The sequence below is a fragment of the Malania oleifera genome, chromosome 9 (genome assembly GCF_029873635.1).
Source record: "Malania oleifera isolate guangnan ecotype guangnan chromosome 9, ASM2987363v1, whole genome shotgun sequence".
Taxonomy (NCBI): domain Eukaryota; kingdom Viridiplantae; phylum Streptophyta; class Magnoliopsida; order Santalales; family Ximeniaceae; genus Malania; species Malania oleifera.
Genome location: NC_080425.1, coordinates 58,939,113 through 59,011,201, shown reverse-complemented (window position 1 = coordinate 59,011,201; position 72,089 = coordinate 58,939,113). Strand labels below are relative to the sequence as shown.

Sequence of the window (72,089 nt, the reverse complement as noted above, 5' to 3'; positions counted from 1 at the left end):
TCTTATGCATGTTCTTCAGTCTTGCCCAATAAACTACTGCCTCTACTTTGCTTGGGTTCACTAAACCCCCTCCCTGGACACTACATGTCCTAAAAATGCAACTTGTTCTAGCTAGAACTCGCGTTTCTTGAATTTAGAAAATAACATCTTCTTTCTGCGTACCTGAAGTACCAACCTCAGATGAGCTTCATGCTCTGCAGGACTCTTCGAATAAACTAAGATGTCATTGATGAACACCGCCACAAACTGATCTAAGTACTTGTGGAACACCCTATTCATCAGGTCTATACATGCTGCTAACGCATTCATCAAGTCGAAGGGCATAACTAGGAATTCATAATGGCCATATCGGGTTCAGAAAGCTATTTTCGATACATCCTCTGATTTCACCTTTAATTGATGATACCCGAATCGTAGATCGATCTTAGAGAAAACCTGAGTGCCCTTTGACTGGTCAAACAGATTGTCTATACAAGGTAATGGGTACTTGTTCTTCACTGTCACCTTATTAATTTCTCTATAGTCGATGCACATCCTCATCGACCCATCCTTCTTCTTTATGAACAATACCGACACTCCCCAGGGTGAGATGCTTAGTTTGATGAACCCCTTGCCAAGATGTTCTTGTGGCAGCTCCTTTAATTCAGCTAGAGCCATTCGGTTTGGAGCCTTGGACGTTGGTGCCATCCCCGGAGTTAACTCAATGGAGAATTCCACCTCACGATCTAGAGGTAATCCCAATAAATCCTTAGGAAACACACATAAGAACTCCCTTATCACTGGAATATCCTCTAGCTTTAGTCTTTCCTTTGGTGCTTTTTTCACATATGCAAGATACCCCTAGAAACCCTCCAGAATTAACCTTCTTGCCTGAATCGTCGAAAGGATCCATGGCGCAGAGTGTACACATGACTTGACGAAATTAAATTCCTGCTCTTTTGGAGGTCTGAACCACCACTTCCTTCTTGTGGCAATCTATACTCGCATGGTTGAATGCTAGCCAATCCATCCCAAGAATAATGTCAAATCCATGTATGTCAAAGACAATTAGACTAGCATACAACCTCCTCTCTTGAATCTCCACTCGATAGTTTCTAACCACCTTACTGTATACAACCATCGATCCTGTTGGCGTGACCACACCTAGCTCGACCTCTAACGACTGAGTCTCTATTCTGCACACTTTAACAAACCCCTAAGATACAAATGAGTAGGTCACACCTGAATCAAAGAGCACAATAGCTTTATTTGAAAGCACTTAAATGTTACCTATAACTACATCTCCTGCACGCTCGACGTCACCAAGAGTCATAGAATATACAAGTGCATGGGCGGTGCCCCTTTAGTGACCACCATGGGGTGCCTAGTTACCTCTCCCATACTGATGCTGCAAAGGTGTGTAATTCCACATGACATTCTTGCGCCTGATTTCCTACCCCACCACACCGATAATAGGCAGCTGTTCCAGCCCTATGCTCACCTCAATGCTTTTTATGGTATCTAGGACAGATAGGATGTTGAGAATTCCCCCCAAGGGGCTTAAGATTCCATCTCCTGTCATTGGCTCATGAAATTACTAGGCCACCTCCACAAACTCTGGTTATACCTAGATTGAAAACCTTGAAGCAAGGGCCTCTTCTTTTGATTTTCTACTCTCTCTCCCTCTTGAAAGCTGGTCTCAACTGCCATGGCCCTATCCACTAGCTTAGAGAAACTCTGAGTCATTAATGCCACCACTTGTGCACCTACACCCTGCCTTAGATCTCTCTTAAACATTCAATCCTTCTTTGGCTCATCTGAGACCATGTGCGGAGCAAAATAGGATAGCTCCACAAATGTAGTTGTATACTGTTGCACAATCATGGGCCCCTGTGTCAGATGCAGAAACTCCTCTGCCTTCACCTCTCTGGTAGCAATAGGGAAGTATCTACCAAAGAAGACCTTCCTGAAATGGCTGCAGGTGATAGATGCATACCCTAGACATTGTTCCTCTACTAGTTTAGCCGATCTCCACCATCTCTTCGCCTCCCCCACTAATTTAAAGGTGGAAAACCACACCTTTTGCTTATATGTGCTTTCCAACACACCCAGTAGCTCCTTTATCTCATGAACCCAATCTTCAGCTGTAATCAGGTTTACTCCTCCTAAGAATACCGGCGGATTCGTTCGAGAACACTATTGAAATGTGTAACCCCTATCTGCTGATAGCTGATCTTGCCCCCTAGAGTCCCTCTATGTTTCCTTCATAGCCTGCCACGCTATACTGCGCAATAGTGCTGAGGCATCAACATCATCCTCACCAGATGTATCCACATGATTTTCTCCCCTAACATCAACTTCCTTTCCCCTTGGAATCCATCATGTAGATAGAATAGAAACCGGCTTAAAAATTCCACATTTAACATGGTTAATGCAAATATGTAACTACTAATAACAAACAAATAAGTTTGCTATTGAAGAGGTCGTTTACACCATCCTGCTACAAAGCCATCAAAGTACTGGCCTTTATCCATAACACTAACACTACGCACTTACTCAACTGACCTGACGTTCCCACTTACATTTCCAAGTTCTGGTTTCTTAACCCATAATCGAAACCATAAATGGATTTTCCATGGTTTTCATGAAATCATCATTCCAGGAAAAACACAAAAAATCGTCAAAGGATTCCACCCCTAAGCTTCTGGACCAAGACTCACCTATTCTACCCATTCCTATCCTTAACTTATCTTAACCTATACTTTGCTAATCTTTAATCATCCAAGTCTATACAACCTAGCAAATTTAGGCTCTGATACTACCTATAATGCCCTGACCCACCACGTAGACCCGGGGTGCTACTTTAGTGACGTCTGTGTACCTGATACCATAATCAATAGCATAAATGCAGCGAAAATAAACAAAATAGTCTCCATAATCCATTGCCAGAGTTCTAGGTTACTAATATATAAAGGAGTCTCCCAATGCTCATAATACAAACTGTAATACAATACCAAAATTAATTCAGTCCATACACCCATAATACATACTCAAGGCTTCAAACCCGACTTAGATACAGAAGAGTTCTTACTGACACTCACAAAAACTAGATGGCTATCAACCCGCTCCAGAATTTGCAAAACTCTACCTCAAGATGGTCTTGAAAAGATAATTTGTATATTAGGGTAAGACGCTTCTCAACAAGGAAGATTAAATTTACATCAATGTGTGGTTAGCATGCATTTAGTGTTTACTGAAAACACCCATCCTTTATTTAATCAAAAATAACTATTTTACATTATACTTACTTTGCATGGTTGAAAATACTCATCTCGTTACCATAGTATAAATAATTCAGTAAATCAGTAACATCATTTACATAAATCTACATATATGTATGAAAGATATTCCCAGATACAAAACACCATTTACTTCCCCCATGGTATGGGTTGTTCGGCCCGAAGGCTGGACTTAGCCCTAGGGGATCAACCTAGACTAAGTAAAAACATACATCTACATCTAACTCTGACTACGTAGGCATCCGCAACATACTTCTGGGTCCGATTACCTTACCATTTCCTGGTCCGAACTTCCATGGAAGGTATACCCTCTACTGAGGCTAATTGACTAAGACTGCCTTACACTTCTAACCAGAACAGTGTGAGCGTACATGGCCAAATACTGAATCTCTAGCAACAGTGCAGTGCTCATAACATAACTGATCCTTAGGGAAACTAGAGCATATCATGCAATTTAAGTAATAAACACTGTATTTCAACCTCGTTTCGTATAAAATCTATCATATTATAAAACTCGGCCGCCGACCATCATATACATCTAGGCTCACAACCACTAAACACAATCCCGGCCCTCGCGGCTATTATATAAAACTTGGTTCACAGCCACTAAACATAATCTCGGCCCTCGCGGCCATTATATACAACTCCATCTGTTTTCACAAACAGTTCCAGTATTTCACAAACACAAACTCGGTTACACAATAATATCAAATCCAGCCCTCGCGGCCATCATATCAAATCCATGTGTTTTCACCAACAGTTTGAGTATTTCACAAACATTCCCAAATTTGGTTATAAAATACTACTTACATATCATTCACCTACCACACAAAATTTCAATAGTTGAAACCTAGCCCATAGGCAACCAAGAAAACATAGTGTATTCAATTTAGAAGATAAAACCAAGCTTCCCACCATTCATTTTTACTCAAAATATCATATCGTATATCCTAGGTTTGAAAATACCCATTTTGAAATGTCAATTTTTGAAGTAACAACTCAAGACATGAATATACATACCCAAAAAACATTTCCATCGGTTCAAACTCATTAAAAAACTAACTTAACTTAATCCCCTTACATGTTTCTGAAAAAGAAATCGAAATGGAAAAAAAAATAAAATCAAAGCCCTAGCTTTTTGAACCGGTAGAAACTCAAGATCCTACAAACTGGTAAGAGAGAGAAAGTTATTCAGGATTAAGAGAGAACTTGTAGGATCATTTTAACGAAGAAATCTCGAAACCCTAGCGGAGCCCAAAAAGAAAGAAATTTGAAATTTCCAAAAAGAAAAAAAAAATTAGCTCACTTCTATTTATAGGTGGGAAGCCCAGGAGAAATCCATCATCGATTTTCCCTGTGTCCACAAAACTGCCTACGATTTTATAATTGACTCGTCCAGTTAACCCAAAACCAACGACAATTTTTCTTCTACTTTATGAAATTGTTGACGGTTTTGGCTGTGCCAACCCAACTCCTTCATTTTCTTTTATTTTCCTTTATTTTTTTCCTTATTTCTCCCTTTTATACATATTTTCTTTTATTTTTCGGGTTTGGGTTCTTGCACTAACCTAGGGCAGGAATACTAAACTATGGTAAAACATATAATTAAGTACCTGAATAGAATAAGGATTATATGTTGGTTTATCAAGCAGATAGTCTAGTACCCATTGGGTACACAAACTCAGATTTTCAGGTAGATAAGGATTCCAAAAACTCAACGTTAGGAAATGTGTTTACCTTAGGAGGTGGAGCCATTAGTTGGAGGAGTATCGAGCAATCATATGTTGCTGATTCCACTATGAAGGCTGAATATATGGCAGCCTCTGAGGGAGCTAAGGAGGTCATTTGGCTCAAGAACTTTCTATTGAATCTAAGAGTGGTGCCTTCGGTACAATTTTCTATTACAATTTACTATGATAATATCAGGATGGTTGCTAACTCAAAGGAACCCGAAACCCACAAGAGGGCAAAACACATTGAGCGTAAGTATCACCAGATACGAGATATAGTGCAGATAGGTGTTGTGAAGGTGACCAAGATTGCATTGGCAAGCAACCTAGCAAGACCCATTTACAAAGAGCTTACCAGTAATGACTTTTGATAGTCATATAGAGGGAATGGGAGTGAGATGTATGGTAGCATGGCTTTGAGTGTAAGTGGGAGATTGTTAGGGATTTATACTAAAAGACATGTTGCATGCTTTATGTAATTAGTTTTAGTATTTATTAAACTTCAGTTATTCCATTTAATGAGAATGTTTGTGAGCAATTTTTGCTTACATTATTTATTTAATGATTGTGCATGTGTGTATTTTATTCTATATAGTAGGTGATCGAGTGTGTAGAGTATGACTTATACACAAAAGATTAGATCATTAGTTCTTATAGAATATAAGTTTATTGTTCACAATGTTAAATGAAATTGGACACACCATTGGTAGGACTGTAGCACAAGGTTTTAATATGTCTGTCTTGACTATTGGGAATGGTATAGTTCCAACTCCTTGTGCTAGTACACTTTGTGTGTATTGAACAAGACCATCTTGGGCTAATTGTTTTTATACTGACTATATAAAACAATTAATACCTCATGGTTATTATGAGTGCTTATGCTTTTAATCTTGATATGATTATTGGACACATGCATATGGTGTTTATTACTTTGATTCATAGAAAAGTGAAATTATTTATGGGTCAAAATGCTCAGTGAGTTGAGTGATGACATTATGTGTATGGTGAACATTAATTATTGATGGGATCCATGTCCTGCTATCGGGATTGATGAAACCCCTTGAGGAAGCTTATAAGTTTTAATTGTGTCAAACCCTGCTGGCGGATTTTGAATCCGACACATCAAATAAGTTAAGTCGAAGGTCTCAAGGAATTTATATGTCAATTAATTAAATTGTCAGTAATTTAATTTGATAGATGGGTATCTGTAATCTTTACGTGGGGAGATAAATAAATATTTAATAATAGGAACTCAAAATATAATTTCGAATATGATAGGGAGTGCAATTATAATTCTTTAGTGGTATGAATTATAATTAACTTAATTAAGGATGAATCCAGGTCGAATTAGGAATTCTTAATTACCTGGGAAGTCCTAGTCATATTTGCTCGGAAGTCCCTGTTGTAGCCTATATATATGCACTCCACTCAATAGATAGGGTAAGACAAACAAACTCTCACAGAGGTTGATGGTTTTGTGAGAGAAGAAAACCCTAGCAACCACTTATGAGCCCACTCTCTCAGGAGCAAGGCAAGTTCAAGGAGTATAGTAGCCGCTTATGAGCCCACTCTCTCAGGAGCAAGGCGGTTCAAGGAGTACAGTAGATTTATGGCCGTCTTCAAGAGGTTGTTTTAGTACTTGTAGATTTGGGATCATAACAAACAAATCTTGTAAATATAATCCTAATAACGTAATTAGGGATTGCATGATCAAATTATTTTTTTTGTTATCCATATGCACTATGGCTGGATCTTAGGGCTATTCTACAAGTCCCTTCAAGTTTGTCTTCCCAATTAGGAAGTACTTTTTCAAGAACTTGTGCTGCATGGTGGCCTAGTTGGCCTCCGAGTTCGACTCTAAGGATGTTAGCAAATATTTGGCCTTATCCTTCAAAGAGAATGGAAAGAGCCTAACATGGAGAGCATCATCACTAAAATAGGGTATACGGATGGTTGAGTAGATTTCTAGGAATTCATTCAGATGCTGGTGCATATTTCTTATAGAATTCATATGAAAGGTGGGCAGCATCAAGATGATAGAAGGCTTTATCTCAAATTGTGCATCCTAGACATTGACAAACTGGATGCATGACAGCGAGGTGTATGCATTAGGTATAAAGTAGTCCCTAAGAGGCCAAAGGGGTTGCTCTCCCACCACAAGTAGGCAGGGAGCATGGTGATTCGGGATTTGATTAGCAGAAACTGGTGAGTTTTGCTCGACCATGACTATTGGCTTGAACAACTCAGAAAACTCAAGGATTCGAGATTGGTTTCCTAAGGGACCTACAAGATTTCTTAATCTCGGGGTCAATAGGAACTATCTCGAGGTCTAGATAACGCAGACCAAACATACACAATTTAAGCGCAGAGATTCAAGACTTCAATATATAAACAAGAAAAGAAAAAATATATATATACAAAAAAAGTAACAATATACTAAATAAGAAATTGGCTAACAACCGTACCCTAGTCTCCAGCAACGGCACCAAAATTTGATAGGCTCACCAAGGCTTGGGTCTTTAACTACCAAAAATAATATTTAAAAACCTAACTTGATCCCAAGTTTAGTAGAAAGTGGGGAAGTCGGGTGTCGATCCACAAGGACTAAACTGTGTAGTTACAAATCTTTTCTCATTTAGTCTATTATTGCCTTGTGTAAAATAAAGTGAATAAGATGGCATTTTGCAATGAGTGTGCTAACAATTAGTGGAAAACAGATAAAATCTAAGTTAACCCTACTCCTATAATGTGATGCTTAGATATGAATCAGACTCAGGATACCATGCCTCTGACTACGCTCAACCAACTATACGTAGAAGTACTAACCCAAGAATCTCATTCTAAGCGGGAGAGGGTCATTCAAGGGCATAGAGTAGTAAGGGTGCACCAACCGTCCGAAGCATGGTTGGGAACCAGAGTATGTCCTGTCTCAATGATGACGCGAGCACCTCTGCGATACCCGTAGTCAACTACTTCTATCTGGTGGAGACTGTAGTAGTGCTTATCCCATCATGCAAGATTTCATCGTAGTCAAAGCAATAAATCAAAGCATATAAATAGAAAGCATGTAAATGAAAGCAGGAAAAATGGTTTCTTATTGTAAACGGATTCGTCTGTCACTAACAATTAGAAATACAAAATAGAACCACAACGGCAATGTAAATGAAAGCAAGTAAATCTATCCTAGGGTTGGTTCTCAATAGAGTTTTAGGTCTGTCACTAACCCAAAATTGGCCAAAGAGGAACCCAAAGCTCCTATTTTTAGTGAATATTTATAGGCTCTAGGGTTTACAAGGTTTGATTTTTAGTTTAAGAAATTTTGTAGCAAATCTCTCACAGAAGATCATCGCTGTAGACCAAGTCACTCCCATGCTTCCCTTGATCGCATCCTGGTCGAGACTCATGGGAAATCAGGGAGCATCTTCGACTAAGTCGCTCCATATGGTCTTGCTAGTTGAGTTGATGGTTGAGACTTGCAGTATCTTGAGCTTCGAGAAATCTCAAGAACTTAACATAGTCACCCCTTATGGTCTCTCTTGTCGAACACTTTGACGATACTCTCGGTAGTTTTGGCTTTAGTATGCTATAGTATCTCAACATGGTCTCCCTGAAGAATCACTTGGTCGAAGCCTTGGTCAAACCTTGCAGCAAATCATCTTCATTCTGAACCTTGGAATTTGCTGATGACTTGGTCGCCCCTTGTGTTGCTAGTCGCATCACTTGGTCGAGCATAGCCTTCATTTCCTTTGATGATCCGGAGCTTCAGGATCTTGGCTAAACATTTGATTTGAACTTTGTGGTTTCCAAATTCTCCTTTAGCTTCTCGTATGCCTAACTCCCTGGTTTTAACCTGCTTTTCCTGAAAAAACCAACAAACCTTGCATAACTCCGAATAATGATAACAATGAGTAAATATATAATAAATTAAGGATAAACAAAGATAGATGAGGGTCTAAAATCATGCATTTTAGGGACTCATTAGTGATAGGCACTAGAAAATTTGAGTTTGGTGCCTAGGATACTCCACAAGGCTTTTAAGAAGTAAACTATAAGTTGTACATCTCTATTGGAAACAATGGTTTTAAGGGACCTATTCTTGACGACAATCTTGTTGGTTGCTTTACCATGGATGCATGTAATCCAAGTGTCATCATCTTTGGGGGTAAGGAGAGTAAGGCAGTCACTTATGCTTTCATGAATAAGGTCATTTTCCCTCAGCTCATTCACTTGTTTATTCAGCTCCTCATTTTAATTTGGGTTCACTCTATGACATGGTAAATGAGATAGAGATCAACTAGGAACAAGATTAGTGACATGTTGATTCTTTCTCATAAGAGGTGACTCACTAAGTGGCTCAAAGGTGACATCCTTAAACTCAAATGGTATAGATGATACTTCTAATGATGTTTCATGCCGAGAAAGGGGTGTTTCAGTTTCCTTAGCAACAACCTCCGACACTGCCTGTGTATCTCGACTTCAATTCCCTTCTCAAATAGCTTTTTACTTATGGTGTTCAAGGATTCACCACTAGTTAGTTTCTTTCTTTTCCTTCTTATCTTTCTCACATTTTGACTCTAATGGATTTTAAAAAATTCTTTTTCCATTACACCTAAATGAAGTGTTGGACCATATATTATATGAGACATCCAAATCATACAACCACAGTCTTCCTAACAAAAAATGAGCAACGTCCATGGAAAGGACATCACACCAAATCTTGTCCTCATAATCACCAATCTTAATGGGGACTAGACATCTATGGCTTACAGATATGTTGGTGGCATCAACCCAAGTTACCTTATACAGTTGTGGGTGGGGCTCAACTTCCATTTTCCATTTTTATGAAGCTGATTTTGAAATTACATTCATACAACTTCAACCATCTATGATCATTTTGTAGCTTTTAGTATGGAAAATAGAAGTGCGACACCAATCCTCTTAATCAATGGTACTAATCATAATGCATCTCATCAAGCTCAACCTGGTACTCTCATCTGGCTCACTTGACAACTCACCCTCACTAGGTACAATTTCATGGACATATACTTGATCCTCCTTAGACTCTTTAGTTTGCTCATCATCATTGCCTATCTCAATGTGTGACTCTAAATTGTCTTGAGGTGGGTTACGGACTTCCAGCTTATCTAGTTTTTGGCGTGTCTCAATTAGATCTTTATTCAAGTCATGGAATTGATTATGAAGCTTATCTATTGAATATAGGAGGGTTGTTCTAGGAAAAACTCAAAATCCGCACAAGCTATATAGGGCTAATCTATCAACTATTTTAGTTTGAAGTTGAAATCCCGCGGCTGCTATGGAAAAGGGACTTTGAGGGTTTAGCCCGATCTAACCTAGGCTCTGATACCAAGATAATGTAGGATGGGGTTGGTCAACCTATGTCCTACAATTCAACCCTCATAAGCACATACACTCAAAATACTTTAAATTAAGATATCCAAACATAAACACCATACATCATGCTATACTTCACATGTTATATGATTTTTGAAAGGGTGTATGGTGCTGTTCTGAAGTTAGTCCCAAGAATTCTTTCACAAAGGAATCAAGTTTGTTAGAATTGATGTATTCCCAAGAGGGGGGCTAAATTGGAATTTAAAACTTTTTCTCCTAGGTTAATCTATCCAACAGCAGTATATACACAACCTAGGGTCAGTCTATTCAATTTCCAAATGCGTAGATAAATATAATGTGGAAATTAAGTCATACGCATCATTCACCCATAACATACATGTGCTGTAAATATAAAGTGTGGAAATGTAAATGAACACACGATATGTTATCGGGGTTCGGCCAACTGTGCCTACGTCCTCGCCTTTAGCTCGCAAGCTAAAGGATTCCACTAAAGGCTCACTTAAGGGTGGAGCGACACCGTTTACAACCAGGTCAAATTAACACAGGGTTGACCTCAACTTACACCAGGTCAATTAGCGGGGCTGACCTCAACCTACACGCCTTAATAGGACGACGTACCTAGCTTTCCTAACCGGGTCTAAACCAATCTGGGACTATTCCAGGGCTAGTCTCCCTCTTCAAGCCTGTGCCTGGAAATATAACAATATTTGAAATACAATCAAATGGTATAATGAATAAGCTTTCGTGTAAAGCAGATATGTACCCAAATGCGCACAATAAACATACACCACAATATGAAATAATATGTAAGCTCAATGTGGTTTAGATGGTTCAACTCTCAACTATGTTCTTTCAGTGTAATGCGTACGTGAGAGTGTCAAACAAACAATCTTTGTATCACAAGATATGTTCAATAAATAAGCTTGCACAAAGGTGTCTAGTCTCAGATATTTCAATCAGTAGGATATTTCAAGCATGTGAGTATCAAATGAAGTATATGCTCAGTTTGCAAAAGATGCGTAATCTTTGTATTCAGCAAATAATATATGAGTGAGTGAATATTGCAACAAACATCACAATTAAAAACACAAATATCTTTTCACAAATATATCAATATAAATCACACAAGATATTTGAGTATGTTTTGAAAATGATTTTGCAACCCAAAGACAAATACAAGCTTCCTAAGAAATTGCAACACAAATGCAATATTCAGGAGCTTTAACAAGTCTTCTTAGGATAGGCTTATTAGTAAAAGCCCCCTAAGAACACTTAGATTTAGCTCTCGTAAAAACCAAATCAATCAATCAAGAGTGGGAGAGCAAACCTATTTAGACTACCACTCAATCAACTTACAAAGGGTTTAATTTGTATGAGAAGGTAAGTATGAGTGTAGGAGGCTTAAGAATGAGTAGTATGGGTTTTTGGATTTTCAGAGAATTTTCACTTAATCAAAGTGGCTAATCCATATTAATTTTCTTAAATGAACTCATATATATAGGCAAGGGAGAAAATATGACCGTTGGGGACCTATTGGGTATTATTAGAAAAGTTTAATGATGTTTAAAGCATTTTAACCCTGTTTAAAAAATATTAACTGTGGTAAAAAATCAGGGCAACCCGAGAGGTCCGGTCGACCAGAAATGGTTCGGTCGACTAGGACTCAAATGGCTCGGTCGACCAGGGGACTTTTGAACTAAATGGTCGGTTGACCGGGGCAAGGCGATTTTCCAAATTTGTGAGGTTCGGTCGACCGGGCCTTTTTGAACTGCATGGTTCGGTCGACCAGACCACTAGGAATTCTCCCGAGGACCCTTCGGTCGACTAGGTAGTTGGAGTACAAAAGTGGTCGGTTGATCGGGAGGTCAAATTCTTGACTTCCAGGTGGTTCGGTCGATCGGGGTCAAATGAACTACAGGGTCTCGGTCGACCAGGACCTAGGTCAACGGTTGACCCAGGGATGGTTCGGTCGACCAGGCAAAAAATGAACTGATTTGGCCAGTCGATCGAAAGTGCACCAAGTGTGCATTTCAGTCCCATCTTAATACAATAAAGCCCTATTTAAGTGTCTAGCAAATATATGTGAATATGTGTGTGTCCTAGGGTCATTTGGGTCCAAAATAGAGACACCGAAAAAGTCCGGTGTTAGTCGACCGAAGGGTACACTCTAAGGTCTTTCTAAGGTCCTTTCTTATTCATGATTTGTTTGAGCTTATGTAGTAAATCATACATGTGATGTGTGTGAGCTTATTACAAACCAAGTACCTACTTACTATTACAGACCAATTAAATATATTACAATATGGAATAAAACTTTGGTCTTCGGGTTTTACTTGACTTTTTGCACATCTTTATTTTAACACCCTTAGTTCCTGCACAAAACCTCAAAACACTCATTAGATACAATGAGTATTTGTCATAATCAAAACCGGGCGTGACCAATAAGGTCAACAAAGTTAAATGTGGAAAAGATGCTATTTCAAGTTTTCAAAAATGTAGTTCTATGTTAGCACAATTATATTCCTAGAACTGATTTTAAACTGGCAAGTAATAATATTGTAATCTCAGGATTTAAAGGGCTTAACAAACATGAAATTTCAGGGTTTTCAAGTAAAGGCTTACAAAATAAGGTAACGGTTTATAATCAAATATGGCTTAGGAAGATTACAACCTTACCAAAGGAAAATCTCTGGGAGGACTGGAGATTATCCAACACAAGATTAAGCAAGATGTAGGAATATAGATAAACTGTAGGAATTCAAAGGCTATTTCAATTGGGACTATGGGGCTTCAAACTAGAGTTCACAACCGGTTAAGGGCTTATGAAAATATCAATCTTACCAATGAAATCATTAGATGACTTTTTATGATTCACACAAACTCAAATCCTGCCATAAAATCCTTAGAACAAGGTCCGAAATGTAATGATCGAAGTGGAACTACTATGTATATAAAATGGTTGTGTGGGTGTATGATGGAGATGGTCGTTTGATGAGTCTGGGATACGTGGAAATGGAGTCGCTAGATAGAATAGTGGTTTCTCACTACTTGATCTCTGGGGAGAATGATGTAACTTCTCACTACACAATCACATGGATTGGACAAAGCTAACAAGCATCACAAAGGAAATCCCTTTTTCAATTCAATATCAATATCAGTTGCTTTTCCAGGTCTTACAATGAAAATATATAAGCTAACATAAGGGAGGAGGAGACAAGGCAATAAATACACTTGCACTTCCCACACAAGCAAGGGAGAAATGCTAATTAACTATGACAACTTACTAGACATATTAAAGACTTGAACACAAATTACTAACACACACAACTTACTAAGAACAACTTTTTAGGAGCAAACACATGCATGCAAGCAAATTGTCTTGCAATATTAAACATTAAATAAAAGTAAAAAGGAATCTCAATCCATGTGGGGCCCACAAAAACGTGTGGGGGCCACATGGATCTTGAACTTAAATTGGCTTATTTTGGTGTCCAAACGGCGGCATAGTCAATTAAGTCGCAATTCAAGGCTCCCTGTCACACTCCTGGTGGAAGCACTCTATAAATCATCTGTGTTCAAGAGATCTGCTTGCACCTCATGGTGTCATGATTGCACCCTGATCGAGACGCTCTGAAAAATCTTCTGAAATTTGCAAGCTGCTAATGGATGGGTAATTTCACCCGCGAACACCCTTCATTATTTAAGACATAACTTTTTCTATAGAACTCCTAATAGGGCGATCTTGGTACCAAAAGAAAGCTAAGAAAAATTTCCACAACCTTTTTGTTTAACTCTTTTGAAGATGGGAAGTTTGTGATAGAGAAAAGTGCACATCGATTCGGCGAGAGAAAAAAAATGAAGATGTTGGGAATTAGAGGGTTTGCCTAACTCGACCTTAGCTCTGATACCTACTTAGTCTTGAAATGGAATATCCGAGCAAAAATTAAATCCAAAATATCCAAGCAAGAACAAATCAATTAAATCTCATGGGTTCTTATAAAACAATTATGAACTAAAGTGGGCGTCTGGAGGTTGTCCGCGTGTTACGATGTCAGCAAAGGAGTGGACATCGAGGGGCTGTCCATGTGTCACGACATCGGTAAAAGAAAGGGATAAGGCATGCTGATCCCCATCAATAAATAATTAAAATAAATATATTATAATAAATTATAAAATAATATATGATGAATTATTTATGTTAATATTATCTCCTTAAATTCATTATTTTAATTAATATTTTAATCATTAGCATTATTCTTTGTCATTATCTTCTAATTAAAAGAGTACATTTTATAATAATTAATAAAATAAAATGTTATTTTTATTTCTATTCATAATATTATTAACTTTAGAAGAAGTAGTAGTTCAACTTCATTTTATTATTGACAAGAACCTATAAGATAAATAGTGACATAAAATGTGACTATTAATTTTTTTTAATGCCATCTCAAGTAGTTAAATTGATAGTTTTATTAATATTTTCTAGTTAAGATGATCAGTCATTATCAATTTTTGAACATAAATATTTGTTTACCTAATTAAATGAAATGAATTTAGTTTTTACTGCATTTATTAATTTAATTAATATTGATAATTAAATTAATAGTATTAGCTAGTTAATATTTTCTAAATAACACAATTCAAAATTATTTAATTAATTTATTATTAAGAATAATTTATTATCAATATATGATAATTATTTTTCATTAAATATTATCCCCTAATAAAAATATTCATGTTTTTATTAGAATTTCTTATTAACAGAATTCATCATTATTATCTTCTTATTGACAATAATAAATTATAATGCATAAAAAATTGTATATAGTTCTTGTTAATTTTAATAATATTATTAATTATGTAACAATCAATAATTATTGTACTTCAAAAAGCCTTAAACAGTGTGATAGTAATTTTAGTAAATATTAAAAATTAATTTTTGAACATAAAAATATCAATTCACTCTTATTAATAAGTTGTGTTAGTAATATTACTAACTAAACTAAAATTTTAATTATTTTACGATTATCACTAAGTTTACATAATAAAAAAAAAATAATGCAAAGATGCATTTTAGTGAAAGAAATTTCAGTAGACGGCTAGTGCACCGACATGTCTACCGACATGCCTTGCGTATATCTTAGACCAAATTTAATCAAACTCACAGAAAAATCAAGTTTTTTTTTTCCCTCGAAAACAAAAACTAGTTTATTTAGTGATTTATTAGAAGAGGCGTCCACGCAATGTGACGCACCCCATGCATCACCAGTCAAGCAGAAATGGGGTTCATGGGCTCCTTTAATTCAACCACTGCCACTGATCCTCCACAGTCGATAAAAGATCATTAGGAAATTACGAGTCCCATCTTGTGAATGCGTACCCAGTTAATTTAATCAACAATTTTTCTTTCCAGCTCAAAGAATGGATGATAATGCATCACATATCTGTGGGTGCACTGCTGCAATATTGGCTGCATTAATACGTACAAGTTAATGATGCAGCAGGGAACATGGAAATTTGCCGATCCCCACCACAGAAACATCCAAACGTTTATGTAACGATCTCCTGGTTTTGCCAGCTATGTAAATCCCAAGGTCTCACATGGCTGCCTCCCATTTTTAACTCCGTGTTATACTTAGTTATTTCCCGTTTACATTAACTGAATAGATCACCCTTTCCCCTTAAACCCTATAAATACCCTACAGGCTACACCTCACCTTTATTCCCTCCATCCCCACACAAATAATACGGCACTAGCTTCAATTCTCACTTCTCTTCAACTAGCTAGTACGTATTTGTGTTATTTAAAACATGGCCAAGAGCTCTGCTTCAGTTGCTCTCTTCGTCATCCTCAACATCCTCTTCTGTGCCCTTGTCTCCGGCTGTGGCACCTGCCCAGGTCCGAACAAGCCCACGCCAAAGCCATCTCCGCCTTCGATTCCAAACAAGCCCACGCCAAAGCCATCTCCGCCTTCGAGTCCAAACAAGCCCACGCCAAAGCCATCTCCGCCTTCAAGTCCAAACAAGCCCACGCCAAAGCCATCTCCGCCTCCAAGCTCTTTTTCGGGATCGGGATCAGGCTCGGGTTCGGGCAAGTGCCCTAATGATGCCCTAAAACTGGGTGTGTGCGCTGATGTGCTCAATGGGTTGATCCATGCTGTGGTGGGCAACCCATCCGTAAGGACCGTAACTCCATGCTGCAGTCTCCTTAACGGCCTTGCCGATCTTGACGCAGCTGTTTGCCTTTGCACTGCCATTAAGGCAAACATTTTGGGCATCAACCTGAATGTTCCTGTCTCGCTGGGCTTGCTTCTCAACGCCTGTGGGAAGAAGACCCCTTCCGGATTCAAGTGCACCTGAAGTTTATATACTTAATTAAGCTTGTTTGATTTGAGAGCTACAGCTATTTATTTAAGGCGCGTGTGTGGTTATTATGCAAGTGTCAACAGCTTGTTTCCTGTGTTACGTACGGTGATATTAGTTTGCTTTGATAAGTGGGATATTGTTGAATAAGTTATTTTTCCTCGTGCAAAATGAAGGGATCATTTCTTAGTGATGTTTACTTAGTTAATATAATTTTTATTGGAAATTAAAGATTGCTTTCACTTTGATCTTCTGTTTTAGACATGTCATTCATCACCATGAGATGTACATTCCCAGCTCCCTCTATTCGTGCATGCATATTAAATTTTGTTTCCTGCATGAGTTAAATACTTCCACTCCAGAGAAGCTCTAATTTTAATGACAAAATTAATAATGCAATTAATTTTAATGACAAAATTAATAATGCAATCATGTTGTGCACAATGGCACTTTGATACCAATCGTTGATACCAAATGCGTAGTGAAAACCTCACATCACTCGGATTAATTTGAAACAATTGATGCAAAACACTCAATGATGAATATACGGAACAAACAATCACAATCACACAAAGAATAAATGCAAAACAATAGTCAAAGACACAAGATTTACGTGGTTCGACACTGATTTTTCACTATCAGATTGTTCAAGCTTAAATTAGGATAACAAAATAATGTATATATGCAAATCCTATGCGTACATGAGACTTAGATACTATCTACAATACTCCTATATCAAATCTTGGAGGAAAATCCTTCAAATACCCTCAATCTACTGATCTCCGATTCGAATTCCTTGATCAGCGTCGAATGAAATCGTCGATGGTTTCAGCTAAATTGTCGACGGTTTAGAGCTGAGTACTGAATCCTGCAGACTGAACTGAAACCATCAACCGATTGAGGGCAACCATCGACGGTCATATGTCGTCGACCAGACCATCGATGGTTTCTTCCTACAAACTTCTCCCTTGTTCATTGCTTCACTATGTTTTCCCGATGCATGCGTTCCAGTCAAATATGAGCCACATCTCCAACAAATCAAAAATCAAAGAAGAAGACTGGATTACACATATCAATATTATATAACTAGTTAATGACTTGTTTTGTATGCCATTTCACCAAAAGACATGCATTTTTTCCACCACTATATCCCAAATAAACCTAGCATTCGACTTGACTCCTATGGAAAGTCTTAAGTACGATGTGGGAAAGGTATCTAGATTGTAGTTGAGAATTTTGATCTTCTTCTCTACACCTTCGAGGGCTCCAATTAGAAAGATACAACTTTTTGATAAGCCGATAGCTACTTTTAATCTCGCAACTGCCTCAAAACAAAAGAGAATTGCCTGCAAATTATTGAAATCGGAGGAAAAGTTATTGCAGAAGATCAAAGTATTGTTTTCGAATAAGAGATGGGATAAAGCAATAAAGTGTGAAAAATTATGATTATTTATTTCCCCGCAACAAAGTTTTGGTCACGACTTTGGAGATCGCCTGTGAAAGAGCTTCCATAACCAACACAAAGGGGAAGGGAGAAAGCGGGTAGCCTTGCCTTAGACCCCTTGAGCTCTTAAAAAATCCAGTAGCTTATCCATTAACCAAAATTGAGAAGGAGGCTATTGAGATGCATCATTTAATCCAGTTCCTCCATTTTTCTCCAAATCCCATGACACTCATAATGTTGTTAAGGCAATCCCAATTTACATGATCAAAAGCCTTCTCCAGATCAAGTTTACACAAGAAGGTTTCTACCTTGTTTCTCCACAAGAAATCTACACCTTCATTTGTTTTCAGAATTGCATCGAGGAATTTTCTATCCAAAGAAGCCTAGATAGGCCTAGCAGCCTTTGAGACACAACTAAAGCCCTAAGAAGCCTTTAAGAGGCTTTGAATGGCAGTTAAGTCACCCTAAAGGGGCTTAAAACTTTCTTAAGCCCATTGACTACTATAAAATACCTTTGGGTAAAAAATGGGCATCGACAATCTTCAAACTCTATTGATTCCAAATATTGCATGTTTTAGGCTAGTCTTAATTGTTCTTTAATGACACCCATGTGTTCCGTATTATTTTTCATCTACCCACTCTGTTTATGAGGTTTTCCTTGATCCACATGGGTATCCTGTGCAACTTGGTCATCAAATTGTAAGGAGACCCATGGTGTCTTTGATGGTGGAAGAGGACCTTGCCTTTGCTTAACAAGTCGATTTCCAGCACTGTTTTCTTTAACGCTTCAAATTGTTGATCATTAGTGTGAGACTTTATGCCCTATTGTGATATTGGCATATCCATACTTGGGACTCAGACTTGAAGGATAAATAGGTATGTGACGAGATTTTTCTAAACACAAACAAGCCTAAGAGAGCCTAAATTATAAAAGAGAATACACCGATAGGAAGAAGTTAGCATGTAAACAAAAAAAAGTAAAATATACAAATATGAATGAGGTTGTGAAGTCATCATGCTCACTTGGATTGCATGACATCTTAATTTTTTGTCTTTGGTCCTCTAGCCTATAAATGTTAGGGATAAAGCCTCCAATGCAGGTTAGTAAAGCCTCCAATCCTCACCCATTATAGGCTTTGAGTGTAATGGGATTAGTCTGAGTGAAAAGATTTTTGTGAGGCTTATACAGAGGACAATGCCCCATGGAGGCCTTACTACTTTTGGCCTTTCCTAATCCTAATAGGCAAAAGTCTAGGTATATAACTCATGCAATGTTGGTGCAAGTGTGTGTAGGGAGCAAATGAATGAATGCAAATAAAATGATGCAAAAAATAAGATAACTTTACAAAGTAAAGGAATATCCAATTTGGAAAAATAGAAAACACATATTAAAAAGCAAATTAATAACATATTTACATTACAAGACAAACAAATACATGAAATTAGGATAGCTTCCCAAGAGGGGGGTGAATTGGGATTTAAAAATTTTATTTTCAATTTAATACTTCTGAGTTATAACAATAAATACACTTCAAACACAATCACAAAATTGATTCAAATTAATCACAACCAACATAAAATAACCAACCACTTGATTCTTGTAACAATAGCCCTGTATCAATATGTAAAGCTTGCTGAATATGTATAAGCCCTGTGTCAAAATCCACAAACACACTCCTTCCCAATGTTCAACTTTTAAATAAACTTTTAGTTTAATAAGTTAAGGATGATCAACCAACGTAGTCCCTTTCGGTTTTCGCAATCAATGCTGATCAAACCAAAACAAATTATCTTCCAGTTTATTTAACAACCAAACACTTCAGAATTCAGAGATTTATAAAGCATCCACGTAGTTTGTAAATTTTGCTGAAAAATAAAGAGTAGGGAAGAAAGAGTGAGACCACAATTTTTACGAGGTTCGGCTTATACCCAACCTACGTCCTCACCTTTGGCAAACCACCAAAGGATTAACTAAACCTGTTCCTTTACTAGGTGGAACAAAACTTTTACACACTCCTTGAGTAAGCTAGAGCCCACCTCTCCAAATGATATACCCTCGTTCGGTCACTCCTTCTATTAAGCTAGAGCCTGCCTCTCTAAGAAATATCCCCTTACTTAACCAATGATCCAAAAAATCCTTGGAATCGTCAATCTACAAAATACAAGTCAAGTAGATGTAGAAAGAATTGCTCCTTAAAGAGTTGATTAGTATAGTTCAAAACTATATACTTCAATAAAATTCACAATACACAATTCAAATTGAAGCTCTAGGAATTTTTTACCGTATGATTCTTTCAATAGATAAAAGAGTTAATAGTTGAAGCACAATATTAGTGAGAAAATCAGCAAGACTTCAGTAAACTTTGTGCCAATTTACAGCAAGATGTGAGCAATAGAGAGCTTTTAGAATTTCAGATTGCTTGAGAGAAATTTGATTGCTAAATTGAATTCTTGGTTATCAAATCAATGTAACTTGAGGGTGTTTATAGATGTAGAAATGTATTTAACTTGTTCACCAAGTTTACTTGGAGTAGGGTCCAAGTTTTATATTAGTTTGAGCCTCAAGTAATTGATATTTCAAAAATATGTCCGTTGAGTATTTTGAAATTTGCCGCGTGACAAATGACCATGAGAACCCTGGTAGTCCGCTGTTAGTGTTTTCCATGTTAAAAATGTATAACCAGTAAGGTGGCAGTTGCCTGTCACCAAACAGTCAGGCGCCTGTCACTGAACAACTTGATATAATAAAACATTCAGAAGAGTTGCAGATGATTGGCAAAACACACAGTCATCTCATTTTACCCTGAGAATTGTCAGTTAAGCACTAGATAGTCGTTTGTCAAGCTACTGTCTTCTTATTAAAGATCTTTTAACATGGAAGTTGACTGCCCATGTGCTGTCAGTCGCCTGGAAAACACTTATTTCTTATTTCAAGACATTTTTTATTTCTCTCTTCTTTGTTTATCTAGATTTGGAATCTCAATTTGTTTTTCTTTAAAAAAAAAATTAGTTCTAAGACTTAAAACTAAGGTCTCTAATTCTTTTTGCCTAATGAGCTTCAAAATGAAAAATCGTACTTGAATCATATTTGAAGTACTTACAAAGCTTGTCTTAAAGGCTCATTTGATTCTTCTTTACTTTGAGTTCTCTTTATTACTGAGCTTTAATGATGCTGAATTTGATGTGAGCTTTCAATTCTTTATATTTCTTGATCTTTCATCACTAATTTGGACTTTGAGCTTCATTGATCTTTGAGCTTTCCATGTTGATCACTTAAACTTTTATTCTTGAAGTTTTTTCTTTAATATCAATTGCTCTCATGATCTTCAAATTTTAATCCATTCCTTAAGCTTGATATAATCATCATTCTTTAAAATATAAGCTTTCATGAATTCTTTAACCTTACATTCATCACTGAATCCAGAAAAGACATCACTTAACCAAATATATTAAGTTCTACTTGTTTGTTAGTATCAAAACAAAATGTTAAACCTTGTAAGACCAACAATTCACACCGTAATTAAAGTTAATGAAATATGGCTAACTACAAAAGCAATTCACATGATTATTGAAAACAAACAAAAGGAAGGCAGCATATACAAACAACTCATCTTTCTAAGTTTCCTTAGCGAAGTCGATCACCAAGTTGTCGATGTTGAATTTTATCCAGGGTGACGATGAAGAAGGAATGGCGGTACCCAAACAAGAAAAGTTGTTTTCTAAGTAAAGCAGGATATTTAAAACACGAAGTTGCCACCTTATTTTGTTGAAAATATAAGGAAAATAAAGAAAAACTCCTAAAAAAAGGTTCGTGAAAACCATATTTAGAGTTCGAGATTATATTTGTGCTTAGGGGAGGTGATTAACTAATTAATCATCTCAATAATGATCAGTCGTGCCTTTCAAAAACCCTAACAATATTCATTTGAAGAAAGGTTACCACAATTATGTAGGCGTTGCCTTAAAAAAAAAAAAAAGAAACAGAAAATGAAAGATGAAAGACCCCTTTTGCTCATATAGTGATCAAATCAGTGTTTGAGCACTTCAACATGGCTTCAAGAAGTCATGGGTATTGATTAAAAATGGGTTGACCTTAGAACCCTAGGTTTTGATGAAAACATAGTGATGATGATGATGATAATGGTTATACATAATGAAAATAGTTGGTTTGAAAAGCTTCAAGCTTATACTGACTTTAGAAAATCAAGAGTTTTAGAAAAGGGAGAGTGGAATTATATTACTAGTGTTTGAAACGATTGGCAAAATAATGATTTTGAAAAGTTGAGTTTGAATTAAAAATGTTGCGAGATGCCTAAATTTTTGAAAACTAGGACTTGATCATAAGTTTTCCCAAAAAAAAAAAAAAAAAACACTACGAAAGCACTTTTCTTTTGGGATTTTTAAAATTATTTTTTTTGAAAAAGAAAACTAATGCTAAATGAACGAAATATGGTTCCGGCGGTCTAATTCTATTAGTACAAACCCTAATCCTTCTTAAATCATATGATTTTTGAAGGTTAGAACTCGTTCCATGCTTAGGGATAAGGAGAGGAAAATACTATACACAGTAGAATTCTCCCGTTTATCCCATCATTAGTTTCTATAAAAAATAAAAAATAAAAAAATTTGTGAGAACCATGGAGTAAACTTCTATTTTTATTTTATTTTTTTGTAGATTTTCACATTTTTCATGTTTTTTGAATTTTCAAATGAAAACGAGACGAAACATGCACTAACTCACGTACATACACAGAAACAAAAATATGCATACACAAACATATATTACACATTTATATTTACTTACATGCATTTATACCTATATACATACATATACATCCAAACATATTGGTATTTATATATGCATACATGTATACCACATATATACTTATATATAGTTTAACGCCCCAACCTGGGTTAGTCAGGGAGCACTGCGCCTCTCCTCCTCCACCTGGACTAGACAATAGGAGGCGGGCCTTATCAAACTAATAACTTATCCCACACACCAATACATGTTATTTTCAATGTGTTTTGTCCTCACTCACACACTTTCTTAGAAAATTTTTCAGAAGGTCACCCATCCCAAGATTACTCAAAGCTAAGTACGCTTAACCATAGAGTTCTTATAGGAAAGCTCCAAAAAAGAAAGGTGTACCTTGTTGATATGGATAACAACATCTAATCCTTTTAAGTCTTTCTTCCACGAGGTAAACTGTAACGCCCCAAACCTGAAACTAGGGACTAGAGTGTTATTAAAATATATCCTTGATATCACCTTGTGATGCGTCGAAACCGCCAAGTGGGGTCCAGGTGCCACGTGTTCCATTTACCTATACGTGGTTTTATATCATTTACGCAGTGAAAATATTAACATCTCTTCAATAATATACCAATGTCATACCCCGTGGTAGAAAGAATTGAAAATGATTTGATGTCACTACCCATATCCTATAAGAATTCCACGATTAAGCATGCTTAGCTTGGAGTAATCTTGAGATGTTTGACCTTCTGGGAAGTTTTTCAGGAATTGTGTGAGGACAAATTAAACACACTGAAAAGAACACGTGTTGGTCTGTGGGGCCAGTCATTAGTCCGATAAAGCCCGCCCCCTGTTGTCTAGTGCAGGTGGAGAAGGAGAGACGCAGTGGTCCTTGGAAGACCTAGGTTGGGGCATTTTATAGAGATACATACATATACTAAATGCCAAATACAGACTCTCTCTCTCTCTCTCTCTCTCCCCCCTCTCTCTCTCTCTCTCTCTCTCTCTCTCTCTCACACACACACACACACACACACATTTATACATATATATTAATATGAATACTTGTATATTATTCACCTATATATAGGTATAAATATATATACTTATAAATACATTGAATGCCATCTCATGCATATACTCCCCCCTCCCACACACATACATCGATACCTATATTAATCTTGATATAGAGTCAACCCAGCATTGACATGTGGCGCTAAGTTTTCTTCGTAAGAAGATTTTTTATTTCGTTCGTCCTATTTCTCTCATTCCCCCCCCCCCCCGCCTCATTGTTCTGCCCTCACATGGGCCCCACTATTTTTTAAAAATTTAATTTTTTTATTCCTTTCCGAGTGGAGGTAGGACCCGTGAGACTTTATTAATTTGTTTTCTCTTTAATTTATCTGACAAAATTAAAAATTCTAACATTAATGGATTTCACTATTTTTTTTTTAATTAGGTCCCAACTCAACAACTTTCCATCATATTAATTTGTAGTATTTTAGTTATAACAATAATTTAAATTATTAGTTCCCACTCTCTTTATCTTTATTTATATTTACCTCCTCTAAAATTATAAATTATTTTTAATTTATATTATTCAAAAATAAAAATTTTTAATTTTTTTTAACTCCTTTCTTTTCGCATGCAGGCCCCACTAAATTTTTAAAATTATTTTTAATTTTAAAATTTTAAAATCATTTTTAATTTATTTTTTCAACTCCTCTCTCTCTCTCTCTCTCTCTCTCTCTCTCTTCGTAGCTTCAATAATTTGTTTTATTATTTTTTAAACTCCCTTTTTTCTTTTATGAGACAAAATTTAAAAATCCCAAAATGAATTTTATTAAAATAAATTTTTTTAATGGGTCCAACTCAACAACTTTCCATCACTTTCTTTCTTAATACTTTTTATTGTAAAATTAATTTGAATTATTAGTTTCTACTTTCTTTATCTTTGGTTTATATTTACACCCACTAAAATTATAAAATTAATTTTAATTTATATTATTAAAAAATATATTAATATATATATATATACACTAATATGCCCTAAGTATATCAGCTTATAAAAAGAAATCAAAACCTAGCAATCATTATCCAAGTCAAATGTTCTGGTAAGAGCAATTAACTTTCAGCTAATAATGAAGGGAGACATCCACGTTGGCGCTGTAAACCTCCAGAGCGATCCACGCCCCCACGTCATAATGATGGATCACCCCAAGGTTCAAACTTCGCCATTATAAAGAAAGGTAATGCAAACAAGCATAGGTAACTCACTTTTAACCCAATCTTATTGTTGCATGCAACCTCTTCGAAGCATTCCCTTAATTAAGCATCGGAGTGATCATCTGGAGTACACCCCGAGTCCTCCAAGCCTATTTTGTTTTCATCCTTTTAAGGTCATCGAAAGTTGGAGAGCAACGCCGCAGGTCATCACCATTTTTATCGTGTAACATATACCATGTTACATTTTTTTTTATTTATATACATTAATAAATACCATAAAATTAGAATAAATTATTGGAATTATTCTGAAAATATTCTTTTCACTTTTTGAGTCCGATCCTTGGTTTTGATTATGACAAACTGCAAATTACTAATGTATGTGTCTAGTACTTGAACAGGTCATTATTTCAGTACACACACATGAGAAAGGATTGTTGGAAGCCTGAAAGACTTAAAGATCATAATCTTGCCATAGTCGAGGGAGAATCCGAAGAGTAGAAGAAAGAAGAAGAAGATTCCTATTCTAAATGCATTTACGTTTTAAATTATGTTTGTAATAATTTATATCGGTCTGTAATAATCTCTGCATGTCATGCATGTAGGTTTTGTAAGCTAAAAAATGACCATAGATTGACCATAGGGACCAAATGACCTTAGGGCACCAGAAGGTCGACCGATGCCAAATTTTTGATACTATCTCAAAATGGCCCTTGAAAAGACCTTAGTGAGACTTTAGGTCCCCACCCATATGCACTAATATATCCCCACAATATCTTGTTAAATAGGGGATCAATTTGAAATGGACTAAACAAGAGCTTGGGCGACTGAACCCTAGGGGTTCATTTCACCTCGGGCGCCCAAACTGCTGGAAAGTTAGCAGTTTGACTAGGCTTTGGGCAACCGAACCTAAAAGGAACCTATCTCCCTCGGACAACCAAACCCTTAGAAGGTTACTTTTCAACAACTCGGGCTGCTAAACTTTTTAGTTCAAAATAGGCCTCGGGCAACCGAACCCCACAGTTCGGTTAACCAAACGTATCTTCTGGCACCCGAATCGCACACCAAAACTTTCTCACATTGGTTTAACCCACCGAGCCTAGACTCAAGTGTCCAAACCTTCAATAGTGGCTTTTTTGACTGATTATGTTCGAGCGACCGAACCAAAGTTCAACCACCCTAATCTTCTCGGGTTACTTATTTTTACCGGGGTTAAAAAATAATTAAACGGGGTTAATTTTCCTAATTGGTTTTTAAACAATTCTAATTATGACCCCTATGTCCTAAACGGTTATATTTTGGCTCTTGTCTATAAATATGGGTTCATTTGTGAGGATTAGTATGAGATTAGCCAAAATTATTAGCAAAAATCATCTCTATCTCAAAATCTCATTTTGCCCAAAATACTCTCAAATATTCATTCCCTTGATACATCTTGATATTGTGAGAGTTTATTGATTGTCCTTGTATTTATTAGATAGTGCTAATACTCCCATTTGTTTAGTTAGTTGTTTGATATCATTTTTGGGGAGTCAAGCAAGAGTTTTCACACAAATTTTTATTTGATAAATCCAGTGTTGGGAAAAACTCATTAACTTAAAGATTTTTGCATTGTCATTGCAAAGATTTCTATAACTTGATTTTATTGTGTAAAATATTTTTAACAATCTATATTATTCTTTTAAACAACTCTTGAGCATATTTCATTGAAGAAAATATTAGTGAATTGATTTAAAGATTGTTGCAGCATCTTTGAAACTCTAATTCATTATTGAGATTTGATATAACTTGTTTCAAAGAAATAAATTGATTAGAATACTCTTGAACATTATTGTGATCATATCTTGTTGCGAGTTAGAGGTGTGGACGTAGGCATAGTTGGCCGAACCCCAATAACATTTCTTGTGCGTGCTTTTAATTTTTGAATTTTAAATTCCAGCACACGAATGTTTGTATTTTACTATTGTGAATGATTGAGTTTATAATTACATAGAAAGACCCTAGGTTGAGTAATACTATTGTTAGATCAGTTGAACTTAGGAGGAAATTTTTAAATACCCAATTCACCCCATCTTGGGAATACACCAAAGCTAACATATTCAATACAATACAAGTTTTCTCTACTAAATTTATCAAATTAATTTTAATTTATACTTTTCAATATATTATATATATATATATATATATATATATATCGTGTTATATTCCTATTTACATCCATTATGTACGTTAAAATTAAAATAATTTATTGGAATTATTTTTAAAGCATTCGATATAATATAGACAATACAATACGATTTTTCTCACCTACTTTCCACCAAAAGTTTCCAATAATATAATATTACAATATATATAAATTTATATATATATATATATATATATATATATATATATATATAAAAAAATGTAAATTTAATAAGCGTTCAACTTCTATAAGCTATAAAATAAAATATTTAAATTCTATTCAAAATTTAAAATTTTAATTCTCATTCATATTAGTAAGTCTATATTTGTATTTTATTTTTCTCTATTATATTTACATTTAAATTGGTATGTTACAAATAAATTTTTATCATATGTACATGTCTATAACATTTTTAAAATTTTATGTATTACAATTTTTAGAAATATTATATTATTTGTACAAATTTATCAATATTTCACAATTCTATTGAACAAAGAATGTAAAATAATATGTAAAACTCTAATAATATTGTTAAAACTAATTATCAAAGTACATATATATGCCCAATGTGAAACATGGGTTGGCTTTACTAGTATATATTAATATATGCACATATATTCACTAGATACACACATTATAAATACATACATACACACATATGCTTTTGTACATATAATACATATATATATACACACACACACACATTGTTATACACATGCATTCATATATACATCTACATGTAAATGCTTAACCATGCATCCATACACACATACATACATGCACACATGCATATAAACATCATGTCATGCACATACATCATCATTCATCATAAATTATGCATACATACATTTATTTCATACACATCATATACGTTCATCCAATCATGCATATACTCATACATCAACATGCATCCACACACATGCACATGCATTCACTCCACTACAAAAAAAAGGGGTTTTTAGTGACGAAATTATTTGTCACTATTAGTGACGATTTTCCAAACTATCGCTAATAATACATTTTTAGTGACAAAAATAAAATTCTAACTAATACTTTCGTCACTACAAGTAGATTTCCCTCTCAAACTATTATGGGAAAATATTAACAATGATTTTTTGGGTATTTGAGAGACAAAATTTCGTCACTAATAGTGGAGTATTAGTGACGGTTGTGAGCTGTCACTAATAGTCTGCTATTAGTGACGATTATTAAAAATCTTTATTAATAGCAAACTTTTAGCGACAGTTTTTGAAACCATCACTAAAACCCTTACCTAGAACCCTTATTTCCACTTCGTGTGGGGGAACACTCCCCCCAAATTCTCCCCTCCCAACTCCCTACATGATCGAACCCTCTTCCTTGTCCACCCTGCTTGATTGAAGCCCACCATTGCCACTCCACTACTGTACAAAGCTCTAGGCTACCACCGGAAGCACCACTGTTGTCGCACCACTGCCGCACCATTGCCAGATGCACCACCTCTAGATGCACCACCGCCTCTAAGAAGGTGTGCGTCTTCCTCTTCCTCCTCCCCTTGTATGTGTGTGTTTGTAATTTTTTTTTATATTGAACTATAGTTTTGACATTTACATTTTCTTTCTACTGTTGCGTATTTATGTTGAGCTATGCTTGGTAGTTGGTAATGTTTGTGCACTCATGCTCTAGTATTGAATATTTAAACTTTTTAAGTAATAATGTGTTTACAAATCAATAATCCAATATATAAAGCATTTTATGCACAATTTTAATAGACGTGTGCCTCCCCTTCGTAAGGCACGTGTCTTCCCCTTGCACCTCACATCTAGGCTTTTGGTACCTTTTGTGCCTTGTTTTGGCTTGCTTCTTTGACTTTTGGTAGCTAGGCATCTAGACGTAAGTAAATGCTTTGAGGTCCCATAAGGCTTGTTTTAATGTCTTTGGACACTACAAAAAAACTGGTTTTTAGTGACGAAAGTATTAGTGACGAATTCAATTTCGTTGCTAAAAGTAGGTATTAGTGACGATTTTTAAGAACCGTCCCTAATAGTGTAAGCATTAGTGACGGTTTTAGCAGCCGTCACTAATACGACACTATTAGTGACAGTTTTAAAACCGTCACTAATACTTTCGTCACTAAAAATAGCGCGGTAAACAATTTTCGTGTGAAATTTTTTTCGGAAAAATATTAGCGACGATTCTAGGGTATTAATGACGGATTAAATTTGTCACTAAAAGTCACTTATTAGTGACGATTAATTAACCGTCACTACTAATATTTATAAATAAATAAACAAATTAGTTGAGTATTAGTGACGGTTTGGGAGAACCGTCACTAATAATAGGGTATTAATGACGGTTTTGAAACCGTCACTACTAGTACCTTTTATTTAAAAAATATTTTTAAAAAATTAGTTAAGAGTATTAGTGACGATTTGGGAGAACCGTCACTAATAATAAGGTATTAGTGAAAGTTTTGAAACTGTCACTATTAGTGTTTTTATTTAAAAAAATATTAAAAAAAATTAGCTAAGAGTATTATCGAAGGTTTGGGAGAATCGTCACTACTAGTATTTTTAATTAAAAAATATTCTAAAAAAATTAATTAAGAGTATTAGTGACGGTTTGAGAGAATCGTCACAAATAATGGGGTATTAGTGACGGTTTGAAACCGTCACTACTAGTGTTTTTATTTAAAAAATATAAAAAAAAAAATTAGTTATGAGCATTAGTGACGGTTTGGGAGAACTGTCACTAATAATAGGGTATTAGTGATGGTTTTGAAACCGTCGTTGCTAGTATTTTTATTTAACAAATATTTTTAAAAGAATTAATTAAAAGTATTAGTGACGATTTGGGAGAACCATCACTAATAATAGGGTATTAGTGATGGTTTTGAAACCATCACTACTAGTGTTTTTATTTAAATTTTTTTTAAAACAATTAGTTAAGAGTATTAGGGACGGTTTGGAGAACCGTCACTAATAATAGGGTATTAGTGACGGCTTTGAAACCGTCACTACTAATGTTTTTATTTAAAAAATATTTAAAAAAAAATCAGTTAAGAGTATTAGTGACGGTTTGGAAGAACTATCACTAATAATAGGGTATTAGTGACGGTTTTGAAACCGTCACTACTAGTATTTTTATTTAAAAAATATTTTTAAAAAATTAGTTAAGAGTATTAGTGATGGTTTGGGAGAACCGTCACTAATAATAGGGTATTAGTCACGGTTTTGAAACCGTCACTACTAGCGTTTTTATTTTAAAAATATTTTTTAAAAATTAGTTAAGGGTATTAGTGACGGTTTGGGAGAACCGTTACTAATAATGGGGTATTAGTGACGGTTTCAAAACCGTCACTAATGCTTAAAATCTAAAATCCCTTCCTAATTAACCCGCATCTTTGCTCGTCCTTCCTTAAAATTTGAAATTCCCAAAATTTCCTTCTTCCTCCTGCCGTCTCCCTCCTTCTTCCTGCCCCTCCATCTTCCTCGCTCCTCACTCCTGCCCCTCCCTCCTCGCTTCTCAAGTCGTCACCCACAGAGGAGAGCATCTCCACTTGTCACTGTCGCCCACAGTGTCTCTGCCCACATTAATAAATAGCAAGTTCGGAGAGCCAACGAGTGCCACTGGAACCAAAAAGATCAACCAGTAGCTGGAGCCTAGAGTTTATTTCCAGAGAGTGCCGCTGCCCTATTCAATTCTTCACCGTGACTATTGACGAGCCGCAAGCATCTCTGTTCGAACCTCAGAGAGCCAGTACAAGAGGAGACAGTGAGAGACGGAGACCCTTCAGCCTTTAGTTCTGGCCTTCGTGAGTTCATCGTGAACCCTTCGGGCTTCGAACCAGCAGAGCTGCAGGAGCTTTTGCTACACATCTACAGAATACCCTTCGTAAGTATTCTTCTTCTTCTTCTTCAGCTCTTCTACAGATCTAATAAATATGTCATTCGGTTCTGGCACGACATCGGTATGTTCATGCTTCAGATATCTTCTGCTTCAATAAAAAAATTAACATCCTTCTAACAAATGATCCATAACCAAATCTTGTATTATCGTCGGTAGCAACTTAGTGTATTGAAAGAGTAAAAATCATATTGTGGTGGCCTGATCAAGTGTTGAGTCAGAGTATCGCATGTGAACTTGTTTGGCTTTGGTTAAAGAACATGTTGGAAGAAATTAGTTTTCCACATTGTAGACCTATGGAGATGATGTGTAATAATCAAGTTGTCATTCATATTCCTTTGAACCCAATTTTCCATGAGTACAAAAAGCATATTGAAATTGATCGTCACTTTGTTCAGGAAAAAATTGCCCAAAAGCTCATTATAACTACCCATATGAAGTTTGATTAACAACTTGCAGATTTATTCATAAAAGCTTTGGGTTTCTCATGTTAAATTCATTAGTCAGAAGCTAGGAACTTATTCATATATATTTTTTTGTTTTTTATTGTCTGCCTGTCTTGAATAGATGATTTAGGACAACAGTTCACATAAATGTTGAGATCTTTGAAGATACAGCGAAGATATTTTCCAGCTTTGCAGTGATATATCTTGAAGTTTAGGAAATTCTTGTTAGAGTGAAGTAATGTGAATGGTAATGGAATGGTGTAGCCTATCATTAAGATTACAAAAGAATTGAATATAAAAAGAATAATAAGAAACTAGGAGCTCCATGCACGGTGGAAAAGATTATATAATCATGGAAAATCATGGAGAGGAGTATCCTTAATCTACAAATCCCTCTCTCCTTGATACTACATCACACTAATATTAACTAGTTAAATACTAACAACCAGAACAATTGCATCCAACCATCAATTACATGTGTACGCTAGTAGAACAAACAATTTAGTGCTGGAGAGCAGATATTGGTAGAAAAATAAATAAACCAATACGTCTAACATAATAGGAAAAAGAGATGACATATAAAAGAATTACACTTTGACTGACACTGGCTCCCTACTCTGGCCAATGAAGGCTCAAATAAGAAACAGAGAGACAAAAACATTCGAAAAGCGTATGGAAGCCATGTAAACCATAAATATCATATTCTATTTTTTCATAGAACTATATTCTTATATATTTTGTTTATGGGATTCATGAACATGTTACATTATTTAATGCTTATTATATGAAACTCTTGTGCACTCGTAAAATTCATTACTCGTTGGATTATTGTGAACTGTTTATTGTAAACACCTAGATTTGGAACATATTTCTATGGAAAATGTCATATTTATAGGAGAAATGCTGCAAAAATTTTTCAAAAAGCATATACTAATTTTTTTAACTTTCTTAATTTGTAGGGTTTGAAATTGTGACAACGTTAGCATGATGTCATGCACTACAGGATGCAGTTTTTGACTTTTTTTGTTATCTGAACAGATGAAATGTATTTGAATTTGTACAATGTATTTGTATTTAAATTTGAATTTGTATAATATATTTGTATTTGAATTTGAATTTGAATTTGTATAATATATTCGTATTTGTATTTAAATTTGAATTAGAATTTTGAATAATTTATGATTTTTTAGCAATTATAATTTAATGTTATGTATAAGAAAATGTAATTTAATTACAGATTTTTACAAGAATTAATAATTGGGAAAAAAATCAACTTCATTACTAATTGTCCAATTTAAGTATTAGTGACGGTTTCAAAACCGTCACTAATATTGTCTTTTTAAAAAATTCTAGTGAAGGTTTTTAAACCATCACTAATATTATGGCTTTAGTGACGGTTTTGGAGAGCAATAATGACGGTTTTAAAACCGTCACTAATGATAGAGCATTAGTAACGAATTTAAAACCGTCACTAAAGCCATAGTATTAGTGAAGGTTCTTAGAGCAATAGCGACGGTTTTAAAACCATCACTAATAATAGAGCATTAGTGACGAATTTAAAACCGTCACTAATACTATGGCTTTAGTGATGATTTTTGATCGAGCCGGTTTATAATCTATAGTGACGGGCTTAGGTTTTTAGTGACGGTTTTAATCCGTCACTGATACTTTATTATTAGTGACGGTTTGAAAAATTCGTCACTAATAAATATTAGTAACGGCAGATATAACGACTAATTGAAAACCGTCACTAATAACCTTATTTTTTGTGGTGGGGGAAGGTATATTTGGAGTTTTGATAGGGACACCCTAATGCATGTTCTTTTTAAATAAATAAATTGTAGATGCTAAATAAATATATAGAACATATGGTAGAGTTTTATGCTTGTGCCGTGGTTTGATACCAAATGCATTAAAATGATCAAACCATTGATGAGTCCCTGAAATGCATGATTTTCGACCCTTATCTACCTTTGCTTATCCTTACTTTGTTTCTTATTTACCCATTCTTATCATTGTATGGAGCTATGCAAGGTTTGTTAGTCTTTTCAAAAAGTACAGGTTCAAACCAAGGAGTTAGGTATATGAGAAGCTAAAGGAGTATCTGGAGTACACGTACAAAGCTCAAAGTTAGATGTTTAACTATGTTGGAATTGGTGTATTTTTAAGAAAGGGGGGGGGGGGGATGAATTAGGTATTTAAAAATTTTCTCCTAAGTTAATTCAGATTCCACAAATAGTATTACACAAACCTAGGATCTTTCTATATAATCAAAAACTCAATCAAATATTCCAACAATTTAAACACAAACATTCAAGTGGTGAAATTTAAATTGCAGAAATGAAAAGCAAGCACAAGAAATTTTATTGGGGTTCGACCAATACTGCCTACATTCCTACCTTGGCACACCCACATAAGGATTATACTATAAGCTCACTTAACGGGCGGAGCGGCACCATTTCAACCAGGTCAATTAGCGGGGCTGAGCTCAACCTGCACCTTACCAGGATGATGCACCTAACTTTCCGAACCGGGTTTAATCTAATTCGAGACTATTCAACAAGGCTAGTCTCCCTCTTCAGGTTCACGCCTGGAATACAACAAATGTGTATTAAATTTTGTGTACACAGAAACGCTTCCTACACAAGTTGAAATGTACCACTACTAATAATATAATCAATGCACACCAATAATGTAGGAATTATAAGCTTAAGGGTGTATATGTGTGTAATCAACACTCAATATAATTTCTATGCTCAATCATGCACAAAAGTGTATCAACAAGCTTTTCTTTGAAACTTTGTATAAACAACATATCTAAATATCAACTTAGGGTTTCAAAGATGTTAGCAAGATTAATCAAACAATCTCAAAAATATTTTCTTAAAATACTTAGCACAAGAGATGTTTGAAAAAGCTTGTAAAAATATTTTTGCACACAAAAATATAGGCTAAGGTAACTTGCAATGACAATGCAAGAAACACAAGCATCTAAGTCTTCCCACACAAGATTTATCAAAAAAAATAGTGGGAGAACTTAATGCTTTATTATCAATAAAAATCAATCAATCAATACAACAAATGAGAGTATGAGCAAATTAGAATGATACAAAAGCATACTAAATATACTGAACACACTTGAATGATCAAGGAAAATGAAGTGTATGAGTGTATGGAAGTAGTATAGGCTATAAAACGACTTTTGAATTTGAGAGAATTTTGGCCTTAATGATCTTACTAATCACCCATTAATTTTGCAAATGAGCTTGTATATATAGGCATAGACAAAATTATGACCGTTGGGGACTCAATAGGCATTATTAAAAAAGTTTTAATCTTGTTTAAAGAAAATAACCCCATTTAACCACTATAACCTAGGTAAAAAAAATAAACAACCTGAGAGTTTTCGGGTGCTTGACCCAAGGCTCGGGTGCCCGAACAGACATAGTGTAAATAGGTGTTGTTCGAGGTTCGGGAGCCCGAAAAAGGGGTCGGTTTGCTGATTGATGCGATTTCTCAAAAACACCATGGTTTGGGTGCCCGGTGCAACATTTCGTTAACCGAAATCACAAGTTCGGTTGTCTGAGCATGATTTGAACGCTAAGGTTCGAGCACCCGAGTTGGTGAAAAGTACTCTAATAGGTGTTTGGTTGATCGAGAAAGATATGTTCAATATGGTTTGGTCTACCAAAAAAAAAGTCAACAAGTTGATTTGTCCATGGTTCAGTCATCCGAGGCATTTTGAACGCCACAAGTTCGGTCGTCCAACCTCTTACAAAATTTTCAATTAAGTCCAATTTTGCTTTAGCATGCAATGACTCTTGTGATAGTATGCCAACTTACAAGGAACTTCAAGATGAGTTATTTGTTCTTCACAATAGATTTTTAAAAGTTTCTAGAAGAAATTTGGCTTTAAAGGAACAAAATGAAAATTTTAAAAGCCAACTAAAATCCTTTAAATCCATTGAAAAAGAAAAATATTCCCACGTTGATAATCTAATGGAGAAAATAAATTATATGTCACAAGAATTAGTCAAGCTGCAAGTAAATGATCAAAGCAAGAAAGATTTAGAATAATTGATCTTAAAAAGACAATTGAAGATAAAGAGAAGATTATTTACAACTTTACCAAAAGGTAAAGAAAATTTTGAGAAGATGGTAGGACAACAAAGCATGAATGGAAATAAAGAAGGAATCGATTATAATGGAATCACAAATAAAAGAAAGAAGAAATTGTTCATGGGGTATTTTGTTAAGGAGGCAAAACACTATGCTAGCACATCCTCAACTAATATACATGAACATACAACATGTTGCTTGTGTAAAAACAAAGGACACATCATGTTTAATTGTGCTCTTAAAAAGAAGTATGTTAAAGTTAAAAATGAATTGAAAGAAAACAATGGAACTAGATATGATTTAAAGAAAATTAAGGAAGTTTGGATTCCAAAAAGTAACACCGTGAATCCTTTATTGTAGGTATGCTTTAGGACAACACCATCAAAGGAAAAGTGGTACTTGGACAGCGGGTGTTCAAGACATATGGCCAGAGATAAATCCAAGTTCACTACATTAATACAAAAAGATGGGGTATATTTTACCTTCGGCGACAACGCTAAAGGTAAAATTATTGGAATCGGTAAAATAGGCAAAGAACCCTCACTCACTATTAATGATGTGTTGTTAGTAGATGGCTTAAAACATAATCTTTTAAGCATAAGTCAACCTAGTGATAAAGGATTTGACATAATCTTTAAGCAAGATAAATGTTTAGTTCAAAATCCTAATAAACAAGAAATCCTATTCACAACCTATAGGGTAAATAATGTGTATTGCATAAACCTTGATAATCAAGTTGATCAAAGTGTAACATGCTTGGCTGCCATAAATGAAGCCAGTTGGCTTTGGCATAGAAGGCTAGGACATGCAAGCATGGACTTACTATCAAAATTATCTAAAAGGAATTTGGTCAAGAGGCTACCTAATTCAAAATTCATAAAGGATAAAATTTGTGACGCATGTCAACTAATAAAACAAGCTTTAAAAAGAAGAAACATATCTCTTCTAGTAGACCCTTAGAAATCATTCATCTAAACTTGTTTTGTCCTACTAAAACTGAAAGTTTAGGAGATAAGCAATATGCCTTTGTAATAGTAGATGACTATTCTAGGTTCACTTGGGTATTATTTTTAGCCTCCACAGATGAAACTTGTAACTTACTAATAAATTTATGCAAGAAACTCCAAAATGAAAAATGATATAATGTGTCAAACATAAGGAGTGATCAAGGTCGAGAATTCAACAAAAAGGACGTTGACAAATTTTGTAATGAACATGGCATTTGCCATAATTTTTCAGCACCTAAAACTCCACAACAAAATGGAGTTGTAGAAAGAAAGAACCAAACACTACAAGAAATGGTTAGAACTATGTTAAACGAACATAATCTACCTAAATATTTTTGGGCTAAAGCGATAAATACCGCATGCTATGTAATTAATAGAGTATCTATAAGTTCAAAGCTAAATAAAACACCATATCAACTGTAGAAAGGTAGAAGGCCAAATATTTCATATTTTCATGTGTTCAGATGTAAATGCTTTGTATTGAACGATAAAGATGAGTTAGGAAAATTCAATGCAAAAGTTTATGAAGGAATATTTTTAGGATATTCATTAAAAAGGAAAGCCTTTAGGATATACAATAAAAGGACACTTACTATTGTTGAATCAATACAGGTAACCTTCGATGAAGAAAACCCTTTCAAAAAAATACCAAAAGCTGAAGATGGACAACCAACTCAAAAATCAAAAGACTTAGAAATAGTTGAAGCAAAAGAAGAAGTAAAAGGAAAGGAAAAAATCATTGAAGAAACCCCAAATGATAAACCCATAGAAAATTATGAATTACCAAAAGAGTGGAGATACAGTAGAAATCACCCAAAAGAAGAAATAATCGGAGAACTATCAAAATGTATAACTACTAGGTCATCGTTGAAAAATTTATGCAATCACTACACATTTCTATCTCAAGATGAGCCTAAAAATGTAGAAGAAGCATTAAATGATGATTCATGGATTATAGCTATGCAAGAAGAACTAAATCAGTTTGAAAGAAGTCAAGTGTGGCAATTAGTGCCCAAACCTAAAGATCATTCAATCATAGAAACTAAATGGGTTTTTAGAAATTAGAAGGATGAAAATGAGATAATTGTTAGAAACAACGTCAGGCTAATAGCTCAAGGATGTAATCAAGAAGAAGGTGTTGATTATGATGAAACCTTTGCCCTTGTGGCAAGAATGGGAGCAATTAGAATGCTTCTAGCCTATGCAACCCATAAGGAATTCAAGTTATATCAAATGGATATGAAAAGTGCATTCTTAAATGGGTATATAAATGAAGAAGTATATGTAAAACAACCTCCGGGTTTTGAAGATATAAAATATCCCAATCATGTATTTAAATTAATTAAAACTTTGTATGGTTTAAAACAAGCTCCTAGAGCTCGGTATGAAAGATTAAGTAAATTCTTACTTAACAATAATTTTGCAAGAGGAAAAGTAGATAGCACTCTATTCATTAAGACTAAAAACAAAGACATGCTAATAGTTCAAATATATGTGGATGATATCATATTTGGTGCTACAAATGAAGATTTATGTAAAGAGTTTTCAAAATGCATGCAAAAAATGTTTGAAATGAGTATGATGGGAGAGCTAAATTACTTCCTAGGATTACAAATCAAGCAAGTTAAAAATGGAACATTCATAAATCAACCAAATACATTAGAGACATGTTGAAAAGGTTTAATATGGAAAGAAGTAAACCTATAGGAACTCATATGAGCACCTCCACAAGCCTTGATAAGGATGAAAAGGGAAAACCAATTGACATAAAACATTATCGAGGAATGATAGGAAGCTTATTGTATTTAACAGCTAGTAGACACGATATTATGTTTAGTGTGTGCATGTGTGCTAGATTTCAATCACCACCTAAGGAATCTCATCAAGTTACTGTAAAAAGAATTCTAAGATACTTATTAGGCACAATTGAACTAGGACTATGATATCCAAAAGACACCGACTTTGAAATGATTAGCTATTCGGATGCAGATTATGCCGGATGCAAAATTGATAGAAAGAGTACAAGTGGAACATGTCACTTCTTAGGAAGATTGTTAGTATCTTGGTTCTTAAAGAAACAAAACTCCATGGCCTTGTTAGCTGCTGAGGCTGAATATGTAGCAACCGGGAGTTGTTATGCGCAAACACTATACATGAAACAATAGTTATTTCAATCTAGATTATGTGACAACACAAGTGTGATAAATATATCCAAAAATATTATTTCACACTCAAGAACCAAGCACATTGACATAAGACATCATTTTCTAAGAGATCATCTTCAAAAAGAAGACTAAACTCTTGAATTTATCAATACAAATGATCAATGGGCTGATATTTTCACTAAACCTCTCTTAGAAGATAGATTCATAACTATTAAAAGAGAACTTGGTCTATTACACAGTAGAGAAATTGAGTAAAAGTCAAAGTTTAAGTAAGATCAACAGTTAGCCGACTAATCACAAGCCCAACTGACTGACTAAACAATTGCATGAGAAGAGTATTACAGTCAGCCACTTGACCCAAGACCCAGCTGACTGACTAAGCTATTTTTTTTAAAAAAAAAAAAAAAACAGAGACTTGTCAGCCAACTGACCTTGCAGTCAACCAATTGACTAATAGAAAAATCCTAGGCTCGTTTATAAAAACCTGATCCATTCGAGTGGTTAGCTAACTAACCTAGGGTTTGTTCTCACATGTGCTCTCTTTCTCTCCTTTTCATTAGTTCCTCCTTTTCCAAAAATCATGAAAACCTTATGTTTTTTTTCCAAAATCAAACACTGCCTTAGCAAAACCACCTTCGTTTTTCATAAAAAAAAAAAAAGTTCCAAATTGCCAAGAATCAAGTCTGTAGGAAGTAAGAAACCCTCCACCTCATCTCAAACTACTTAAGATTCTTTGATCGAGCAATGGTTCGTAGCTCCACATGCCAAGAGTTTTTATCGAAATCATCTAAGCATGACAGATCCAATCCTAAGTAAAATCCTCGATGCTTCATTTTTCACATCTGATTTCCCACATATACTTTCCTTATTTGAGGCCTTAAGATGGAAAGTTTCATTCTCTATTAATCCAAGGGACACTTCCCAAACCTTGTTAAAATTTTCTACGCAAATCTTGTTAAGGAAGAAAACAGATTTTCTACCAAGGTGATGGGAAAATCCATCTCTCTCACTTCCGAATCCCTTGCAAAAATTTTAAAAATCACCAAAGGAAATTTTGAATGTCCTCTTTTTAGTACTTCTTGGATTTTAGAACAAGACTTCACTCCAGAAGAATTCCTTCCCTTAATATTGGACACCGAGCTTGTTTCTTTTGATAATCCTCCACTCTACAAACATTTGAATTTTTAAGCTCAAATTTTACAAAAAATCATCACATATAATATACTTCCTCAACCTGGATCACGTGTGTACATCTCCTATGTAGACTGCTTTGTCCTCTGGTGCTTGCTTAAGGGCAAGAAACTAGACTTACCAAGTCTTATGCTTCAATGGATGATATCTCGCGTGGAAGCACGACGAGTAACTCTTCCCTATGAAGGAATCCTAAACATACTTTTTACAAAAATCCAAGTATCCTCCTCTTCTGATTTCTTTGTGAAATGCACCCATTATGACATTTTCAATTCCATAACTCTCAAATTAATAGGTTATGAAAAGTATGAGGATGGATGGATTCTAAAGGGAAGTCGAGGTCAAATACGTCAACCCTCTGTTACCACTACTCTGACATGGTTTAATCCATTTTATCAACAATTCACCGCCTTTAGTGAAACCATGCAAATAGGGATCCAATCCCTTCAAACCAACTTTTCTGCCCTCAAAGTTAATTACTCCTCGCTTGATGAATGTTTGAGTTGCATAGAGAAACACTTGATTAGTTCCTCTCATACCACTGATCCTATGGATATCAGTTCAACTCCTATTAGTGATGATGGGAGTGATGATGAGGACTCCAAAGATGGGAGTGATGATGATGATGATGATGATAAGGAAGACATGGAAGAAGATCAGGGTTTTGAAGAAGAAGAAGAAGAAGACTCAGACGAAGAAAGGACTGCAGCTGAAGAAGAACATCATTCTGATAATGAAAGCTGATGTTGTTTCTTAAAAATTAGAAACTAATAACTTTTTGATAAAAGAGAGCATTAATCTCATCCTTTTCATTTGCAAACTCACTGCAAAGTGAAGAGCGATTGATATTTATTCTTGTGTGCTTATTTATTATACTTCTCTAAAGCATACACACTCTTCCTCATTTGATTTTAAAAATATATTTGAGTGTGCTTTAAGTATTTCACATTTCACTTAATTGGTAAATTTTGTTGGGAAATCATTTCTTTCTTGTGAGTCTTTTTGCATCTTCATTGAAAGACTCAAAAGCTTATTTTGTGCTTATTGCGAAATATATTTTTGTCAAAGCAAATATCTAATATCTCCTCCACTTTACTTCAAAAATTTTTTAAACATATTATATGTGCACTAGATCATTGAAGAGTTGTTAATATAGATAAAATATTTTTTAAATCAAAGATCTTTATCTCTCATATATCTCATATATCTTTTGACAGTTATACACATATTCACATAAACTCTACTGAGCATTAAACCTTATCATACTTAAGTGCATTCTTAGTATTATGCTTATCGTTGTACTCATCAGCTTGTATTAGAAGCAATTGTTTGTACAAAATAATTTAATTATCTGTTGTATTCCTGATGTGTGGTCGGAAGAGGGAGTCAAGCCCTGTGAATAGTCCTGTATTTCTCTCACTCAATTAGAAGAGCACCAGACTATTTCAAACCCAGCTAAGAGAACTAGGTGCACCATCTTGGTAAGGTGTTGGAAACGGTGTCACTCCACCCGTGAAGTGAGCAACTAATGGAATCTTTGAGCTATGACTTAAGGCGGGGACATAGACACAGTTGGCTGAACCCTGATATCATATCCTGTGTCCAGCTTTCTCTTTCCTTATGCTATCTAATTTCCACACTTGTATGTTTTTTATTGATTACTGTGAATGCTTGGGAAATACTGAGATTGCTTTAATTGTTTAAATTTCTTCTTAGTTTAATTTATTGTGGGAATTGGAATCTATTTAGAAAGACACTAGGTTGTGAAATACTATTGTTTATATAAGTTGACCTACGAAGGTTTAAATTTCCAATTCACTCCCCTCTTGGGAGTACACCAATTCTAACAATTGGTATCAAAGCCTTGTTGCATAGACTTAAACGTTTTTGCAAAAGATCGCAATGGCTCACATTGGTGTATCCCCATTCGGAAAGAGATGATCACCTTCCAGTCCTTCATTATTTTGTGGTGTTGATTACACCGTATGTAAAATTAGAATGAGCATATTTATAAAATCAATGGACTGAAGGACCTGGAAGATGATTGTCAAAGGAATTTTTATGCTAGCTAATGAAAATGATATAAATATATTGCATGTGAATTCATATTTCATGGATTTATTATACTATGCTTTAGAGACTAATATTTTTCATGAGATTATGACATGTAAAAGTGCAAAAGATATATGGGAAGAGCTTGAAAAGAAAGATGGAGAGTCGTAGGAGAAAGAGACCACCACTTTGATAGTATCAAGCTCAATTGATATGTAAATGGTAAATCACGGGGTTAATGCACTCACATAATAGCAGGTATATGATTCTCACTCTAGCTCGATTGATGATTTAGGTGTTAACTGCTATGTTGCTTCATGTGCTGAATCATATATTGAATATTGTGATAATCCTATTATTGATGCACTTGATGATTCTCATATAGAATATGGGAATTAATTATGCATTGAATCATCTATTGAAAATTATGATTATACTGCTGATGCTGCATGCAATGATTCTGATAACAAACATTAGGAAATATCTTGTGATGAATCATCTAATAGCTCATGTGATGTTTTGGCTGACAATTCATGCAGTGATTCATATGATAATTATTGTGTTGAATTTTGTATTGAATCACATAATGAATTTATTGATGGAAGCATGTTTTTGAATGAAAAACTAGAAGATGCTTTATCGAAAATGCATAAGCTTGTAGTTAGGATGAATAAACAAAAAAACATTTTTGAAAAATGAAAATAAAGGGGTAGAAAAACAACTATAAAATCTAGAAGAATATCACGCTACCTTAGAAAAGAAGAAAATTGCGAAGATTTTGGAAAACATTTGCATAAAGAGAAAAATTGAAAATTATCCTGAAATGTTTTTCAAATCCATGAGCAATCAAAAGAATAATCATAATAAATGCTTAGAAGTTAAAAGAAATAAATATTTCACAAGGGGTTCACTTTTTAAGTCTCACATTTATAAATCTGCAGTAAAAATAGAACAATTAAGAAAAATCTTTCATGTATATACAAAATTTGCTTAATGATGTACCACATTCTATATAAATGTACATCTAGAGGTGTTAGAGGCATAGATAAAGAAATGATATGGGTAATCATGAAAGCACACTGATTACGCGTGAAAACTGCGTAATTAGGCATTTTAATCCTGTCTTTACGGCTTATATTTTTAATTAAATGTCCAAATTTGTCCAATATTTTAATAAAGTACCAAAATCATCATTCTTGAACTTTATTGCACTATTTATGAAGTTTTGGTAATTTTTTGTCGCAGGAAAATTCTCGGGAACCAAAACCGATACCTGTTTGTATTTTGTGTATAACTTTTCCATCCGAACTTCGATCGAGACAATTCAAATTTCTGGAGAAATAGGAAAGGATTTTCTACAACTTTTGTGTTTTGCATTTTGCAAGAAACCAGTTCCAGAAGAGTCAGATTTGCGATGAACAGAGAACGAAAAAAAAAGGAAAAAAATATAATAATTCGGGTCCTCTAAATGGGTCAAATCTCTCAGCCGGGTCAGGTTGGCTAATCTGGGCAGGGCAATTTTTCTCTCTTCTTTATAACTGGCCCGCGCAGCTGCTCCTCTTCTTCTTCTCTATTTATTTATTTATTTTTTTCGATCTTGTCTCTCTTCTCAGCTGTCTCTCTATCTTTCTCCTTCTCGTTCTCTCTTCTCCTACCTTCCTTCTCCCTCTAGTTCTTTTCCTTCTCCTTCTTCCTCTTCTACTTTGTTCTCTTTTCCTTTAGCTTTGTCTCACCCTCTGTTTCCCCTCTGTTCTCTGAGTTCTCCTCTGCTACACCAACTCCGGCAGCATCTTCAGTCCTGCAACTTAGCCACTGCACGAGCCTCCCATGCCCATCACAGCCTAGCTTGCTGCAACTGCCTGCTGCCAGCAACCACACACAGCAGCAACCTCTCTCTCCATAGCAGAGCATCACACACAACCAGCCCCGAAGCACCAGCACAGGTGCAAACTCCACACCAGCTGGAACCCAAGCCATCCTCTCCAGCAGCAGCTTCAGCAAGCATCTTCCCATGGATCTCTCTCTCTCTTTTATCTTTTCTCTTTTAATATTGATATAGGATGGTATTGTTTTTTTTATTTACTGAAGGTATTTAAAAAGTTTGGGTTTTGAATATTTTATTATCTTTGCAATAGTTGATTGTTTAATTATTTGTTTTTTGTATTTTATTTTATTGGTAGATTTAGTTGGAAGTTCATATTTAATTACGCTTGGGTTCATATTTAAATTAGTTATTTTTTTCTTTCCAAGATTTAATTTTTTTTTGATGTTCGGTTTAGTTAGGACCGGTTTTATCAAAGTTCGTATTTTTATTTTCTGTCATCGTTCTTTTTTTAATGTGTTGCATTTTGATTTGAGTTCTTGGTTTGTGTTAAAGTTCCGTTTTTTAGTGTGTGTGTGTGTGTGTTTGATTGAGTTTCCATTGCATGTTTTAATTCCTTATTCGTAGTTGCCATCTTTAATAATGTGTGTTAGGTATTTCCTTAAGTAGATTAGGATTTCCATACTTTTTTTTTTATTTAGTGAATGTTAGTTTTAGGGTTTTTAAATTACGTGTCATTTAATTCTTCAGAAGTAAATTGAACAACCTTGAAAACTCTAAATTTGAACTGAGTTCAGTAACCTTTTTGTTTTCGATTGGAGAAACGTAAATTTTGAGATTAAAACGCATTCCCTGAGGAGACAATCTATCCCTTGGACTTAATATTATACGACAGAACTCCTATACTTGGGATAGCTCTCGAGCTGCTCATTTTTCAATTGAGTCACACACCCAGTAGGAAATGACGAAGGATGGTTTCAATAGAAATTACATAATTATTTTTTTCGTCCTTAGCTCTTAGGTATAGGGGTTGTGATGATTAAAAGGCTTGGGAAGTGGTTTAGGCTTAAAATACAAAACCTTAGTGTATGCATTCCAAATACACTATCTTGTTATACTAAGAATCTAAATCCACTTCCAAATGGACAAGGCACTTGTGCCTGGTAGATAATTCCTAATGCTTAATTCACACTTGAATGTAAAACTTGAAGCTAAGCATACCTCTTGTCCATTACACAAGCCTGGGCCTTAGGGATTTAATCTTGCCATATATTGTTATATACCCTGAGCTTATTCCAAAACATAAAAACCTGATCAAATATTAGTCATCACTCGAGGCTTAAGCACTATTGATCACAAACTTCTATTCTACTAGTGCCAATTAACAAGTAGCCTTATGATTATATCTAAAGGATGCCTCCCAATCTCCAAAGAGCATTGTTCACAACTGGCATATATATCCTTAATGCTTTTTTCCCGAGTCTGGACATGATTACTTACACGAAAATATTTTGAAAAATGTCTTGCATCTTCTAAATACTCTAATGAACTTAATAGAAATATAAATCCTTGAGTATTTATCCTATACAAATCTCATAAGCTCTCAAAATTTAAGTCTAATCCATTTGAGCCTTATATCCTGAGAGATGAGCTGAATGGCTAAGTTGGTTGCTCTAGATCCTAAACTAGATGAATGCATAAATTTCAAGAATACCTATGCACATGCAGTTTAAATTGAAAGCCATTCGAGCTTGTGCCTCATACGCATTGAAATTCATATGAAAAAAAGGCGAGGTAGGCTCAAGACCTTAAAAAAGTACTTCTTATGACTTTTTGGTCCTCCAAGCCCAAGCTTCCAAGGCTAAGTTCAAGTCATTGAAAATCTTAAGAACACTTGGCTAAGAATTTAAAGAGTAGAAAATGCATAAGATAGTGATAGCACATAACTCAGGGGGAGCATTTCACTCTCACGACTATACAAATTAAATGCTCTCATAATTATGTTCTATGTCTATATGCCTTATGAGATCAGTACTATTGCGTACTATCCATATATTACTGGTTGAATAAATTCATGTGATGGACAATAAGCATTTGATCATTGCACTAAACTCTTACTATCCAATTTTTTATTAATGCTTATATTGCCTTATGGATAGTTATTTCTATTCAAATGCTTTTGACTACTGAAATGCATGTCTGTATTAAATGCCTCCTACATGGTGGATGCAGTGAGGTGAACTGCATGTTGGTATTTTTACCGCAGTTGAACAAGGTTAATTTTTATTAAACATAATTAAACAATTCCTAAAATGCCTTTTATATCCCCAACGATTATAATTTTCTAAAAGGCTATATGTACCCTTTCATTTGGAAATATTAGCAAGAAATTAACATCTAGATTAGAAAAATATCCTCTGAAGTTTCTTGAACTATTTTTAATTCTCTCTTCAATTCAAGCTTACAAATTCCCACTCTTACACATTCCTCTTGCAAAAATTATTATGTAAGAGTATCTTGAGATCATCCATACTATTAATATAAGCTTACACTCTCATGTTCATTGATTGATATTTATTTTCATTGAGACCAAGCTTGAGTTTTCCCTTGTGATTTTATTTTGTTAATTTCTTGGGAAAACTCTCTAAGGCTTGTGCATCTATGCATTATTATTGCAAAGATTCAAGAGTTGGTATTGTGGATTGAAAAAAAAAAAATTTTATACAAGCTAGAGACTCAAATATCTCTTATACTTAATACTTGAAAATTCATTTTTGAGATATTTGATTGTGTTCTTAAAATCTTTGAAACCAAATTTGTGATATATATATATATATATATATATATATATATATATATATTGTTTAAAAGAATATCTCATAACACACTCTCACATACTTCTTGCTATATTGACATTATCTTAAGAGTTCTTTCATTATACTTCATTTAGCTTATAATTCATATCATATTGAAGTGCATTGATTATATTAGTACATACTTGATTATTGGAGAATGATAGTAATGGTGCAACCCTAAGAGGGGGGGTGAATTGGGTATTTAAAAATTTGTTACCTAGGTCTACAGATTTTAACAACAATATAATTTAGCCTAGGGTCAGTCTATGCCATCATTATACAAACATACACGTGCAGTAAATGTAAATTGCGGAAATGTAAAGAACACGGACGATATGTTATCGGGGTTCGACCAACTGTGCCTACGTCCCCGCCTTGGCCACACCAGCACAAGGATCACCACTAAAATGCTCTCTTAATCGGGTAGAGCGGCACCTATACAACCAGGTTAATTCAAGGGGCTGATCTCAACCGACACGCCTTAACAAGATGGCGCACCTAACTTTCCTAACCAGGTCTAAGCCAATTCGGGACTATTCCACAGGGCTAGTTTCCCTCTTCAGGCCCGTTCCTGGAATACAACCAATGTGTATAAAAATGTTTGTACACAGAAATGCGCTTCAACACAAGAAGATGTGTGCACCAATATAGCTCAGTTAATAATGCAAGTACAAATGATATGTAAATATGCTCAGTGCTCTAATGTGTGCTAAACACTCAGTCACGTATATATTTTCAGTCCAGATCTAGAGTGAATATTTAAGCAAGATCTGAAACACACTATTTGAATATCATAAAATCAGATTAGGGTTTCAAATATGCTAAGCAAGATAAATCAAACAAACTCAATAGGATATTTCAATGTATAAACCACAATGGAGTTGTTTGAAAGACTAGCTTTTGTAAAGGATTTTTGCACACAAAATCTAGGTTTAGGTAACTTGCAATAATAATGCAAGAACCAAAACCCTTAAAGTTTTTCTACACTAGATTTATCAAATAAAGTCAGTGGAAGAACTTTACGCTATACTCTCAAGTAAAATCAATTAATCAATATATCAAGAGAGAGTATAAGCTAGAGAGATTTAAGCACAATAGCCTTATAGAGATACTCACAATGTTTAGAGAAAGAGAATGAGGAATATGTGAGTGTTTGTAAGAAATATTTGGCTAATATAGGATTTTTATGGTTTTGAGAGTTGAGAGAGTTTTTTCCCTAATCAAGTTTGCTAATCCTTGCAAATTAAGATAAATGAATTGGTATATATAGGCAAGGAGGATTATTTGACCATTGGGGACACAATGGGTATAATTAGATTTGTTTAAAAGACCATTAAGAAAATTAACCCAGTTTACCTCATTTAAAAAATCAGTAAAAATTATTTTAACCCGCAAACAATCAAAAATTCAACTTTAAGAGGTTCGGGTGCCTGAGTGGAGGACCGGTTTGGTGAATCAAAGTCAGTAGCAAAATGTTCGAGGATCGGGTGCCCGAAGCTGAGTTCAGTTAACTGAACCAAGTAGTTCGGTCGTCCGAGCCTCTAATTGAACATAAATAGACGGTCGCCCGAGTAGTTGAAAAGTACTATAAGGAGCACTCGGGTGCCCGAGGGAGATATGTTCAAAAGAGGTTCGGTCGCTCGAAGCTAAGTCAAAATGTTGACTTTGATAGGTCGCCTGAGCTGCTTTACACGGCATGGGTTCGGTCGCCCGAACCCTCTCAACCTTTTCAATTCTAAGTTCATATTTTAGCTAATTGTAATTTCCTTGATATGAAGATGATAATGGGGACTTTTTGTGCATTTAGAGACCTAAGGACTTTCTATTCTACCGAGAAAAATCCCTAAGGTTTGTGTAGGTACCTAAAGTCCAATTGTGGTCATTTTGAGCATACCTACCTACCATGCGTGATGCAAATTATTACAAGCTATACACGCGCACAGTTCATAATAAACTACATCGTAGAATGAAGAAATAATCAAATGAATACAAAATACAACACATATACCTTAATTTTTCGGCACGAACACCTCACGCCATCATGACATGTCTTTCAGTCCTAAAGCGCGCACAAGGTGAACCTGCATGCAATTCTCAGTACAACCATTAGTACCAAGAGTATTTTTCATAATCAAAACTGGGTGTGACCAATGTGGTCAACATAGAAGCAGTGATATTGTACACCAAAATTTATATTATTTATCTATTGTATTCTAGGCGTGGCTCGAGGGGGTGTTGATCTAACCCATAAGGATTAGTTGTAAAGCTTGGGGTCAGCTATGTTAATTTGACATACTATTTCCCTTGCCCATTAAATAAAGGGTGTCGTATTCAGTGTCGCTCAACTGGCAAGTGAGCTTTAGTGGAATCCTATTGATTCAAAGTTTGAGGCGGGAACGTAGGAAGTATTGGTCAAACCCTGATAACATATTTGGTGTCTGATAGCTTTACTGTGATCCCAAGAGGGAGGGGGGGGGGGGTAAATTGGTATTTTAAAAATTTATGCCCTAGGTGAGTATCCTAACAGCAGTATATTCACAACCTTATGGTCAATGAAATTAGGAATAGCTTCCCAAGAGGGGTGTGAATTGGATTTTAAAAAAAAAAATTTTGATTCCTTTTAAAATACCTTAAACTTATTTTATTTATTTTAACCAATTCTTGACTTGTTTTTCTAATTCTTTAATCAATCAAGAACTTAGTTCTTTTATCCAATCAATAACACAACTAAACAACCAATCAATTAAACACAATCTTCAAACCAAACAATCAATTTATTTGCCAAGCACAAGTTCAACAACAAACAACCAAACCAAGATATAAAATATTCAGCACTTTGGTAATATAACAACTTAAGATGGTTGTTTGTTTATATTTGCCAAATTTGAACCAAGTTCTGTAGTGAATGAGAATTTATGCTTGCTGATGTAAAACCCTGTATAGATGAATCAAATTACTCTTTCCAAATATTTAGAACTCAAATAAACTCTTGGTAAATTTATCTTTGGGATGTTAACCAAGTAACGTACTCCTGTAAGGTTTTCACAAGATATAGTGTAACCAACGTACTCCCTTTTGGTTTCCGCAACCCAAATCAAAATTAAACCTTAAGTTTGTTTGGTTTCCAAATATTACGTAGTATATATGATTATCAAATAAACCATCCACGCAATTTAAATATGCTGAAAATAAAGAGTAGGGAAAGAGAGAGCGAGACGGAGATTTTTACGAAGTTCGGCTTCAACACAGCCTACATCCTCGCCTTTGGCAAACCACCAAAGGATTCACTAAAACCTGTTCCATTGACGGGTGGAACAAACCTTTACAACATTCCTTCGTTAAGGCTAGAGCCCGCCTTCTCCAAACAATATCCCCTCGTTCGGTCACTCCTTTAGGCTAGAGCCTGCCTCTCTAAACAATATCCCATTGTTTAGCCAATGATCCAAACAATCCTCGGAATCATCAATCTTAAAGAAAAATAAAAAAAATAGTTGTGTACAGGAAACACTCTCTAGAAAGAGCAAGTTAGTACAATTTCAGCACTATATACTTGAATGTAAAATATCAATATGAAATACAATGAAGCTCAAGTGTAGAATTCACCAATATCCTTCTTAGAAGAGGATTAGTAATAGGAACTCAGAGAAAGAAGGATCAGCACTTCAGAATTCTCAGCAAAAGAATTTTTCAATGAGTGACCAAGGGAACTTAGGAAGAACGAGAGTACTTTTAGCTTCTCAAAATAGATTTTTCAATTCTTGGATGTATTTTGATTTGCAAAACCATGTATTTATAGGCTTTCAAACTTGTTTCCATGTTGCAAAAGTTTCCTTTAAGTGTTTCCCAAAATTTTAGAAAGTTTAGAGCTTAAACGGTTATATTTTAAAATATTAGAATTTAAAAAATTTACCCATTGAACAGTGCTCAGACGTCTGAAGTCGCGAGATCAGACGTCTGAACTACTACTACCTTCTTTATATTTTGTATAGAAAATCTTCAGATGTCTGAGGTCGTTTGTTCAGTCATTTGAAGTCCCTCCCGTGAACAGTGTTCAGATGTCTGACAGCAGTGACCCTGCTTCAGTGTTTTGGCCATAACCTTTTCTGTATAACTCCAAATTAGGTTTTATTGGTCTCAAAAGAAATCTAAGATAAAATCCTAGAACATTCGTGTTGAACACATTTTAAAATAATGAGATTTTGATAGAGAAACATTCACCTCAATGCAACTGTATAAAAACTGACAGCATTTGGAAGAACTCTTTTTTGTGCTTTTCATTTTAAAAATGATTCTAACCCTTTTAAAATAATTTTTGACCTTATAAAAATATTTTCCAAGTATTTCAAAAGGTATCTCGATCCAAGAAGTTAACCTAAGAGCTTCAAAATATTTCAAATGATATTTTAAACATTAAAGTACTTACATGAAAACTTCTAAGACTTTAACATTTTAGATTCTTGAGTCTTCATGCTTTGTCCTTGGATTAAGTCCATCTTTTCTTCAAGATTTCATATTCTTTGAGCTTCCTCACTTTGCTTTTCTTTGGCTCTTTTGACTTTAACATTCCTTGGCTTTCAACAAATCATTCATGTCCTCATATTCTTCAAGTTTTAATATATCATCTTTAAATCCATGCTTTGACTCTTTTAAGCTTCATTTGATCCTTGTGAGCACTTTGACCTTGCTTGAATCATAATTGATCCTTGTGGGAACTTTAACCTTACTTTATCATATATGAGCCCTGAAACAACATTACTCACACAAATATGTCAAATTCCACTTGTTTGTTAGCATCAAAACAAGATAACAAGATTTTAAGCCTTGTAAGGCCAATAGTCAGTCTAGTGCAAGTAAAGTTAATCAATTATAATATCTACTAGAAATTAAATCATGCACTTTAATTAACTGCACATGCACCAGAAAGCAGTAAGGAAAGTGACACATAGAATTGTTATCGAGGTTCAGTGAATCGCCTACGTCCCTACCTTGGCTAACAAGCATAATGATTAGCATTATAATTGCTCACTTAAAAGGGTGGAGCGGTACCTAAACAAACCAAGTCAATTAGCATAGGTCTGACCTCAACCTTTACAATCAATCCTTACCGGGCTGGATTACCGCCCCCTCAGGCCACGTTGGGAAATACAACAGTATTCTCTCAATCAGATGGTATAGTGATTAAGCTTTCATGTAAAGAAAATATGTACCCAATACGTGCATATACATACACATCAATGATATGGATATATTGTAAGCTCACTGATGCAATATATTGTGCTATCAACACTCAATATAATATAATCAGTGATATGCTCAAGAGTATTCATTTGCAATGGTTTGTGTATATTTATGGTTTAATCTTATTTACCATGTCATTTCAAATATAATGATTGACTCACTCAAAAAATGAGCAGCTCAGAAGCTATCCTATGTATAGGAATTTGGTCGTGTTATATTCAGCCAAAAGGCTAGATCATCTTCTCGAGGAATGCGGTTTAATCTCAAATTTTATGTGTTTCCAATCGAAAATAAAAGGTTACTGAATTCAGTTCATATTCGGGGTTTTCAGGAGTGTTTGAGATTTCCTTTAACAAATTAAACAAATGCGCAAATAAAACCCTATTCCTATCATGCACTGAATTAAATAACAAGAATGGAAAACCTACATCAAATCAGGCAGACATCGAAACACGCGTTAAACTTTGGAATAGAAAATAAAGATGGTAACTTTAATACGTAATTAAAACAGGCAATAATGAGACCACACAAACACAAACGCGAATGAAAAAAACCAAACCTTTAACAAAGTCAAAAACTTGAACCAAAATCAAATTTTAAGAGCTACCAAGAACTCAAACAAAACTTAAATCTTTAACGACTTGAACAATAACTAGACACGATAAAAATATGAACTTTAATAGGATTTAACCCTAAACTAAATCGAGCTTCGACAAAAAATTAAATTTTGAAAAGAACAAATAATTTTATTTCTTAAAAACAAAAACACTTTTTTTCTTTTTGTATTTTATTCTCTCTGTTTTTTTTTTTTTAACCAAACCGGACCTTAATTAGTTAGATAACTCAACGTACTAATTAATTTTACCGTTAATTGAGAGAAAATAAATAAATAAATAAATAACTTCAATAATAATTAAACACCTTAAACAACATTCAACATCTAAAATTTCAAATAAACTTTAAAAACTAAACTTTATCAATATTCAACTAACTAACAATAATAAAAAAAATAAAAAAATAAAAAGAGAGGGGGGGGGGAGAGAGAGAGAGAGAGAGAGAGAGTTGTGGGTTTGGCTGCTAGCAGGTGGCTCTCGGCTATGCAGTGGATGGTGTTGCTGGAGTAGAGTAGCTGGCTAGTTCACGGAGTTGCAGCAGAGGAAGGTGGCTTTTGGTGTGGCTACTTTTCTCGGCTGGCAGCAGGTGGAATACTCAGGGTGGGCGCCAGTAGACTACAGAGCAACCTTCAATGAAGAAGGAAGACGAAAACGAAAGAAGATGAAGAAGAAGAAGAAGAATGAGAAAATAAATAAATAAATAAATTCAATATTAATTAAACACCTTAAACAATATTCAACATCTAAAATTTCAAATAAACTTCAAAAACTAAACTTTATCAATATTCAACTAACTAACAATAACAAAAGAAAAAAGAAAAGATAAAAAGAGGGGGAGAGAGAGAGAGAGAGAGAGAGATAGAGAGAGAGAGAGAGAGAGAGAGAGAGAGAGAGAGAGAGAGAGAGAGTTGTGGGTCAAGCAGGTGGCTCTCGGCTATGCAGTGGATGATGTTGCTGGAGTAGAGTAGCTGGCTAGTTCACGGAGTTGCAGCAGAGGAAGGTGGCTTTTGGTGTGCCTGGTTTTCTCAGCTGGTAGTAGGTGGAATACTCGGGGTGGCTGGCCAGTAGATAGCAAAGCAGCCTCGAATGAAGAAGGAAGACAGAAACGGAAGAAGAAGAAGAAGAAGAAGAAGAACGAGAAAATAAATAAATAAATAACTTCAATAATAATTAAACACCTTAAACAATATTCAACATCTAAAATTTCAAATAAACTTCAAAAACTAAACTTTATCAATATTCAACTAACTAACAATAACAAAAAAAAAAAAAAAGATAAAAAAAGGGGGAGAGAGAGAGAGAGAGAGTTGAGGGTTTGGTTGCTAGCAGGTGGCTCTCGGCTATGCAGTGGATGGTGTTGCTAGAGCAGAGTAGCTGGCTAGTTCACGGAGTTGCAGCAGAGGAAGGTGGCTTTTGGTGTGGCTGGTTTTCTCAGCTGGCAGCAAGTGGAATACTTGGGGTGGCTGGCCAGTAGATAGCATAGCAGCCTTGAACAAAGATGGAAGACGACAACGGAAGAAGAAGAAGAAGAAGAAGAAGAAGAAGAAGGAGAAGAAGAAGAATAAGAAGGAGAAGAAGAAGAAGAAGAAGACAGCAGTGGCAGCTAGCCGGAGCAGAGACGCAGAGAAAGAGGAGAGGGAAAGATAGAATGAGAGAAGCTGAAAGAGAAAAGAAGGGTAGAGCAAAGGGATGGAAGAAGGGAGAGAAGAGGAAGGGAGTAAAGAAGAAGGAGAGGGGTGCGCTCGAGGCTTGCCAGAACAAGAGAGAAAGAGAAAATTAAATAGGGAGGGGAGGGGCTGCCCTACCAACCACAAGGCCCAAATAAAAACATTTAACTCGGCTGCATGGTTAGGTCACATCAAGTTTCAATTTTTGTTTTTTTTTTGTTTTCTTTTTTTTTTTTCTCATTTTTCTCTCTGTGAAAGAAGCCCATTTTTACTCTTTTGGAGCCCATTTCTCTCAAAGAACAAAACACAGAAGTTGTAGATAATCTTCTCATATTTATTTGGGTTTTTGAATTGTTTTGATCAGAGCTCGGACAAAGAAGTAATGTGTGAATTACAAATTGTTGCCAGTTTTAGCTCTCGATAATTTTCCTGCGATAAAAAAATGCCAAAAATTCATAAATTGCTCAATAAAATCCAGAGATTATAAAAAAGACACCTTATTAAAATATTGAAAGTAATTATGCATTTAATTAAAAATATAAGCCCTAATACCCGGATTCAAATGCCTAATTATGCAATTTAAGCACATAATCACACCCCCCCTAACTAACATTTTGCTAGTCTCTAGAAAATGACGTGAAGGAATTTCAGGGTGGTATCCATAATTACTAACTCCAGCAAACATGAAATTAATGCACATGTGACACAACCATACCGTTTCACACCCAAGAATATAACTAATCTTCACACAAGCTCGTTCATATTCAATGCACACAACTCTGAAGCACGTAACTCATGCAAGTTTCATCATTATATAACATTTAAAAACAATATACTCACATGAAGTTAACCAGCGGTATAATTCAGAGTTAATGCGTTCATATAAGTTCGAGTATAAATAGGTAAAATCTCGAGGTGTGTGTGATGTGTGTTACTCATTACACCAAGGATACTAGTGGACACCTACAGAACGATCATTTTGATTTGACCTAACTGGTATACCCTCAAGAACACTCGAACATAATGGGTTCATTCGTCATATGTGAGGAGGAGTGTCGTGATCAAACATCCCATATATTGAAAGGAACTAATGCTAAGTATATGGAGTGGACTAGTCTGAGAAGGATCTAGCCTATCTATAAGGTGTCGAGTCCTTCACCCTAGCATCTTCTCACCCACTTGTCATGTCCAAATGAGGCCACCATATATCAACTTATTCACAAACTTGTTGTGAATACAACGGAGGCATTAACCGGTTGAAATATCTTCATATGTGGAGAACATGTGTCGTGTCCTTGACTTTTTTTGTGGTATTTATATGGAGCAGGCTTTAGCATTTCATGTGCATTTCTATTTCGTATTCTTTCTTCTACTCATTCTTCATTCTCTGTCTTTTCTTGGTCAATTACAACAATCATTACACTTCTTTTGTTATCTTCATACCATCAATGTGAATTAAGCTCGAACAGTGGTCCATGAACTAAGTATATTTCTAGGGGTGGCTCAGCCTTCATATCTTGAGTAGGTTACAAGACTTAGGTTTCTATCTCCCCACTAGATGTCACCTCTAGGCTAGCAAATAAAAAAAAAAAAAAATATAGTGTACAAAGAATCATCCATAAGAAAAGAGAATCGAGTTTCATGAACTCTGATTTGATGTTAACACTCCAAAGGACGATAAATAGCTCAAGGATATCTCACAAGGTGTCATAGTCACCACGAGTGTTCTCTCAGTGCTCACAGGGAACCCTAAGTGCAATGAATCACATGAATGTGTCTATTCATCCTCATGAGATGTTGTGTAAATACAAGAAGTTATATAGTCAGATTAACACGAGTGTACTACCAATCAATTATTCATGGAGTTACATAGTCATATAAAGAGAAACTACACATAAATGACTCAAATGTGTAATTTTTAGGTTATATGCAAGTATGTGAAGGGTATAAGGCAGTGTTAATCATGACATAACTGTTTATCCTCAATGCTCTTTTTTTCTTTCCTGTTTTGAAGTTTTTTTTAATATATAAAACGTAGCAAGTATACATGCATAGTGTCACATGCAAATACTTACCCCCTCCCCCAACTACAGTGGAACATTGTCCTCAATGTGAATGCATAGGGGAAATAGAAAAACTATGCATGGGTGGACAACTAATAGAAAATCACTACCAACTAATGCAATAGAAAAAGAAAAGAAAAATGCAAATAAAAACAAATAATACGAAAAGGAAAAAAAATGAAAAAAGAAAAACATTAAGATAGAAAGGTCAGAGGACTCCCCTAGGGTCTTGCAGAAGCAAGACCTCTTTATTGGGATCAAATGGAGTTATGAAGAGCTTTAGACGTTGTCCATTGACTGTGAAGCAGTTGCCACTCTTTGGATCTACAATCTCAACCGCGCCATGAGAATGAACTTTTTCAACGACGTACAGACCGCCCCATCAGGACTTCAGTTTGCCAGGAAACACATGCAATCTGGAGTCATAAAGAAGCACTTGTAGAGAAGGGAAAAGTTGTTTATCTTTGATTTTCCTGTCATGTAGCAACTTCATCCGCTCCTTGGCTAAGCAAGCATTGTTGTAAGCTTCCCTCCTAGACTCTTCAAGCTCACATACCTGCAATTTCCTTAAACCCTTGGCATCATCAAGTGAAAAGTTAATCTGTGTGATGGCCCACAAAGTACAATGCTGAATTTCAATAGGTAAATAACATGCCTTATCATAAACTAACCTGTATGGAGAGATCTCTAAGTTTGTTTTGATAGCCATTCAGTAGGCTGAGAGTGCATCAACAAGTTTTTCTGACCAATCCTTACGATTAGGAAACACGATTTTCTCAAGTATAATTTTGATCTCTTTATTGGCCAACTCAGCTTGACCATTTAGTATGAGGGTGGTAGGGAGCATAAACTTTATGTGTCACTCCATACTTTTGCATGAGTTTTTCAAAATATTTGTTACAAAAATGCGACCCTCCATCACTAATGATCGCCTCGGGCATGCCAAAACGTGCAAATAACTCCTTGAGAAAACGGATGACAACCTTGTGGTCATTAGTTCTACAAGGTATAGCTTCCACCCATTTGGAAACATAATCCACAGCAACAAAAATATAAGAATTCCAAAAAGAGTTTGGGAATGATCCCATAAAGTAAATTCCCCAACAGTAAAAAATTTCAAGAGTCAAAATGGGGGTCATAGGCATTTCATTCTTTGCAGTAATTTTTTCTAACTTCTAACAAGCTTTACAAAAATTCTCAACATATTTGAACATAGTAGGCTAGTAGAGTCCACTTTGTAAAATTTTTGAAATGGTTTTTTTGCAGCAAAGTGACCTCCAAGTGCCCCACTATGACAAAAATGCATCATCGAAGTGAATTCATCATCAGGAACACATCTACAAACCAACTGATCAGAGCAATATTTAAACAGGTACGCATTATCAAAATAATAATGTCTTACCTCTACAAGGAACTTAACCAATGTTCTGGCATTCGGTCGGTGACAAGGTAGTTCATAATATCAGCAAACCACAGAGCGCGTGACACTTCAAAAAGACGCTCATCAGGAAAATCATCATTTAAGGGCGAGGGAGATATAGGAACCTCAGGTAGCTACAAACGAGGGAGATGGTCAACTACAACATTTTCCACACCCTTTTTATCTCGAATAGTGATGTAAAATTCTTGGAGGAGTAGAATCCATCTAATCAACCTAGGTTTAGCATCCTTCTTTGCTAATAAATATTTCAGAGCACAGTGATCAGTAAAAATAATAATAGGCGATCCAATGACATAAGAATGAAATTTTTCTAAAGGAAATACAACAACTAACAATTCCTTCTCGGTGGTGGTATAATTTTTCTAAGCATTATTCAAAGTTCGACTCGCATAATAAATGACAGACGACTTGTTATCAATTCTTTAACCCAGTACAACACTAAGGGCGTAGTCACTAACATCAGTCATGATTTTAAATGGCAAGTCCCACCAAGGAGGTTGCATGATAGGCGCAATAGCCAAGTGTTTCTTTAGCATTTCAAAAGCCTGTTGACATTCATCAGTCCATAAAAATTCAGTCTCGTTCTGCAACAAAGTACATAATGGTTTAGCAATACTACTAAAACCCTGAATAAAACACCTATAGAAGCCGGAATGATGAAGGAATGAGTAGATATCCCTAATTGTCTTTGGGACGGGTAATTGGGAAATCAACTCTACCTTGACCCTGTCAACCTCTATTCCATGCTCAGAAACCAAATGATCAAGTAGTAAACCACTTTATACCATAAATTGACATTTTTCCCAATTCAAAAGAAAATTCTTTTCCTCACATCTTTTCAAAATAGCAGTCAAATTTTTTAAATAAATATCAAAAGACTTACCAAACACAGAAAAAGTCATCCATGAAAATTTCACATATATAATCTAACATATCAGAGAAAATACTCATCATACAGCGTTGGAAAGTAGCAGGTGCATTGCATAAATTGAATGGCATTTTGTGCAAGGCGAAGGTACCGAAGGGACAAGTGAAGGTAGTCTTCTCTTGGTCCTCAAGTGCTACAATAATTTTATAATAACCATAAAATCCATCCAAGAAACAGTAAAAGGAATTACTAGGTACTTTTTTTAGTATCTAATCTAAGAAAAGTAACAGGAAGTGATCTTTTCGGCCAATCAAATTCAATTTACGATAATTAATACACATTCTCCAACCTATTAATTTCCTAGATGGGATCAATTCTCTATTAGAATTTTCAATGACAATCAAACCAAATTTTTTGGAACTACCTGTGTCGGGCTTACCCATTTGCTGTCAGAGATCAAATAGATGATGTCAGTAGCTAACAATTTTAGCACTTCTTTCTTTACCACCTCCTTCATGGTTGGATTCAGCCTTTGTTGTGCAACTCGAACTAGTTTAGCATATCCTTCAAGGAAGATGTTATGAGTGCAAATCGAGGGGTCGATACCCTTGATGTCTGCAATAGTCCATCCTATCGCTCCGCGATGCTTCCTTAGTACTTGCAATAGCTCAATTTCCTATTTAAGAGTAAGGTGAGAAGAAATTACCACAGAGAATGTGCCTTCTGCGAAACCTAGGAAAACATATTTCAGCTCTTCAGGCAATGGTTTCAGTTCGAGTGTTGGAGTTTCTTCTTCTGATGACGTCATAATTTCTGGCAAATCAATGGCATCAAATGTAGGCTTACGCCAACTACTCGTGTAACTTGCATCCAACACGTGAGGGGTACCATCTATCTCTGGAATCTGCCCCTCTGATCCTGGCAATTTTTCATCAATTTCCTCAAGCTGTGCAGAAGAGTCATTTCTAAAAGCATCATCAACATTAAGTACTAACAGTAGCTCTGAAATATCCAAATTATCTATTACATCAACTGCATGTGTGTTTGCGTCATCGTACCCAGTTGACATCTTATGAGCATTGAATGCGTTCATATCTAATGTTATGTTCCCAAATTTGAGCTTAAGTACTCCGGTTCGACAATTAATCAGGGCATTAGAAGTATCAAGGAATGTTTGCTCAAGAATGACAGGAGCCTGATATATGGTGGAAACAGGCTATTGCATGTCCAGAACAACGAAATCCATAGCGTAGTAAAATTTTTCAACCTGAACCAAAACATCCTCAACAACGCCTCACAGAGCTTTGATAGATATGTCTATCAACTGTAGCATCATAGTAGTGCTCTTCAACTCACCTAAACCTAGCTGTTCATATATCGAAAACGAGAGTAGGTTCACACTACTCCCCAGATCAAGTAAAGCTCTCCCAATATGAGATTCATCAATCATGATCAAAATGGTGGGAGAACCAGGGACTCCAAGCTTTTACGGAGTTTGACTCAATATCAACGTGCTCACCTGCTCAGTCAAGAAAGCGTTTCTCTTCATGTTCAATTTCCTTTTTACTGTGCATAGGTCTTTTAGAAATTTTACGTATGCAGGGATTTTTTGTATGGCCTCTAGAAGTGGGATGTTGATTTTCACCTGTTTGAATATTTCTTGGATCTAAATGTGATACTTATTCTTTTGACCAAATGTTAATCGCTGAGGGTAGGGTACCACGGGTTGATACTCCATAACCGGTTCATCCTCTTTATTATCTTACTTTGTTAAACATGAGTTGGTCTCATTTGATTTTTCTTTTCCCTCATCTAGCTCAACTGTCACTTTAGGTGCAGGAGTGACTATTTGTTGATCCATGGGCATTTCAAGATGGGCAACTTCTTTTCCGCTTTACAAGGTAATAACTACTTTAGCTAACTCAAAAGCATCCTCTGAAACATTGTGCACCAGTTGCTATTGTTGTCTATATACCTGGGGATTTAGCTGAGGCTATGTAGGGAATTTCCCTTTTTCCAGGGTATTCAGCTGTGTACTCATCTTGCTCATGGCATCTCTCAATTCTCCATTGGTCGTAACTTGAAGTTGCATGAATTTTTGGAGGGTGTTTGCCATCTGCGTCATGCTATCATCAAGAGATATCTTTGCTGGAATAGGAGCTAGAGTTGGTTTAAATCCTAGTGGTGCATAGGTTTGAGAAATTTGTTGCAGCTGATACTGCGGTTGAGGTGCTGCAACTGGGTGATATTTTGGTTGCGGAGGCGGTGCATAAGGTTGAGGAACTTTCTGATACCACGAGGATGATGGACCGGGCTGATCATTCCTCCATGAGAGGTTTGATGATTCCTCCATTCTGGGTTATTAGTGTTCAAGAATGGTTAATTCTACTTTTTGTTAATGCAATTTTCCGATTGCACCTGATCAGATCTACTCTCTTGCCATACTGGTAGGAATTGACCGTCCTGAGGTCTGTGGTGTGAGGTCTCACAAATAGAGCAATCCTCAACTTTCACTTTTTCTGATTTCATAACCTCTAGTTTCTTAGACAACGCAACAATAAGAGCCTGTAAGCTAGTTTCCTCTTTGATCTTGCATCTGCCTCCACCACTGATCGCTTTGAGAGGTTGTGCTGCTATCGATGCCCGTTCATGACGTGTGTTCCATTGCTAGGCATTCTTAGCTAAATAACCAAAAAATTATAAAGCCTCATCTGGTTCCTTACGGAAGAACGTCCCGTTGCACATAGTCTGGACAAATTGTTTACACACAAGGGTTAGAGCAGTATAAAAGTAATTCACTAACCTCCAAGATTTGAATCAGTGGTGTGGACATATGTTCATCAGGTCCTTAAATCTTTCCCAGCATGCCTGGAATGTCTCACCATCTTTTTGCATTAACTTACTGATCTGCTCTTGTAGGTACCGAGTTCTCTAAAAGGGAAAGAACTTATGTAAGAACTCACGCTGCATTTCAGCCCAGCTAGTAATAGAGTTAGGTGCACAGAATTAAACCAGATTTTTGCCTTATCTTTCAAAGAAAAGGGAAACAAGCGAAGTTTTATATATTCATTAGTTCCAACCCTATTAATGAAAGTGGTGCAAGCTAACTCAAAATATGTCAAGTGTTGGTATGGACTCTCAGAATCCATCCCGTGAAACTAGGGTATCACAAATAGCATGCCATGCTTAATATTGAAGTTCGGTGCATCTTGTGGAAACACAATGCATGAAAGTGTAGATGCGTGTATGGGCTATAGAAAATCCTGAAGTGTATGTGCTGTAGGTGTAGCCATGACTCCCTTAAAGAATTGGTCAAATAGATTGCTCAAACCAATTCCCTACTGGTTCTAGGTGAAAATTTTGACAATCTATTCAAATTATCTTGAACCCAGGGCATCAAACATTAACGAAAATAGCAAAAATTCATTGACACAACAACAAAAAAGCATGATCAAAATTTTTTTTTTTTCAATTTTTTCATTTTTTTTATGTTTTTTTATTTTTTTTATTTTTTGATTTTTTTTTTCATTTAATGAAAAATCAGAAATAATTGGAAAAAACACAAAATTTGGAATTAAAACTGGCACTCCCCGGCAATGGCTCCAAAAGCTTGACTCACTCGAAAAATGATGTTGACCTTATTGGTCACACCCGGTTTTGATTATGACAAATACTCATTGTATCTAATGAGTGTTTGAGGTTTTGTGCAGGAACTAACGGTGTTAAAATAAAGATGTGCACAAAGTCAAGTAAAGCCCGAAGACCAAAGTTTTATTTCATATTGTAATATATTTAATTGGTCTGTAATAGTAAGTAGGTACTTGGTTTGTAATAAGCTCACACACATCACATGTATGATTTACTACGTAAGCTCAAACAAACCATGAATGAGAAAATGACAAGACCTTAGGGTTTTCCCTTCGGTCGACCAACACCGGACTTTTTCGGTATCTTCAAATTAGACCCCAAGTGCCCTTAGGACACTCACACTTTCACATATATTTATTAGGCACTTTAACAGGGCTTGTTTGCTTCAATACGGGACTGAAATGCACACACGATGCACTTTCGGTCGACCAACCAAGCCATTACATTTTGGCCTGGTCGACCAAAACTGGTCCGGGTCAACTATTGACCAAGGCCCTGGTCGACCGAGCCCTTACAGTTCATTTGACCCTGGTCGACCGAAGGGAGTCAACATTTTTGACCTCCTAGTCGACCAAACAACTTTGTACTCCAACTACCTGGTCGACCGGAGGGTCCTCGGGAGAATTCCCAGCGGTCTGGTCGACCGAACTAGCTAGTTCAAAATGGCCTGGTCGACCGAACCTCAGAAATTTGGAAAATCGCCTTGCCCCAGTTGACTGACCACTCAGTTCAAAATACCCCTGGTCAACCATACCATTTGAGTCCTAGTCGACCGAGACATTTCTGGTCGACCAGACCTCTCGGGTTGCCCTGATTTTTACCGTAGTTAATATGTTTTAAATAGGGTTAAAATGCTTTAAATATCATTAAACTTTTCTAATAATACCCAATAGGTCCCCAACAGTCATATTTTCTCTTATGTCTATATATATATATATATATATATATATATATGTTTATTTGAGAAAATTAAGGGTGATTAGCCACTTTGATTAGGGAAAAACTCTCTAAAAAAATAAAAACCCTATACTACTCATTTTCTTACTCAAACCACTCATACTTGCCTTTTATCATTGCCTACATATTTTGTAAGTTGATTGAGTGTTTTGCTTAAATAGGTTTGCTCTCCTTATGCTACTTGTTTGACACGATTTTCTTGAGAGCCAAACCTAAGGATTCCTAGGGGGCTTTTGCTAATAAGTCTTTCCTAAGAAAACTTTGTTAGATCTTCCAAGCTTGCACCTTCATTGCAAGATCTTGAGAAGAGTGTATTTGTGTTTGTTTGCAAAAACTTTTCAAACACTTCCAAATATCTATTGTACTTTTATTTTGCAAAATATTTTGAAGAGATATTTGTTTGTGTGATTGTGATCTTTGTTGTCATAATTTTTCACTCATATATTATTCGCTGAATACACAGATTACACACCTTTTGCAAACCAAGCATATACATCATTTAAATACTCACATGCTTGAGATATCTTGCTGATTGAAATACTGGAGACATGACATCTTTGTGTGAACTTATTTGTTGAATAGCTTGTGATACAAAGATTGTTTGTTTGACACTCTCACGTACGCATTACACTGATAGAAAATACTTTGAGAGTTGAACCATCTAGACCACATTGAGCTTACATATTATTTCATATTGTGGTGTACGTTATCGCGCGCATTTGGGTACATATATGCTTTACACGAAATCTTATTCATTGTACCATTTGATTGTATTTCAAATACTGTTGTATTTCCAGGCACGGGCCTAAAGAGGGAGACTAGCCCTGGAATAGTCCCGAATTGGCTTAGATCTGATTAGGAAAGCTAGGTGCATTGTCCTGTTAAGGCGTGTAGGTTAAGATCAGCCCCGCTAATTGACCTGGTTAAGGTTGAGGTCAGCCTTGTGTTAATTTGACTTGGTTGTAAACGGTGCCGCTCCACCCTTAAGTGAGCTATTAGTGGAATCCTCCGACTTGCGAGCTAGAGGCGGGGACGTAGGCACAGTTGGCCGAACCCCGATAACATATCGTGTGTTTGCTTATATTTCTGCATTTTATATTTACCGCACATGTATGTTACGGGTGAATGATGCGTATGACTTAATCTCCACATTATATCTATCTACGTGTTTGGAAATTGTATAGATTGATTCTAGGTTGTGTATATACTGTTGTTGCATAGATCAACCTAAGTGAAAAAGGTCTTAAAATTCCAATTCACCCCCCCTCTTGGGAATACACCAATTCTAATAAATGAGCAGCTTGGAAGTTATCCCAAGTATAAGAATTTTGTCGTGTAATATTCAGCCTAAAGGCTAGATCATCTCCTCAGGGAATGCGGTTTAATCTCAAATTTTACGTGTTTCCAATCGAAAATAAAAGGTTACTGAACTCAGTTTAGATTCGGGGTTTTTAAGATTGTTTGAGATTTCCTTCGACAAATTAAATGAACGTGAAAATTAAACCCTAATCCAAGCATGCACTAAATTAAATAATTAGAATGGAAAACCTACGTCTAATCAGGCGGACAAGAAAACATGCGTTAAACTTTGGAATAGAAACTAAAGACGTAACCTTCACACGCAATTAAAACACGCAAAAATGAGACTCACTCAAATACAAACGCGAACAATAAAAATTGAACCTTTAACAAAGTCAAAAACTTGAACCAAAATTAAAATTTAAGGGCTACTAAGAACTCGAACAAAAACTAAATCTTTAACAACTTGAACAACTACTAGACATGATAAAAATACAAACATTAATAAGACTTAACCCTAAACTAAATTGAGCTTTGACAAAAAATTTTTTTGAAAAGAACAACTAATTTAATTTCTTAAAAACAAAAACACTTTTTTTTTTATTTTTGTATTTTATTCTCTCTCTTTTTTTTAAACAAATCGGACCATACTTAATTAATTAGATAACTAGACGTACTAATTAAATCTACCGCTAATTGAGAGAAAATAAATAAATAAATAATTTCAATAATAATTAAATAACTTAAACAATATTCAACATCAAAAATTTCAAATAAACTTCAAAAATTAAACTTTATCAATATTCAACAAACTAACAATAATAAAAATAAAAATAAAAGATAGAGAGAGAGAGAGAGAGTGAGAGTCGTGGGTGTGGCTGCTGGTAGGTGGCTCTTGGTTGCGCAGTGGATGGTGTTGCTGGAGTAAAGGAAGGTAGCTTCAGGTGTGGCTAGTCTTCCCAGTTGGTAGCAGGTGGAATTCTCGGGGTGGCTAGCGAGCAGACAATAGAGTAGCCTTAGACGAAGAAGGAAGACAAAAGCAGAAGAAGAAGAAGAAGAAGAAGAAGAAGAAGAAGAAGAAGAAGAAGAGGGCGGCAGTAGCGGCAGTTGGCCAGAGCAGAGACGCGGAGAAATAGGAGAGGGAAATAAAGAGTGAGAGGAGCTGAGAGAGAAGAGAAGGGTGAGCAAAGGGAAGGGAGAAGGAAAAGAAGGAGAAGGGAGCAAAGAAGAAGGAGAGGGGTGCGCTCGGGCTTGCTAGTACAAGAGAGAAAGATAAAATTAAATAGGGAGGGAGGGGCTACCCTACCAGCCGCAAGGCCTGAATAAAAACACCCTACCCGGCTGCATGGCTGAGTCGCATCAAGTTTCCATTTTCGTTTTATTTTTTTTTATTTTTTATTCTCATTTTTCTCTCTATGAACGAGGCTCATTTTGACTATTTTGGAGCACATTTCTCTCAAAGCTCAAAACATGGAAGTTGATAATCTTCTCATCTTTTTTCCAGGATTTCGAATCATCTCCATTGAAGCTCGGACGGAGAAGTTATGCACGAATTATGAACTGGTGTTGGTTTTAAAACCCGATCAATTTCCTGTGATAAAAAAAATGCCAAAAATTTATAAATTGTTGAATAAAACCCAGAGATTATAAATAGGACACATTGATAAAATATTTAGAGTAATTAGACATTTAATTAAAAATATAAGCCTTAATGCCCAGATTAAAATACCTAATTGCACAGTTTAAGTGCGTAATTAATGATCAGTTATACTATTGGTGTGCTCAATTGCCATTATTTTCAAAAATAGTTATACTTTTTATATGCCCAAAACTTTTTTAAATAAGGGATGTTCTCTTAAGCTATTATTATTATTTTTTTTTAAATGCTCATATTATTTTACTTAGCTTAACCCCTTTTGTTGATGCGAAAAGGGGAAGAAATACACTTGCAAAAATTGGTATGCATATTCTTAGGGGGAACTTTATTTGCTTTATTTTACTTTACCCATTTTTACATTAGTATTTGTCATCATCAAAAAAGAGGAGATTGTTTACTTTTTGAGTCCTATTTCATTTTTTATAATGACAAATACAAGGTATTTAATGTTTGCTGAGTTTGTGTACAGGATCAATTAGCAAAATCATATGATGGTAAATGATGACTCAAAGGAAAAATGAAGACCCAAAGTACTTTAATTGTTGTATTCTATATTCAATTCATTGGGTCTGTAATAATTATTTCAAGGTCTATCATAATTAATACACATCATGCATAAGGATTATAAGCTCAAGACCATAGATGGACCTTAGGGATTGGTTGACTGATGATAGATTTTTGCGGTTAACTCTCAAAAACCTTAGACTGACCATAGTTCCCCATATGTTGCATGAAAAGTCCCTTACAATCTTAAAATTAATTATCATGTGAATAGGGGTAACTTCATAAAAAGAATGGGACTAAAATGTTCAAAGTTGGTGTCTTCGGTCGACTGAACCCTAACACACAGAACACTTCAATTGACTGAATCTTCCCAAGGTCAAAAGTTTGACTAGTTGGTCGACTGTCTTTAAAATGAGCTTCAAAGGCTTGATCGAAAAAACTGGCACATGGGAAATCCCAACGTCCTAGTTGACTGAATTCCCAGTTGTAAAATGGCCCGGTCGACCAAACGTTCAACTTTGGCCAACTGAACTTAGCCCGGTCGACCGAACCTCAGAGGTTCAAAAATTGCCTCAAGTCCGGTTGACCAACATTTCAGTTCAAAAACACCTTGGTCGGCTGAACTAAGCAATCTAGGCGACCGAACGCTAAAAATTGTCAACCGAAGCTCTCGGGTTGCTTAATTTTTACCAAGGTTAAACTGGGTTATTTTTAATTAAATTCAATTAATCTTTTTCCAAAATACCCAGCGTGTCCCCAATAGCTATAATTTTTCCCATCTCTATATGTAGGTCCTCATTTGCAAAAATTAAGACAAGATTAGGGATTTAATTAGAAAATATTTTCTCTGAATTTTTTGAGAACTCTTCTTCATACTACAAGCCAAAATACTCCTCCTTTGATCATTCTTTTGTAAAATCCATTTGAGTGAGATTATTTTAAATCATCCTACATTGCTTTCAAAAGCTATAACTCTCATTGTGTTTGATTTCTTGTTGATTTTTTATTGAGAGTTATTAGCCAAAGTTTTTTCCCCCGATTTAATTAATAAACTCATTGAGTGGGGAAAACTTTTAGCTAGTGAGTCTTTGCAGTATTATTGCAAGACTCATTAAGCTTGTCTTGTGTTGTATTCTTGCGAAAACTATTTTGACAAGCTTATATTACAAATATCTCTTGCGCTAAAGTTTTTAAGAAAATCATTATTGAGATATTTTAACTACACTATTTGGATATCTTTGAAACTCTACGTAAGATTAAGATATATTGATTTATTGTTTCAAAGATTGTTTGAGAATACACTCTTGTGTATGATTGACTATTGATATTAGATTGGGTGTAATTACACTTCATTAGCATTGAGCATATAGTTCTTATCATATTGATGTGCGTTGATTATTACATGTGCGTATCGGTACATAATCTTCTTTTGAGAGAAGCAATTTGAATTGTACACAAATTTGTATTTCATTGTTGTATTCCAGGCATGGCTTAAGGGGGTTTGATATAGCTCATAAGGATCAGGTTGAGATTAGCCCTGTGAATTTGAATTAGGGCCTTCTCCGCACCGTAAGGAGAATTTGTAAAGGTTGAGATTAGCCCTAGGAATTTGCCTGATTGTAATTGGTGTCGCTCCACCTGTTAAGTGAGCATTAGTGATAATGCTCGGGCTTGTGAGCTGAGGTGGGGACGTAGGCACAGTTGGCCGAACCCCGATAACATATTGTGTGTGCACTTTATATTTCTACAATTTAATTACAACACATGTATGTCATATTTCAATAAGTCAGTGACCGCTATGCATGATTTAAATTTTCGTATATTATATTTATCTGCGCATTTGGTATTGCATAGATAGATCCTAGGTTGTGAAATACAGTTGTTTATATAAATTGACCTTGGAAAGTTTAAATTTCAAATTCACCCCACTCTTTTGGGAATACACCAATTCCAACACAAGTATATTGCCTATGTCAACATATCTGCTTATAGTCTTGTTCTGCTTATGTTCTCATGTTCATTTTTGCTTTTACTCCCCTATGCCATATGCTTGGAGTTATATGTTTGACATATTTTCTATATTCTCATTTTTCATGGTTGCTTTCTAGAAATACTCTTGTCTCATTTTTGCTCTCCAAAATATCTCTCCCCCTTTGACATCAATCAAAAAGAAATGAGGGGCATAGGCACAAAGAGTCTTAGCACATAATAAGCATAGTCATATTACACAAAGTCATAAGTAACAGAGTTACAAGCCAAACTTAAAATAAAAACAAAGGTAAAAAATAGAGAGTGTTTAGTACAACATAAAGTGACAAACAATTCAGTTATCATCAACATCATCATCATCCTCTTCAGCTTCCTCTTCATCACCTTCCTCACTGTCTTCCTCAAATTCTTCATCATCACTCTGAGGGGTAGAACTAGTGTCCAGAGGATCAACACCACGAGATGAGCTAGGCTGATACTTCTTGATGCGACCTAGGCACTGATCAAGTGACGAATAGGTAGTGTGAAGTCAAGATACATTATCTTGAAGGGATTGAAGTCCTGATCTCATATCTCTGCTAAAAATAGAGAATTCATTATGGAAAGGAATGAACCAAGAGGGTGTATCAGCAAGAGGTCCTCGATCCTGTGCTGGAGGAGGAGGAGGAGACACAACTCCTGCTCTTTGAGGTCTTCCTCCTTTCAAGAACCAATCTTATCATGCTTTTTATAGCCCATTTGCTTCACACCAGATTTTGATTATGAAAAATACTCATCATATCTAATGGGTGTTTGAGATTATGTGCAAAAACTTAAGCTGTCAGATCTTGATGCACATAGAGCAAGTGAAAATTGAAGACCTAATTACTTTGTGTTGTAATATATATAATTAATTTATGTAATTAGTCTATAATAGTAATTAGGGACTTTTACTTGTAATAATTACACACCCCACATGCATGGTCTAATAGGTAAGCTCTGATTGAACAATAACTAAAACTGGACCTAGAAAAGAATCTAGGACACTCACCTTTGCACTTATTCGAGTTAGGCACTTGAATAGGGTGAATGTGGAATGAATTAGGACCAAAATGCATATTTTGTGCACACTCGGTCGACTGACCTATATTGGTCATTTTGTTCCTGGTCGACTGAACCTGAACTGAGTCAACAAGTTGACCCCAGCCTGGTCAAGCGAGCCTTGATAGTTCAGTTGACCCCGGTCGACCGAAACCCCTTGAAGTCAATAGTTTGGCTTCTTGGTCGACTAAGACATTTTTGTATTGCACCAACATGGTCGACCAAGTTTTCACATGTGCGATCCAACGGTCTGGTCGACCGACCAACTTAGTTCATTCTAGCACTGGTCGACCGAACCGCACCGATTCTGAAAAATTACCTTGGACATACCATCCCGGTGAATGACCCTGAAGTTTAAATTTAGCCCGATTGACCGAGCCATAAGAACTTTGGTCGACCGAAAGTCTTCTGGTCAGCCAATGCTCTCGGGTTGCTCCGAATTTTTACCGTGGTTAACTATTTTTAATAGGGTTAAAATTGCTAAATGTCATTAAATCCTTTTTAATAATACCAACCTTATCCCCAACGGTCAAAATTCATGGGGTGTCTATATATACCCCTTCATTTGGGAAAATTAGAGACAGGATTAAGAAACCCAATTAAGAAATTCACTCTTATCCTAAAAAATCCTACTACTCATTTTCATACTCAAATCACTCATACTTACCCTCTTCTATTGCTCAAACTCTTAGTAAGTTGATTGAGTGATTGTTTAGATAGGTTTGCTCTCCCATTCTTATTAGATTGATTTGATTTTTATGAGAGCTAAACCTAAGTGTTCTTAAAGGACTTCGTTAATAAGTCTCTCCTAAGAAGACTTGTATAAAACTTATGAGTATTGCATATTCATTTCAATATCTTGAGAAGTTTGTATTTGTTTTTTGATTGCAAAAACTATTTTAAAATATTTTCAAATATCTTAAGTAATTTATTTTGACACACCTTTGAAAAGATATTTGTTTGTGTCATATTGATCTTTGTTGTAATATTCATTGACTTCCATATCGTTTGTTGAATACAAAGAGTAAATATCTTTTGCAAACCAAGCATATACATTATTTGATATTTACATGATTGATACATCTTGTTGATTGGTATATTTGAGACTTGATTGATATCTTTGTTTAAACACGTTGATTGGATATCTTGTGAAAGAAAGAACATACTGGTTTGCACTCTCACGCACTGATTACACAGATAGAAAACATATTTGAGAGTTAATATATTGAACTACATTGAGCTTACTTGCTATATCTTGTTGGTGGTGTATATGGTTGCACGTAATTTGATAAACATCGGCTTTACTTGAAAGCATAATCATTGTACCATTTCATTAATTGAGCAAATCTATTGTATTTCCAGGCACGAGCCTGAAGAGGGAGACTAGCCTTTTGAAATAGTCCTGGATTGGCTTAGACTTGGTTAGGAAAGCTAGGTGCGTTATCCTGCTAAGGCGTGTCGGTTGAGGTTAACCTCTCTAGTTGACCTGGTTGTAATCGGTGCCGCTCCACCCTTAAGTGAGCCTTTAGTGAAATCCTCGGGCTTGCGAGCTAGAGGCGAGGAGGTGGGGATGTAGGCACAGTTGGCCGAACCCCGATAACATATTATGTTTCTTGTTTATATTTCCATATGTTATTCACTGCACATGTATGTTATGATGTGAATGATGCGCTTGATTTAAATTTCTGCACACTATATTTATTGGCACATTTGGAATTGCATAGAAAGACCCTTTGTTGTATTATACGAGTATTTCATTTAACCTAGGAGATAAGTTTTAAAATTCCAATTCATCCCCCTCTTGCGAATACACCAATTCTAACAATTGGTTTCTAAGCCTCCTTGCACTTGACTTGAATGTTTTCGCAAAAAGATCGCAATGGCTCAAATTGGTGTATCCCCATTCGGTGAGGGTCAGTCACTTTTATGTCCTCCTATCTTTTATGGTGTCAATTACAGCACGTGGAAAGTTAGAATAAAAGTTTTTATAAAGTCAATGAACTGGAGGGCCTGGAAGGTGATTGTAAATGGGGCAGGTGATTGTAAATGGAATATGTATACCTGAAGAAAATGATATTAATTGGATGCATTCAAATTCATATGCCTTGAACTTATTACACTGTGCTTTAGATTCTAATATTCTGCATGAGAGTGTGGCATGTCATAGTGC

General features: G+C 35.5%; 2 protein-coding genes across 2 annotated transcripts; both read left to right on the top strand.

Annotated features, from left to right (window-relative positions):
- Nucleotides 1–16,108: 16,108 nt before the first annotated feature.
- Nucleotides 16,109–17,004, top strand: LOC131164180 (14 kDa proline-rich protein DC2.15-like). The gene has a single exon (XM_058121176.1). It carries the CDS (start codon nucleotides 16,193–16,195, stop codon nucleotides 16,739–16,741), a length of 549 nt encoding a protein of 182 aa, XP_057977159.1. The 5' UTR covers nucleotides 16,109–16,192; the 3' UTR covers nucleotides 16,742–17,004.
- Nucleotides 17,005–36,225: 19,221 nt separating this feature from the next.
- Nucleotides 36,226–40,909, top strand: LOC131163470 (uncharacterized). Its single transcript, XM_058120066.1, has 2 exons — nucleotides 36,226–36,304; nucleotides 40,461–40,909. Exons 1-2 carry the CDS (start codon nucleotides 36,226–36,228, stop codon nucleotides 40,907–40,909), a joined length of 528 nt encoding a protein of 175 aa, XP_057976049.1.
- The last annotated feature ends 31,180 nt before the right edge of the window (nucleotides 40,910–72,089 follow it).

Bases quoted from the DNA above. Each gene is read 5' to 3' on its own strand.
- LOC131164180 (XM_058121176.1), top strand. From the start codon at position 16,193: ATGGCCAAGAGCTCTGCTTCAGTTGCTCTCTTCGTCATCCTCAACATC.
- LOC131163470 (XM_058120066.1), top strand. From the start codon at position 36,226: ATGGCCAGAGATAAATCCAAGTTCACTACATTAATACAAAAAGATGGG. The intron at 36,305-40,460 runs GTAAAATTATTG...TCAAATTAATAG, and splicing joins CTTCGGCGACAACGCTAAAG to GTTATGAAAAGTATGAGGAT.